The sequence below is a fragment of the Urtica dioica genome, chromosome 5 (assembly GCF_054948205.1).
Source record: "Urtica dioica subsp. dioica isolate 48M chromosome 5, U.dioica_male_clone48M_v1_H2, whole genome shotgun sequence".
In the NCBI taxonomy this organism is placed as follows: Eukaryota; Viridiplantae; Streptophyta; class Magnoliopsida; order Rosales; family Urticaceae; genus Urtica; species Urtica dioica.
In genome coordinates, this window is record NC_142760.1 from 33,577,614 (window position 1) to 33,649,702 (window position 72,089).

At 38.7% G+C, this 72,089-nt stretch overlaps 4 protein-coding genes and 1 long non-coding RNA gene across 6 annotated transcripts; 2 read left to right on the forward strand and 3 right to left on the reverse strand.

Annotated features, from left to right (window-relative positions):
- Positions 1-18,026: 18,026 nt before the first annotated feature.
- Positions 18,027-21,445, reverse strand: LOC149397995 (disease resistance protein RPM1-like). The gene is made up of 2 exons (XM_089615137.1): positions 18,518-21,445; positions 18,027-18,427 (listed from the first exon to the last, which is right to left on the reverse strand). Exon 1 carries the CDS (start codon positions 20,796-20,798, stop codon positions 18,519-18,521), a length of 2,280 nt encoding a protein of 759 aa, XP_089471263.1. The 5' UTR covers positions 20,799-21,445; the 3' UTR covers positions 18,027-18,427; position 18,518.
- On the forward strand, positions 18,625-29,370 carry LOC149397996 (uncharacterized). Its single transcript, XR_016297067.1, has 3 exons — positions 18,625-18,787; positions 28,880-28,987; positions 29,075-29,370. It is a non-coding gene; the product is annotated as an uncharacterized LOC149397996 (long non-coding RNA).
- Positions 29,306-32,456, reverse strand: LOC149397997 (disease resistance protein RPM1-like). 2 transcript variants are annotated; one of them, XM_089615136.1, is made up of 3 exons: positions 31,516-32,456; positions 29,534-31,002; positions 29,306-29,437 (listed from the first exon to the last, which is right to left on the reverse strand). In XM_089615136.1, exons 1-2 carry the CDS (start codon positions 32,328-32,330, stop codon positions 29,535-29,537), a joined length of 2,283 nt encoding a protein of 760 aa, XP_089471262.1. In that variant the 5' UTR covers positions 32,331-32,456; the 3' UTR covers positions 29,306-29,437; position 29,534. The 2 variants fall into 2 exon arrangements, with proteins under 2 accessions (XP_089471262.1, XP_089471261.1); XM_089615135.1 differs by having other exon boundaries at positions 29,534-32,456.
- A 23,596-nt stretch (positions 32,457-56,052) lies between these two features.
- On the reverse strand, positions 56,053-59,437 carry LOC149397998 (disease resistance protein RPM1-like). Its single transcript, XM_089615451.1, has 2 exons — positions 56,564-59,437; positions 56,053-56,304 (listed from the first exon to the last, which is right to left on the reverse strand). Exon 1 carries the CDS (start codon positions 59,361-59,363, stop codon positions 56,565-56,567), a length of 2,799 nt encoding a protein of 932 aa, XP_089471577.1. The 5' UTR covers positions 59,364-59,437; the 3' UTR covers positions 56,053-56,304; position 56,564.
- An 8,772-nt stretch (positions 59,438-68,209) lies between these two features.
- LOC149397999 (uncharacterized) lies at positions 68,210-69,199 on the forward strand. Its single transcript, XM_089614420.1, has one exon. The coding sequence runs from the start codon at positions 68,210-68,212 to the stop codon at positions 69,197-69,199; it is 990 nt and encodes a 329-aa protein (XP_089470546.1).
- Positions 69,200-72,089: the final 2,890 nt, after the last annotated feature.

The window sequence follows — 72,089 nt, forward strand, 5'->3', positions numbered from 1 at the left end:
CGCTGAGAACATGATCAAGATGGTGAGAATGATCCCAGGAACTCTGCAGCATAACAGTGTTGCGTAGAGGATGAACCGGACTCTGAATGAGCGAGCTCAAAGTATGCGGATTCACTCCGGGTTGCCCAAGACGTTTTGGGCAAATCCGATCAACACGACAACCTTCTTGATAAACCGATGACCGTTTGTCCCCTTGGATTTCTTGGGTTTTAGAATTCCAGAAGAGGCTTGGAGTGACAAGAAGATAAACTTTTCCTATCTAAAAGTGTTTGATTGTTTATCGTACGTTTATATTGATGACTCTGTTCGAAGTAAGATTGATCCGAAATCTAAATAGTGTTATTTCATTGGTTATGGTGACACTGAGCTCGGCTATCGTTTTTGGGATGCCGATGCGGGGAAATTTTTTTTGGAGCAGGAATGTTGTCTTCAACGAGTAGACGATTTACAAAGACAGGCTGAATGGGAGCTTGACGAGCAAAGCTCATGAAGGCAAGAAGTCAACGATCGACCTAAGAGACTTCTCGATGACTAAGTTGAATGAAGACACTTTGACGATCGAAGAGTAATCAGCACGAGCTGAACACGGTCACAATATCGAAGAAGTAAAAGCTGATTAGGACACCAAGCTTGAGGTGAATCAGCGGACTATGGTCACCGAGCTGCAGAGATCGACCAGAATCAGTAAAGCGGTGCACAAGTTCTCTTTGTCTCTCAATTACATCTTCCTGACTGACATATAAGGCTGGAATTCTACGAAGAAGCTGTGCAGGTCGATGCCTCAACCAAGCTCGCCGTGAGGGACGAGATAGATTCGTTGATGATGAACCACACTTGGGAGTTAGCCGAGCTACCCGGTGGGATGAAAGCTCTGCACAACAAGTAGGTGTACCAGATTAAGAAGGAAAGCGACGGACGCCAACGGTCCAAGGCAATGAGGGAATCGAATTCACAAAAATCTTCTCTCCCATAGTCAAACTCGTGACTATCAAAACTGTACTCGGCCTGGTTACAAGGAGAATCTGCATCTCCACCAGATGGATGTGAATACGGAATTTCTTCACGGTGATCTCGACGAAGAGATCTATATGAGGCAGCCCGAAAATCTTTGAGGTGAAAGGAAAATAGGAGCTCGTGTGCAAGCTCCAGAAAAGTCTTTACGGGCTGAAGCAGACCCTATGACAGTGGTATAAAACGTTTGACAACTTCATGAAGCTGGTTGAGTTCGGCAGATGTGAGGCCGACCACTGCTGCTACTTCAAGAGACTTAAAGACTCCTACTGATTCTTCTTCTCTACGTCAACGACATGCTGATCGTAGGTGCCAAACTATACGAGATCGACGAGCTAAAGAAGTGACTGTTCGAAGAGTTTGCGATGAAGGACTTAGGAGCCGTAAAGCAGATCCTCGGGATGAGGATCCAGAGGACTAGATAGAGCATCGAGCTCTTGCATGAGGAGTAAATGAAGAAAGTACTCAAGCACTTCAACATGAAGGAGGCGAGGTCGATAAGCATGTCACTGGAAAGCCACTTCAAATTGTACAAGGAGACTTCGCCAGTGATGGAGGACGAGCTGGCGTACATGGACAAGATCCCATATGTTTTGCTCATCGGAAGCTTGATGTACGCAATGGTGTGTACAAGGCCGGACATTGCTCATGCAGTGAGAGTTGTGAGCTGGTTTATGAGTAACCCGGGGAGATTGCACTAGGAGGATGTGAAGTGGATCCTCCGATACCTGAAAGTCAGCTCGAGAGTGGCATTGGTATTCAAGGATCCGAGCTGGGACTTCAAGAGTACGTCGAGGCAGACAATGAGGGCGACGTCGACACCAGGAAGAGCACGTCCAGATACGTCTACATATTCAGAGGGACGGCTATCTGCTGGGTGTCGACGTTGCAGAAGATTGTCACCTTGTTGAGCTGCGAGGCAGAGTACGTGGCCATCATCGAGGCTACAAAGGAGATGATATGGCTGCATACATTTTTGCGCGAGCTGGATGAAGACCACGATGAGAGTGCGATGTACAACGACAGCCAGAGTGCCATTCAGATGGCAAAGAATCCGGTGTACCATGCTCGGACAAAGCATATACAACTGAGATACCACTTTATTAGATCGGCATTGGAAGATGGAGTGTTGGTGCTTGAGAAGATCACATGAAGTCAAAATCCAATTGACATGTTGATGAAGTCTGTGCTGTATGACAAACTGAGGCTGTGCTCGACCTCAGGACTCCTCGCATAATGATTGGAGCCGATGCAAATTGGAGACAAGTGGTGTGATTAGTCTCCAAGTATGAGATTTTTGATGTGTGTGGAGCCTAATTGGTCGCCGAGCTGACGCGCTGAAGATCGGGTGCCAAGCTGATGAGTTCGAATACTGAAGACCGAGGTTGATCATGAGCTGGAGATCATCGCTGAGCACACCACGTTGAGCTGAGACCATACGACAATGTGTATGTCATTTTGGTCATGAATTAGGTCAAGGGTATTTAGGGTATTTCATGCTTATCTGTTGCCTCAATTGTTTCTCTATAAATATATTGTAGCCGTCATTTTTGTTGTGTGTGGAAAAATAAAAAAGAAAAGTCGGTACAAAGAGAGAAAATAGAGAACGACTGTAAACACATTTCCCGATTGGTTTATAGTGAATTTGCAGCAGCAAGTGAACGTAGATCTCACAGATTGAACAACTATAAATCTTGTGTCTATTCTTTGCTATTGTTTTATTTCATCTTCAGATTGTGAGATAGATTTTAGCGGTCAAATCCTAACAGTGAGAACTATCCTATTTCCATTGCTACCACCAGGAAAATCATGCTTTATGACACTCCAGAGATCAGTTTGTCAAACGTCGTAAAAAACGACCACGTACCTCTTTCATGCAGCGAGCTTCTCAAGAGAGAGAAGGCTTCTTCAACGTCTGCGATTTCTAATCGGGATTTGTGGATCCGGATCACTAGCATCTTGAGAGTCTTGAGGATATCGTATGATTGGGACACAGTGGCCCAAACGATGTGGTCGAAGCTTTCTTTCTCCACGACAATGTTGTACACTTTCCTCGCAAGTGTAGGTTTACCGATCCCACCTTCACCCACAAGGGAAACCAATGTAAGATCATGCAGACCGTTCATCAAACTCATCGCCAGCTCGTTCGACACCAACTCAATGCCCACGAGATCACCATCATCAATAAAGAGTGAGCCGATACGAGGGTCAACACACATATTTCCTTCCTCGTCACCACTTGAAGTGCCTTGCCCGAAGGGCCTAAGCCCATAACTGATACCTCTCCCCTTGATCTCGCGTAATGACTACTTAACATGTTTGATCTTAGATGCCAAGTTACGCCGCATTTTCAAGGTCTTCAAACAATAACCCGCCTAGTGCAGAGACCCAAAGAAATGAGTTGATCTTGATGGCGTTGCTTGATAGGTGCGTTTATTACGCGTAAAACTCATATTTCCCGACTTAAATCTAGCGAATCCTCAACTATTTTTGATATTTTGTGTGTGTTTATAATAGATATTCAGGTTTGAGAGGCCAATTGGGTGCTAAGGAGATTAGTAGCGCATCACGTGAAGTAATGGAGCAATTTTGGGGTGATTTGAAGACTTTTCAGACGAGTTAAAAGCGAAACAAGAAACACAACGCGGTATTTTGCAGCATTCTGAGATTTTAAATTGATGAATTCAGATTTTTCAGTTTCAGAATTGAATAGATCTTCCTCTTAGCTTTCCAACGCATGTTTATTTGCAAAAATCTGACATTGGAGCAAGAAGTTACGGCCCATTCAAAATCACTGCGCAGCTGCCCAATTTCTCCGCTGCCCAGAAACGCTATTTTCGTTAATTACCCGATTTGAAGCGTTTTTTGAGCATTTGGACTCCAAAACAAGCACCTCTAAGCCTATTTAAAGGTTCCTTGTAACCTCAAAACATTCATTCATTCATCTTTCCCTTTCCCTTAGTTCCCATATAGTTTTTGGTTGTTTTTTAGAGCTTTTGGAAGGAAAAAGTGTTCTTCGCTGCAATTGACAACCCGACGAGTCTCCGAACCTCAACTTCAATCGTTCTTCTTTCTTCATGTCTTTTATTTATTTTGTTGCTTTGAATTATCGTTGAACATCGTTATTTAATTAATATGAATTCCCTTTTGCTTTCATTATTTATTTTAAAGCTTTTGATTTTGAGTTTTCTTCTTCTTTTTCTTTTTCTATTTTCCTCGACGCCATGAACTAATCCCCTTAAGGGCTATAGTGTAGCGAGTCTTAGATACGGTTATGGATTCCTATTAATATATTGAAGTATTTATTTTCATTCTCTATTGCTTTGCTTAATTCAATTCTATGCTTAATGCTTGTATGAGATTCGCGACCTTATGCATGACTTTTAATTTCGACTTGATGCTTGAGAAAGATTAGGTTGAATGTGTTTTTGGATTGAATTACTGTAATACATTCCTAGGCTAGACATAGCTAGGCTTTTATAGAATCGTGTGTACGCTCTTGAATTTAATGCTTACCGTGTTTTTAGGAGTTGAGATCGAGAGATGATATTTCAACATAGGTATAGGTTGCTAGATGCTCGAGAGAGATTTAGTGATATTAGTATTGTGAACGTGATTAGCAAAGTATGATAAAATAAATCGTGCGTGAATTCCGTGAATCCAAACCGTTAGATAGACTCGTGAAACCATAGTCCTTACCTTCGCACAACTGTAAACCATTTCTTTTAGATTTTCTTATTTAATTTACTTGTCATTGTGAAAGCGTTGGTAAATACCACCACTGCGACACTGATGGCCATTGAAAGAAGCATAGTCCTTTGTACTTGGTTGAGCTTGAGAAAAACAAGAAGAATATTCGTATGATACCTTAAAATTCATGATTAAAGATATCCTAAAAATGTTTTGAGGATAATTATTCATGAGCATACTTCTTTTCTTGTTGCAGAGCAGGTCTGATGGAGCACGCAAGTGTTGACGAGCTTGCTGAACAATGTCGGATTCAAGCCCGAATTCTAGACAAGCTCATGCTCGATTTGAAGATCTAATTTCCCGCTAGTTTTATTACTTTCATTTGTTGGATTTATTTTTGAACATGAGATGTGTCATTTATGATCCGAGGTTTTCTGGATTGTAGTCTTTCATGACTGATAGGATGAATATTTTCTTTCTTTATGGTTTGATACATTATTTATGAAGACATGGTTGTGTCATTAAATATTTCCCTCTCAATTGAATGCCTTGATTGCCTTTATGATATTTGATTATGCATGAATGCTTAAGCCCTTGAGATAGAAGATATATAATATGAAGGACACGTTTTTCTGTTCATATACTATATAGATGCACAATTATATATTTTCTATGTTATTATCTCTATTAGAATTTTAATTAGCTTTTATTGCTTTATTAAATTCTTATATTGAATATGTTTAAGAACTATTAAGAGCTTTGATATCATCTAAATAATTGTTAACTTATTTCGACAATGAATTGTGCGAATAAGAGGTGATAATGAGACACAACGAAATAGTTAGTGTTGATGAATTGAATTAGTGGGAGTATCCTTAATTGAAACCTAGACACTAAGATTCACATTGATTGAGTGAGAGCATCCTTAATTGGAACCTAACTACTCTAGTTCATTGATTGAGTGGGAGCATCCTTAAATGGAGCCTAGCCACTAAATAATCAAAATTATTGAGTGGGAGCATCCTTGATATCCTAGTCACTATTGTTCAATAATTTAGTGGGAGCATCCTTTAATGGAATCTAGCCACTTGTTGTTCAATAAATAGCATCATCCTTCATAGGATTGAATCCATAAGCGAGTGGAACATATCTGCTATTATTTGAGTGAAAGGATAATTAATGATTACCTTGCCACATAAATCAATGAATTGAAAGGAATGATAATTAAGAATTACCTTACCATTAAAGTCGATAAGCGAGTGGGAGCATCCTTACAAGGATCCTTGTCACTATCATCAACTATATCTTTCTTTAGATGAAAATACATGATCTTGAAGTATCGCTCAAGATCAAACTAACTTACCTAAAGTCATAAACCCATGATTGGTAGACATACCTGTTAAGCCATTAGCTTAAAGGAATAGAGAGATCTATAAGTAGATTAATGAATGAGTTTGAGCTTTAATGAGCTATTTGGTATCTAAGGGATTGAGCCCTAGAGAAGAGACATTGGCAACAATGGTGATCCTCTTTCTGATACCATGAACCAGTTCATTCGGATCTTCTAAATAAAAGATGAACTGTCCTTTATGGATGAAGTTCTGAAAAACTTATGATATGGATCATAGTAGCTGAACTACTAAAACATTTTGAAATATGAAAGGATGATCCAAGTAATGAAACAAGCAAACTATGATTGTTCATGAATGTTTGTTACTGAATCGATATTTTGAGAATGATCGATAAGTGTAGCTCCTAAACACGTGTCAATAATAAAGTCATTACCATTGGAGTATTGGACCTAAAAAATGACACAAGTAAATTGACTGGGCTAACAGTTTCTAAAATTTGAAGTTTAGAAACAACAAACTCGTTCCATGTTGTCTCAAACATACTTATTGTTATAAGGTATGAGCTCAATGTTGGGGCTACAGACTTTTTCATTAAAAGGACTAATAATTAGACCTTAGACAATGTCAAATTTCCGAGAAAACTGACAAAGTGTTGAAAACACTAAAATTCTGGAAATAGTGAGATACATAGTTATTTAAATATAGTAGATCCTCAAAGTCCTGTGTATATTGAATATGAACACGATGGACAAGGACAAACTATAAATAACCAAGTAATGGAAATAGGTCAATAGAGTTCTTATTGAAACACGTTCAATAAATCACACTATGGTTAGTGGTGATGAGATCGATACATGCAAATGTGCAACTTGTTTTGGGGCCGAATGGATGTACACCAAGAATATGGAGACTTATCAACTTAAAGATATAAAGTCTGGTGTATAATCTAAAATATGTGCGAAGTGTTAATATGTTCTAAAGTAAATTAATTTACTACGAACAATTTGACTTGACCTTAAATGGTTAGTCAAAGATCACTTGCAAAGAAGCACAGACTGGAAGAATGTTAAATGAGAAATACGTCGATCGACATAATTGATAGAATAACGATAAAAGTGGGAATCCATATGATGGGAATCTCAATCCTGGGTCAAACGTCTAATCCGTCTTCTAAGGATGGCTAAGAATTAAATGGCTCAAGGAAACTTATCATCCCTGGTTAAAGTGGGAGATTGTTAGGAATATTGCCCGCTTGAAGATAAATAAACATGAATGATTACTGAATTGGATAAAAAGTTTACTTTATTAGCATCATATGATTAGTGGGTTGAGTTCTGAAACCAGAATCAATAACAACTATTTTCCATAGCCTCCGTATTGAACTGAATCATATGCTGGGCACCTGAGTTCGAGCGGTGAGCTAAAACATGGTCGATGATTGATACACGCCTGAAAAACTATATCTAAAATCATATATGTGAAACACGAGTGAAGGATGATCACTTCGTGTGAGCATTATGCACTTTTGGTAAGTGTATAACCCGGACAGACTTTGGTTGTAGATGTGTCGTTTAAGTAAAGTTACGACGCACTAGCCGGGGTCGCTTATGCTGATCACAGTGAGACTTGATCTAAATCCTTGTGATCATGGACTTCTAGTTCATATCGTCGGATTCTTTGACTCATTTGTTAAAGGCTACTGAGACGCTGATTAAACTTATGTCTTATAAATTCAGAATATGATCTGAGAAGAAAGTGGTTGACAGATATGGAATCCAGCTTTCCTGAAAGAAGGTTAATGTTCACTCACCTAAGGGTTGATTCCATAACCGATATATTGCCAGCACTTTCGAAATAGGTAACATTCGGAAGAGTTTTTCGTTGGGGAAGCAACAGTGCTTAGGGTATATATGTATCAAGAAAGGTATAACAGAATAATTGACCTTTCTCGATACGGGTTTGAGCCTGGAGGATCTTGATCTCGAACTGATTAGATTAGTGACACTCGTCACGATGAGTAAATATAATTCTATTATAAACGAGGGTTTAGTCTTGGCTTACATGGTGGAGTATTTGAACAAGACTAGACGAATCGATGGAAAAAGAGAAAATGAATTTTTTCGTCTTTTTCATCGGATTTGTTAAGCTTCTATTACTAGGTCCATAGTCCCCGATTCGGCTTCAATAAATACGAATAAGAACTCTCTAGTAATAACGAATTTCATTATTACAATCTCACAAGCTGTAATGAGTATTGACAACATTAAATTCAGAAAACAGGTATTTGCTGAATTAATAAGTTATTTATAGTAGAATTGTTTATTTATTGTTAGATAAAGTAAATAATCAATTAATTTAATTGGGGTTTAAGCAATCGGGCCTTGCACTATGATAAAATCGAATTTGCCATAGTGTGAACATGGTGTTTGCGTTTTTTTTCCTGTTGTCGTGTGTGCTATGGTCGAATTTTGCTTACTGGTATTTACCAATATTTTCTCTTTAGTTGTTTAAATAAAGGAGAGAAAATAATATTTAAGGAAATAAGATATTGTTATTTATTCTCTCTCATGAATATTTAGAGAGAATATATTTAAAATGAAATAAGATATTCTCCTTTATTCTCTCGTGAATAAATATTCTCTATTTAAACAGAAAATAAAATATCCTAGATATTGATCTGATGGATGAGAGAAAAAGTAGGATTCATAAGATGAGATCCAAGGACTGAGATTAATCCATTAATGTGAACGCAATAAAGGAGAATAATATATTCTGGAAGGTTCCATGAATATCTTCTTCTACTACTATAAATATGGGTTCATGAGAAGGCAAAACATGACTTCAACAGAAGCAAAACTTCGCCCACTTCCTCTTTGTGGTCAACGAATTTTTGCTCTCCTCTCTCCCTCAGAATTTTGTTATTCCATTCTTAGAAAATAAGAGTGAGATCTGAAACTTCATAGTCAGATCTAGTGCGATTAAATAGAGTGTGGCCTACACCTTATTCAGAGACATCCCAATGGTCTGATTGAAGAAGACGACGCTAGGAGGTTGAGACGAGACGAGAAGAAGACGAGGAGCTCGAGGAGATCTCGATTCAGAAAGTTTAGGAGAAACACGTAAGTTTTCTAATAACTCGTCTCTTTATATTGGTTGCTTGACTTATATGCTCTCATCGTTAAATTAATTAAATAAAACTAGATCTTGTTAAATAACTATTATATTGATTAGCTTAAAATAACGTAATTAATTATCTTTTCCACATGGTTAATAATTTTGGGTGCATAATCATCAACAGTTGATAATATATGTCTTCAACTTTTGAATCTTCATCACTCCAAGTACGGGTGTTATAACTTTTGTTACGCTTCTTGAGGGTGTTGGCACATTCTTCTTGGATGTGACCGAATCCATGACATTCTCGATATTGAATCCCCTTTGCTTTGACCTTAAGATCTGTGAAAATTTCGCTGGCATTGGATTTGTTGTGGGAACTGTCTGAGACAGTTTCTGAAACACTTCCGTAATTGTTGTTGTTTATCCTCTTCATGTATTACTACTACAAATTTTGGATACCACAACGGGGCTTCCACAATGAAAAGCTCTCCCGTTGTGGAAGCTATATGATTCCACAATGGTAGAGTTTTTCCGTTGTGAAGTCATATAGCTTCCACAATGGGAACACTCTTCCGTTGTGAAATCAAATTTTTTTTTTTTGAAATTTTGACATATTAGTGTTGAAGTTGAGTTTGATTTTGTGTTTGTGATGTTTAAATGGAGTTTAGATTGATATTAATATAAGTTCTTTTTTTATATAAGTTATTTGGGTATAATGTGTTTGAATATGTATATGGTTGAAGTTGAGTTTAATTTTGTGTTTGTGATGGTTAAATGGAGTTGAGATTGATATGAATATATAAGTATTTTTTATATAAGTTATTTGGGTATAATGTGTTTGAATATGTATATGGTTGAATTGAGATTGATTTTGGGTTTGTAATGTTTAAATTGAGTTGAAATTAGTGGTTTCTTAAATATATGTATTCGTGTAGAAATGAAGTTGAAGTTGAAAATGATGTGTGATTGTTTGATATTATGGTTGAATTGAGTAAGTATATGTGTTTGAAAATTATTTGTTCAATTAGGTGAAAAATGGGCAAAAAGAAAAAAAGGCGCCGCTAGCTCTTCTAGGCCACCGGCCCAAAAAAGGAAAAATGGGTTCGTGATCCGTCACCCGAACCCCAACAAGTGAACTATAATGCACAGTTATTCACTAGCAAGGCCGTCGAAGACCATTATGACATCATCATTAGCCGTAGTCCGATCCTCGAGCGAGGGTTAAAATTGAGTGTAATCTCCGACATAGGAGCACAAATGCACAACACCATTGATGGAGGAAATTCTGTTCCACACCCGAGCACAAAGCAAACGTCACTCTTATGTACGAATTCTATGCGAACTTACCGAACAGCGGGGAAGATGTGGTGACGGTACGGGGTATCGAGGTTGACTGTAGTGTCGGAGCCATCAACGCCTTGATTGGAACACCGAACATGGAATACGACAACGAGGGTTATCGACAATGGTAGAGAAATCCTAATTACAAGGAAATGGTGAAGTTGTTGATGATCCCAGGAGAGAACTGGGTCGTGGACAGGGGGATCTAGACATCTTCTCTGTGAGTCATTGAACTGGTTCGATTCCTCTGTTATTTTTTTTGGGTTATTTCGGTTTAAACCTTGCATGTGTTTTAAAAATGGTATTTATTTAATAGGATCGTAAAAACTTGGTGCTATTTTATTTGCGCTTGTCTATTTCCGATCAAACACTTCACCCGTCTCGACGAGGATCATGGCCATGTCTTGTACTGTGTCTTGCATGGTGAATCTATCAACGTCGGTCGATTCATCTATAATTGGATGATGAGGATTGACTACAATAATAAAAAAAATTGGTTTGCCGTATCCGTCAATCATCTACGGCCTATGTCATAAAGCTGGTGTGGCAGGCAAAAAACAAGACGTAATCAGAAAGCCCATGGACCCAATTACTTATAAGACGATCGAGCGGTACAAAATTAAAGTGTCGGAAGAGGAGGAAGAGGAAACAGAGAAAGAACCAGCACTCAACAATAGGGCGGCGCAGAAAAACCGGTGAAACCGTAAACCGGACCGGACCAGTGGTTTTTAGACCAACGGTCCGGTTTTAAACGGTCTAAAAGTTCACCGGTCCGGTCCGGTGCGGTCCGGTTTATGTGTTTCACCGGTCCGGTCCGGTGCGGTCCGGTTTATGTGTTTCACCGGTCCGGTCCGGTTTAAAAATTGAAATCCCGGTCCAAACCGAACCGGACCGGTTAAATAAAAAAATAATTAATAAAACTTTAATGACCCACCTTAGAACTGTACCGTACAATAATAGGAGCAAATTAAAAAAAATACCATTGACCAGTTCCCATTTTTCTTTTCTTCTTCTTCTCTGTTAATCCTAAAAACATATCTCCCTTCTTCTTCTTTCCTTCTTCTCATCTCCGGTGGATATCGCCGGCAAGTTCTTGTACGCCCAATCTACTGCATCGTCACTGTCCGTACTGCGTCCCTTCATGTTCAGTTTCGATCTACTTTGTTGCTGCCCGTTCTTCTCGATCATTGTCGCCTATTGTCGCATCTGGTATGTTTTTTTAATCTTTTCTTTTACTATTTGATATTCGTCTTTTTGTGGCTATGTCATGATTTTTTTAAAGAACTGTCATGAGTTTGAATATTCCATTCTGTTTGTGTGTTATTCAATTTGGTATTATGTTTGGTACTGCTATAACGATTGTAATACCATATCTGTATCAATGATTTGATGTGTTGTATATTTGGAATTCATACTAATTTTGGTGCTTATTAAGTTTCTTATGACTATGAGTAAGAGTGACAGTATGGGTGTGCTTGACACATAATATCTGTTAGGCTATTTTTATATTTGTATATTACGTTAGGCTATACGAAAATGATATTAGTTAAGCTATTTATTTGTATATTTGACATAATAACTGGTATGGATTTGGATACAATTTTGTCTTATTTGGTAATAACGACAATAAACTTAATTGATGTTTTGTTTTTTTGTTTTCCAATCTTCAAGACTGTAATGGCAGAACAAAATCAAGCAGCATCTAAAACTACAATTGAGACAGTATCATCGAGTGTTGTTTCGGGAAAGAGAAAGTCTTTTGTGCGGTTTAAGGTTTGGGATGAGTTCAAAGAAAAAGATGGTACCGATCGGGTTGAATGTAAGCATTGTGGGCGGGACTACAAATGTCATAAGGCAAAAAATGGCAGAAGCACTTTGCGAGCGCATCTCCTAAAGTGTAAGAAGAACCCGAATAATGACATTACAATGCAAAAAACTCTTGCCTTTGAGAAGGCCGATGGCACCGAAGATCGTAAGTTGGTAAGTGTGAGCTTTGATCCTATTGCGTGCAGACGAGCTTGTGCCGAGGACATAATTCGTGGGGAGTTATCGTTTAGGCATGTTGAAAGCATAGCATTCAAGAGGTTTTGTTTCACGCTACAACCAAAGTTTGACCCTCCATCTCGGACTACGGTGGGTCAAGATTGCTACCAACTATACTTAGAGATGAAGAAAACGCTTGGTCGGAGTATAAAGAAGCATTCGATTTCCTTGACCACTAACACTTGGAGGTCCATTCAAAACATCAATTATATGTGTGTCACGGCACATTTTATTGACAAGAGTTGGGTTTTGCATAAAAGAATCATCACCTTTTTTTAGGTATATTTTATTTGTTTATTATGATTTCAATGCTTGTTTGTTATTTCTTATAAATTTTGTAAATTAATCTATTTTAAATAATCAATTTAGGTTCCGAATCATAAAGGGGAAACAATTTGTAGAGAGCTTGAGACTTCCATACGTGAGTGGAACATAAAAAAAGATATGTGCGATCACAGTCGACAATGCGTCATCCAATGATGCGGCCTTGAATAGGTTGAAGAGGAAGTTGGGTGCCGGTCCTAGTTCTACACCTTGTTGCCGATGATGTAGGGTCTGAACTTGTCGAATGCGAACACCACTGCCAGAAGCTCCTTCTCCGTCGTCGTGTAGTTCACTTGGGCTTCGTTAAGAGTCCGGATCGCATAGTAAATCGCGTGGAAAGCCTTGTCTTTACGCTTCCCAAGGACTGCACCCACCGCATGGTCGCTAGCGTCGCTCATGATCTCGAATGTGAGACTCCAGTCTGGGGCGGTGATGATCGGGGCGGTGCTGAGTCTCTGCTTGAGGGCGTTGAAGGCCTCTAAGCACTCGGTGGAGAAGGAGAACTTGGTGTCTTTCTCGAGTAGTCCGCATAATGGCTTCGTTATTTTGGAGAAGTCTTTGATGAAGCGCCTATAGAAGCCGGCATGCCCCAGGAAACTTCTCACTCCCTTGACCGAAGTTGGCGGTGGTAGCTTCTCAATTGTGGAAATTTTTGCCCGGTCCACCTCTAACCCGTCCTTCGAGACTCTGTGGCCTAGCACGATGCCTTCCTGTACCATGAAATGGCACTTCTCCCAGTTAAGCACGAGGTTAGTTTCTTCACACCTGTTAAGCACCTGAGACAAATTCTCCAAACATTGATCAAATGTAGAGCCAAATACAGAAAAATCGTCCATATTGCCGGTTACCCGCAATATACACCTGTCTTGATCTCGAAATTCTGGTTACCCGCAAGAGCCGGGAGAGCGATTGCCGATTGCACAACGTCGGCTGGTGGTAACCCATATTGGAATAGGGTCTTTGGCTCTTCGTTCGCTGCGTTGTTCGCTCTATCTCCCATTGCTCGTTCCTTTTACTGCTTTCTGTTTGTCTTGCAGAATTTTTCGATCTCAAGATTTAGTGGAACGAGGTTTGATGTTCCCTCACTCCGCATGCACCTTCAAAACAGAGAAAATGACACGCCAAGTTAGGAAACGTGTAACGAAATCAAATGGCAAAGCAAGTTGTTTTTCAACGCTATTGTAAAAAGTCCCCGGCAACGGCGCCAAAAACTTGTTGCGATATTTTTATAATTAGCACGCAAGTGGACGTATCGAACAAGTAATAGTGTTACGTAAGTAACGGATATCGATCCCACAGAGACTAGTTACTCTAGCGACGTTAAACAACCTAAAGCAAATTGATTTCACTATATTAAGGTGGGAGGTGCAAGAATTAACTACAATAAAAATAACAAAACAGCAACGGAAATTTAACACGAAACTTCAAATAAGAGAAAATGGGGGTCACGACTTCACCGGAAAATTAAGACTCGGGGGTTTCGGGTTCCTACAACTTGACCTACTCTACTCATGCTAATCTCATTCTCCCTACGATATTACTAGCCTCTCTTGAGTGATCTAGCAACCTACGCAATTGACGGATTATATATCCTCTCGGCCTCTATTCCTATTAAAACAATCACGAGCAATAAACACGAGAATTCAAACGATTACATTAAGCTTAAGCCGTCTAGCAACCTAAGAACAAAACGAAGCATGGATTATGAGCATGAGTTTTCGCCCTCTCTCGAGTGACAGAAAACTCCTAAAAACAATCCTAAAGATGGCCAATCTAAAGAACGCATTAAGAACACATCCACACAAGCATGAATAATTAAGTAAATCAAAGCATAATTTCACCCTAACGAAACCCCCTAACCCAATTTAATCCGGCTACATCGCAACCCCGCTAAAAATCTAGCCTCTAACAGAATCCATAGTTAACAACATAATGCTCAAAACAATAATCAACATAATCATAAATAAGAAAAACACTATGAGATTCATGACGGGAAGAATGAAACTATCAATTAATTGAGAAATAAAAGTAACGGAGAGTAAGGGAAAGAAAGAAAAACTATTAAAAACGGGAGTTCACGGTTGCTTGTTCGTCGGATCGTCGACTCAACTTCGCTCCCAAAAACTAAAGCTCTCCAAAGAAAAGTGCAGCCCAAAAGTAGAAAACACTAAAAACAAACTAGAATGAGTTAATTAGGTTACAAGAGGTGTTTTTAGCCCTGATTGTGTGTTTTTCGGAGTGATCTGAGCCTTCCAATTCGATCCAAGGGTCAAAAATCTTCAGAAATCGCTAATTTCCTATTCCAGTAATCCGAAGGCGCGCGGCGCGCGGTAGTCACTGCGCGGCGCGCGGACTCAGCTCCAGGATATGCGCGCTCCGCGCATAAGACTCTGTGCGATTTCATGGTTTGAGTCCCCGTATGCGCGGCGCGCGACTAGAGGCACGCGGTGCGCGGTCTCATATGCTCTCTTTCCGCGGTGCGCGGTGGAAGGCGCGCGGCGCGCGTAGTCGCCACGTTTCTTGCCCATCTCATTTTTTACTCTATTTTGACCATTTTGACTCCGAATCCCGTCATCTTTCCACGAAATTGATTGTAGACGCTCTAATGCTCCTCTGAACCTGAAATTACTCAAAAAATTACCAAAAACCATTAAAACACTTGAGGACTCGTCGGTTTTTGGTTCGGGAAATAGGAGTTTTACGCGTGATAAACGCACCTATCATTAGGATTTCATGATATGATTGTTCCAACTCTTTTGGACATTTTGAGCTCCCACGGCTGTTCTTCGGGCCATGTTTTAAGCTTCTTGACAATCATTCCATCTGATGTTGATTGAAAGGACTCTACAACCGTTTACTTACGAGTCATGAGAACTATTTACCACCAAGAAAAGAAAGCTTTATGACACTCCAGAAATCAGTTTGTCAAACGTCGTAAAAAACGACTATGTACCTCTTTGCCTGCAGCGAGCTTCTCAAGAGAGTGAAGACTTCTTCAACAACTGCGATTTCTAATAGGGATTTGCACATCCAGATAAATCAATAACATGAAGGGATTTAAGATTTGTTAAAGTGTCGAAGACCGCAAGGGATTTCCTTCATGAGCGGGGAGGGTCCAATTCTTAAGATTTCGAGAATCGGTAATGCTCCAATTTCAATCTTCATCATTTTCATTCTGTTCAAACACCTCAATCGAGACATTTGAGTTTTGGAATATAGCCTTCCTCAAACTGTGATTCATCTCCTTCATATGACTGATACATGTCAAAGTATGCCAAATTGACTTTATAAATGTTATTGATTCAGAAAGTGATATTGAGTTTATAATGAGCAAGGACCGAGGTCTTATTGATTGAATAAGTGTCTATTGATTGAGAATTGTTAATCAGTGTATATGTTGTATTTTAGTTTGACCGTAAGTTAAATTGTATTTTATCTAAGAATACAATGAATGGGTTATGGAAGCCATGACTATGATGTAAGAGTAACATAACGTATGTGAGACCTTTTGAAATAATTTTGGCACCAAAAGTATGTAGAAATATATAATTAACTAGTATGAAATAAAACGAGACGCCTCTCACGTATTTTTATACAAAAATAATTTATTTATATATGATTACATAAATAAAATGCGGGATGTTAGTAAACGTCACGACTCATACTGTAACATGCTGTGACAAAATTAGACCCTTTAGAAAATGTTTCTCAATGAAAATTATTGTGATTTAATGAATTAATCGTACTACTAGCAATAAAATTTAAAGTTTATATATGTTTTTTCAATATGAATTTAACTTTTTATTAGTGTAATATTTTTCAATGAGGAAAAATTACAAAAATAGTGTTTTTAGGGTCAACTTTTTTAAAATAATGAGTATTTTAAATTCATTAAAAAATAGTATTTTTTTAAAAGGTGAATAATTTTTATTTTTATAGATAAAATTATAAATAATAAATAAAATTAAATAGAGCACAAAACCTAATAAAATAAAACTATAAACATAAAGAAAAATATAAATTTACAACTTAAAAAAAGTTATTTTCACAAGTAAAACTTTAGAGTACAAAAAAATAGAGGTTTGGACATCAGTAGAAGTAAATAAGTGGCTTATTCTATATTCCTAATTTCTTTTTAAAAAGAGACATTTTTTAGTGGTTAGCGACAAACATGTAACTAATTGACAATTCTAAAAAAAATACTACCGATTACCACTTTATAAAATGATGGAAAAATTTCATAAATAATCTAAAACATGCGTCGTTTTTTATATTTTGCTCATATTTTCAAAACATTTCACTAGTAACCGTTTTTTTCTGGACAAAAATGCCCTTATGTTTCAAGAATTTAATCAACAATTATTGAAATATGATCACCAATTATTGAAATCTGGTCAATAATTATTGAAATCTGGTTAACTATTATTGAAATCTAGTTAACTGTTAACTAAATCTTGTTAACTGTTATTGAAATATGATCAAGAACTATTGAAATATTATGAGTTGTTATTGAAATCTTATCAACAACTATTGATATCTGGTTAACTGTTATTGAAAATGACTATTTATGACATTTAAAAAGATTCGGTGGCTAATATTGACTAAAAACAGTTACTTTCGACTATTTCCAGGGATTGTGCAGAGAAGCCCTGTGCCCCTAAGACTAACTCGGGTCCATTAGCAGGTCCGCCTGAACTTCCCTGAATTTCCTTCCTCGGACTTCCTAAATCCTCTTTTCTTTTCTATTTTCTCTATCTCCTCTTCCTCAAATGTATCCCAAAGGATATGGACACATAGCTGTTGAATCTCAAGCTATTAGGGTCTCATCTTTTTGACATTATCCTATGTAAGAAAATTCTATGACTTAGGAAACTAATAGTATCTACATTTGAATGACTAACTAAAGTAGAGTCTGTTTCCGACGTTGCTACAATTATTAAATGTTTATTTCAACCTTGTTCTCTCTCATTTCAGGTAGCTTATACAATAGTAAAAGGAGAAGAATTGGAATTGCAGAACTTGAGGAATTACAGTCTCCGAGGTTTGTGGTCATCTCTTATCGCTCTTTAATATACTTAGGAACCACTTTATTACTGTTCAGAGTTGGACTAGAGAAGAAAAGAATCATTCTCTTGAAGACACCTAATAAAATTTTCAAGTCTTAACATTTATATAAAAAAAAAAGGGCAAAACAAAATATTTGCAACCACAGTCTTATGTCTGAGAAAATTTATGATCCCATTATTGCACAATACATGAATATGAGGGCTAGCCTTTAGAGACCAGACCATACGCAAACAAATACGCCAGCCCGGAAACTAAGGAAAACGCAGCCACATCAGATATCGGCTCCGAAAATAGAAATAAAATAACATTTGTGCCGACAATTGTAAATGCCGAATAAGAAGCCGAAAGACTAAGAGCCAACAATAACGAAACACTGGCTACAGATTCGTAAAAACTGGATTACCACGTTTCGCCACTTTGTGGTATTATACGCCGTATTTCGGGGATCAAGGTGTCTGTGGTGCTTTTCTTTGTCATTTTCCCTGCCAAAAAAAAAAAAAAAAAAAAATCAAGTTTAAAGTTATAATATTCTAGCATTGAAAAGGAGAATAAATGGTTTAACCATTACTTACATTACTGTTCTTTGAGAAGTTGCATCAACATTGCAGAACCAAGCTTGTACTCTGTATATGAGATCCCTCTTCCGCTGTGGTACCAAAAGCTGACAGAATAAATGTGCTGAATTTTGAAAAATTCAGGGCCTCCGTTGGGTTGTAGAGCATTCACAAATTCCTTAGGCATATCGTAAACTTTGAGGGCTTTAAGATTTTTCAAGTGTCGAAGATCGCAAGGCATTTCCTTCATCAACGGAGAAGGTCCAATTCCCAACACCTCGAGAAGAGGTAACGATCCGCTTTCAATCCTCATCGCTTTCAATCTTTCCAAACACCTTAAATGAAGTTGCTTGAGTTTTGGGAAATCGCCTTTCTCGAACTGCAATTCCACTCCCTCGTACGCTTGATACAAGCCAAGGTACGACAAATTCGGCAAAGCTTTAAGGCATTTCAGCGGCTCGTCAACCAACCTCGAGAAATTCAAATCCAGACCCTTCAAATTATGAAGCCCAGAAATCCAATTCGGAAATTGTTGTAGTTGACAAGTCAGCTGTAAGTGGCACAAAAGCGGAGGAGGAGACAAAATGAAATTCAAATCTAAAGCTTCTTCTTGGCTTACTGAGGATATATACAACTGTTCGAGGTCGTTCATTTCCTGGATAGACTCTCCGAGGGCTTCGACCATCTCTTTACTCACTTTCGAAATTCCAAGATTTTTCAATTTACTTAGCCGTTGTAGCTCCTTGATGAAGTTACATGAATGTGCTTCGGCTGTGACGAGCGTTTGTAGATCCTCCAACCCTTTGATCCCTTCGTGCATCCTCATTCCGACAAATGATTCGACACTATACGAGCTTATCTTATCATTACAACTACACAAAAGGTGTCGCAATTTACGTAGTTTGTTGATCTCGACAGGAAGATCTCGCATAGAAGTATCGTTAACATTCAACGTCTCTAGATTACGCAGCTTCCCGATGGACTTTGGGAGAGTCTTCACTTTCGAGCCTCTCAAGTTTAAGTACTTCAGGTTTAACAAATTCCCTGTTTCCTTTGGGAGATTAGAGAGGGGAGCGTTACCGAAATCAACCACTTTCAAGAGTTTACAAGTTTTGAATAGACCAACTACAAAAGAGCTTGACACCTGACTTGTGTTGACGAGAATAATTGAGCGAACCTTCGAGTCACAAACACTTTCCAAAACATTATCAGTAGTATTGTGAATTATCAAGCGCCGACACTTCTCTTTATATATCGGCTTGTTTTTGTCGAAGATTTGATAAAAACACGAATCCCTAGCTCTTTTTTGGATCAACTCCCGTACCAAATCATGCACTTTGCACACTCTATGGGATCCATAATGTAACACAAATGAAATCAAGTTTCTACTGATAAGCTCAGTCAAGTACTCGTTGGCAACTTGTTCGAACGTTTTATCTTTTCTCAACTCAATGAAGCCTTCAGCAATCCATAATTTGTATAATCTACTTTCATACACTTCAAAATCTTCAGGAAAAACACCGAAATACAAGAAGCACAATTTCAGATTGTAAGACAAGTCATTAAAACTGAGCAGCAGAACTTTCGAAACGTTTGAGAGCTCACGATTTTCTTCAAATTCGTAATTGAGATTTTTAAGCACTATTTGCCATCCGGCTTTAGACACATTCTTTTTTGACAATAAACTGGCCACAGCAACAATGGCGAGTGGCAAACCTTGGCATTTACTTAGGATTTCACGAGATACTTGCTCCAACTCTTTTGGACAATTTGAGCTCAAAAATGCATTTTTGCAAAACAACTCCCACGCTTGCTCTTTAGACCAAGTCTTGAGCACTTCCACAACCATTTCGACAGTTGGTGAATTAAAAGATTCCACAACCGTAGATTTACGAGTAGTGAGAACAATCCTACAACCCTCTCTACCAGTAGGAAAAGCATACTTCAAGACACTCCAGAAATCCGTTTGCCAAACATCGTCAAAAATGATCACGTACCTCTTTGCCTGCAGAGAGTTTCTCAAGACGGTGATGGCTTCTTCAACAGACGCGATTTCTACTCCGGTTGGGCAGATCTGAGTCTGTATCGTCTTGAGAATCTTGAGGATGTCGTACGATTGGGACACAGTGACCCAAACGCTGTGGTCGAAGCTTCCGTTCTCAACGACAACGTTGTACACTTTCCTCGCGAGAGTAGTTTTACCGATCCCACCTTCGCCCACAAGAGAAACCACTGTAAGCTCGCTCGGGCCTTTCTCCAAACTCCTCACGAGCTTCTTCGACAGAGACTCAACGCCCATGAGATCGTCGTCTTCAACGAACAGCGATTTGATACGAGAGTCGACCCTCGAATTCCCTTCCCCGCCGTTGCTCGAGCTTCCTTGCTCGAAAGGTCTCAACCCGTAACTCACACCTATCTCCTTGATCTTGGTTAAAGACGCGTTGACGGCTCGGATCTCAGAGGCCAAGTCTCGCCTCGTTTTCAAGGTCTCGACGCAACGACCAGCCTTGCGCAGAGACCCGATGAATAATCCGAGCTGATCTTCTTGACGGCGCTGCTCGGCGAAGTAAGTGTATTCGTCGACGACGTCTTCGATTTGTTCGGCCACTTTTCTGAGCTCTCGCGGACTTGGCTTCGGCGTCACGGAGAAGAGGCTCGATGATCTCCAATTCCTCTTGCAGACCCTTCACTTGCTTCTCAACTCCTTTCAAAGACTTGCCTTCTTCGATCAGAAGATCAACCAGTTTCTCAATCACAGGGCTCAGGAACGTCTCTGCCATTTGTTCGATCTCTCTGAATCTTTCAACTGTAGTTTTATTTTATTTTTTTATCTGTCAAACGAGTTTTACGTAAGAAATCCTGTTATGATTGACCATCCCTTGTTTTTTTATTTTATTTTCTTCGTTCCTTTCTTTATTCTTTATTTGGAGTATGGCTAGCACATGGGCGGTGATATAATTAATTCAGTTGGTTGATATTATGTTTATTTTCGCGTTTACATGGTCTTTGTTCAACATTTCTTTTTCTTGACATCAAAAATAAGATTTCACCACAAAAAGAATTTGTTCCGTAAACTAAACACCATCGTTTCTTCGTAAAATGAATTTGCTACGATGTACAGGATTTAAATACAGGAAATCTGTTATTTCCAACATTGATATACAGTCAAAAAAGAAAAGAAAAAGAGAGCACTGATAAATAAATAAAAAAACCATGAAAACGACGAAAGAGATGTTTTTTGAGTTATTTTTTCCTGACAAAACTTTGCTAATTTATTGACACACAACTCTCGAGAATTTTATCTGCACTTTTTAATTACTGGTGTCGGTTCTTATTATTCCTCACTGCATTTTTCCAAAACAAAATTTCGAAGTATCTGTAATTTAATATTTAATTGGTGCACTGTGCCATTACAAGTTATTTATATAATTTGCTAAAATTTGGAAGCATATGAATGATGTGAATGCTACGTGGTAATCTGTAGAGTAGAGATGCCAGCATTAGTCTCTTTAAAAACATAATACTTTGACGTCAAACTAATCAATGCACACAGCTTGAATTTTATTTATCTATTTAATAAATAGAAAAAACAAATAAGAAATAATGCAGTAATTAGCATCAATTGATGCACATTGCATTACGATTTATAAGATTAAAATTTCAGGAAATACTGTTATTTGCATCATTATTGATGTACATTAAAATGAAGAAGAGAACACTTACAAAAACTAATTAATTTGTAGTTATTTTTTCCCTGAAACATTATCTAAATCTGCATTTTTCTAATTTTTTTAAGCATCTTTAAAAAAGAAAAAAAAAATTAACTGGGACATTGTGCCGTTATTAGTTATTTAATTGGCTACGTATATTATTAATTATTTGAATGCAAGTAGTGGTGATCTCTCGAGTAGAGATGCCAGCATTAGACGCTTAATACAATACTTTGACAATGTTTGTAGTCTTGACTGTGGAATAGTCTGATTCGGCGATTAGATTCGAAATCTTTTGCTGACAAATATCTTTTGTTGACAATCTTTTGTCGGCAATGTTTGTAAATCAAGTAGATACGAGGGCCGCGCGCGAATTCCCTTCCCCGCAACTCGAACTGCCTTGCTCGAAGGGTCTCAGCCCATAACCCATTCCTCTATTCTTGATCTCGCATAATGACGAGTTATTGTTAGATTACGTGTAAATATATGTAAATTAGAGTAGATTAATCGGTTGTTATTAAGTTAGTTCAGATTAAGTAGGAATAATTATTTGGTTATTTATTTATTTCAGTTTTAGATATTTATTCTGTTGTTAGGAGGTTGTTAGGAGGTTAGACGTACAGTGTTATTACTTAGGCAATCAGTTCAGTTGTATTCCTATATATACCATATTCATCAATAAAGGAAAACACACGTTCAATTATTTTTGCTCTCATGGTATCAGAGCAGTAAAACACCTATAGGTTCCTGCCAATTCTAAATGGCCGAACCAAGTATAAACAGCACCGGTTCTACCGGAAACACCTATTTATCTGGAGGATCGAGCTCTAACTCGACCACAGACTTTCTCCAACATCATTCCATCACCTCAGATAAACTAAATGGAGGAAACTACATGGAGTGGTCCCAGTCGGTTAAACTCTTTGTGCAGGGAAGAGGAAAATTCGGCTACCTATCAGGAATGACGACGAAGCCAGATGCTGCTGCAAACCAAGCCGGTTATGAGAAGTGGGAGGCTGAAAACTCCATGGTCATGTCATGGCTGGTAAGTTCTATGGAAGCTAACCTAGGAAGGACTTATCTGTTTCTTCCAACAGCAAACGCGATCTGGACAGCGGTGAAGGAGACGTATTCAGATCTCGGAAATGCTGGACTACTCTTCGAGATCAAGACTCGGCTGAGAAAGGCGAAGCAGGTTGACAAGACGGTCACTCAATACTACACTGACCTAAAGATGTTGTGGCAAGAGCTAGACCTCTACTGTAACTATGAGTGGAGCTGCCCTGCCAATAGTATTTTTTTATCAGAAAACCATCGAGAAGGAGCGAGTCTTCGAGTTTTTAGTTGGGCTGAACCAAGAGCTCGATGAAGTGAGATGAAGAGTACTCGGCAGAGAGCCATTCCCGAGTACCCGAGAGGTCTTCGCAGAAGTTCGCCGAGAAGAGAGTCGTCGTCAAGTCATGCTCGGATCAAGCATACCCGACGCTACAACCAATCAGGGAGACACCACCACCGCCATGATGTCATCGAGGTCCGACTCAAACCAACGCTTCTCCAAGAACAAATCCGACCGGCCCACCTGCGACCACTGCAACAAACTTGGCCATGTCAAGGCCAAGTGTTGGAAGCTTCATGGCAAGCCAGCCGACTCTCAGTCATCTCAGCGGCCCTCCCGGGATAATAGAGGTGCGTACCAAGCATCTCATATCGTCTCCAACGAGCAAGGGACCGAATCTTCACCGGGGCAGAATTTCTTCAACAAAGAAGACTTAGAGCAACTGTACCAGCTGTGGACCTCACATAAGTTATCATCACCTTCCTCATCCTCTCTTGCCCGTAAAGGTAGTTTCAAAACAGCCCTAAATATTTCCACAAATAATCCTACCTCATGGATCATAGACTCAGGTGCTAGTGACCATATGACCGGATCTTCTTACCTTTTTACCTCATATTTCCCATGTTCTGGCTATGATAAAGTTAAAATTGCCGATGGGTCTCTCTCAGCTATTGCCGGGAAAGGTTCTATCATTCTCAATTCATCCCTCACACTAAACAATGTTTTACATGTCCCTAATCTAACATGTAATCTCTTATCTGTGGACAAACTAGTCACTGAAAGCCAATGCAAACTCACCTTTTTACCTACTGGTTGTACTCTTCAGGACCTGCACTCGGGGAGGATGATTGGCAATGTTGAAACGCACGGGGGACTCTATCACATCGGCTCGGAAGCTAACTCGAGTAAACAAATTCAGAAAACTACATGTTCTAGTTTCTTTTCCTTAAATGATGAAATAATGTTATGACATTTTCGTTTAGGTCACCCTAGTTTTGGGTATTTAAAACATTTATTTCCAAATTTGTTTCGTAATAAAAATCTCGAGTCTTTGCAGTGTGAAATTTGTGAGTTAGCCAAACATAAAAGAACATATTTTCCATTTGTTAAATACACTCCTTCAAAACCATTCTCACTAATACATAGTGATATGTGGGGACCTTCCCGTATTAAAAATATTTCAGGAACCCGATGGTTTATTACGTTCATTGATGATCACACACGAAACACTTGGATTTATTTGTTGAAAGAAAAATCAGAGGCAGCCGAGACTTTCAAAAAATTTTACACTATGATTGAAACACAATTTCAAACTCGGATTAAAATCCTAAGGACCGATAATGGCAGGGAATATTTCAATAAAATCCTAGGACCATTTTTAATCGAAAAAGGCATTATTCATCATAGTTCTTGTGTTGATACACCTCAACAAAATGGTATTGCCGAAAGAAAAAATAGACATCTACTTGAGGTTACCCGAGCTTTAATGTTTTCTATGAACGTTCCTAAACGTTTTTGGGGAGATGTTATACTTATGGCTACATATCTAATTAATAGAATGCCTAGCAAAGTATTAAGCTACAATTTCCCCATAAAAGCACTTCAAAATTATTTTCCAGAAAATAAATGCTTTAGTAATTTATCTCCGAAATTTTTTGGATGCACGGCATTTGTACATATTCATGATCATAAAAGAGGTAAATTAGATCCTAGGGCGATTAAATGTATGTTTCTAGGTTTTTCTCCAACTCAAAAAGGTTTTAAATGTTTTGATCCTAGCTCGGGTAAACTTTTTATAAGTATGGATGTCACATTTTTTGAAACAAAACCTTTTTTTGATAAAACTTATCTTCAGGGGGAGAATAACAATAATGAAGATCAGTTTTGGAAAACACAAGTGTTACCTGTTTCGGAAAATGCTATTGAATCTGGAAATAAAGAATCTGTTACTGTAGGTTTGGAAAATAACGGCACTGTTTCTGAAAACAAAAATAGTACTACTTCAGAAAATACTCCATCTAAAGGTGTCCCTAAATTAAATGAAAATAATGATATTTCCTCATTTAATGAATCTGAAACTAGTCCTATGGAGGACCAATCTCCTGAATTCAGTGTTCACTCGAGGGAGCTTACGAGGACAAGTGATTCCCCCACATTGCCAACATCCGAACCTAGTCAAGGTAACAGTCCTTTATCTCATGACTCATCACAAACCCAAGAAACAACCCTTAGCGATCTAGATGAGCCCATTGCCACCCGAAAAGGTACTAGAACATGCACCAATTTCCCACTATATCCTCTATCAAACTATGTGTCCTATCAAAATCTATCACCTAGTTTTAGAGCCTTCACCACCATGATAACTAATGATGAGGTTCCGAGCTCGATACACGAAGCTCTAAGTGTTCCGAAGTGGAAGGAGGCTGTCTTGGAGGAGATGATGGCCCTAAAGAAAAACGACACGTGGGAAATGACCGAGCTGCCTAAGGGGAAACGAACAGTGGATTGCAAGTGGATCTTTACTGTCAAATACAATGCCGAAGGAAAAGTGGAAAGATACAAAGCAAGGCTTGTCGCTCGAGGGTTCACCCAAACCTATGGCCTCGACTACGAGGAAACCTTTGCCCCGGTTGCGAAGCTCAATACTGTTCGGGTTTTGATCTCTTTGGCTGTGAATCTAGATTGGCCCTTGCTGCAATTTGACGTCAAGAATGCTTTCTTGAACGGAGAGCTAGCAGAAGAAGTATTCATGCAAGCACCACCCGGCTTCGACAACAACTCACGAGGAAAGGTTTGTAGACTAAAGAAGGCTTTGTACGGCCTTAAACAATCCCCGAGGGCTTGGTTTGGTCGATTCTCAAAAGCCATGATAGATCAAAAATACAAGCAAGCACACTCGGATCACACCATGTTCTACAAGCACACGAAGGGAGGTAAAATGGCCATATTAATCGTTTACGTTGATGATATGGTCATGACAGGAGACGACGAAGAAGAGCTTGCAAGATTGAAGCACTTCTTGGCGCAACAGGTTGAGATAAAGGACTTGGGAAGCCTCAAATATTTCTTGGGGATGGAAGTAGCAAGATCACCGAGGGGCATCGCTATTTCGCAACGGAAATATGTACTCGATCTCTTGAACGAGACTGGTCTTCTCGGCTGCAAACCCGCGTCAACTCCAATCGACCCTAATCACCGGCTGAGTAAGAAGGAAGGAGAAGCCCCGGCCAACAAAGCGAGGTACCAAAAGCTTGTCGGAAAATTGATTTACTTGGTGCACACACGCCCCGACATCGCGTTCGCAGTGAGTCTTGTAAGTCAATATATGCACTGCCCTTCTGAAAGTCATCTTGAGGTTGTGTATAGAATATTACACTACCTCAAGGGAAGTCCAGGTAAAGGCATTTTCTTCAAAAAGACCGAAAGCAAGCAGATTGAAGTCTTCACGGATGCGGACTATGGAGGAAATCTAGATGACCGGAGATCCACGTCAGCCTACTGTACGTTTGTTTGGGGAAACTTGGTCACTTGGAGAAGCAAAAAGCAACCGGTGGTGGCTCGTAGTAGCGCTGAAGCGGAGTTTCGAGCGATGGCACATGGGATATGCGAAGTGATATGGATCAAACGCATCTTAGAGGAGTTGCAGATTGAGTCTAGCTTGCCGATGAAGCTGTTCTGCGACAACAAGTCTGCGATCAGCATAGCTCACAATCCTGTTCAGCACGACCGAACAAAGCACGTGGAGATCGATCGACATTTCATAAAGGAAAAGCTCGACAGAGGAGAAATTTGCATGCCATTCGTTCCAACCACCGAACAACTAGCAGATGTGTTCACGAAAGGCTTATACAGGCAGAAGTTTGAAGATTTTCTAAGCAAGTTGGGCATGAAAGATATCTTCGCACCAACTTGAGGGGGAGTGTTAGATTACGTGTAAATATATGTAAATTAGAGTAGATTAATCGGTTGTTATTAAGTTAGTTCAGATTAAGTAGGAATAATTATCTGGTTATTTATTTATTTCAGTTTTAGATATTTATTCTGCTGTTAGGAGGTTGTTAGGAGGTTAGACGTACAGTGCTATTACTTAGGCAATCAGTTCAGTTGTATTCCTATATATACCATATTCATCAATAAAGGAAAACACACGTTCAATTATTTTTGCTCTCAGTTATTAACATCTCTGATCTCAGAAGCTAAGTCACGACGCGTTTTGATGGTCTTCACCCAATGACCAGTCTTGCGTAGAGACCCAAAGAAACCGAGTTGATATGACGGCACTGCTCACGTTTTGAATCAGAGGCCTCGCAATTAGTTCTCCAAGATCTCCAACTCCATTTGCAAACTCTTCGCTTGCTTCTCAACTCCTTTCAACGACTTGGCTAATTCAAATACACTCTTCACTTCACTCCTTTATACAAGTAGTGCTGATCTATAGAATTGAGAACCATCAATAGTTGCTTAAATAAATAATACTTGGTCCTAAACGAAATTGTGAAGATTTCTAGTCGGCTGTGATTTAGATGAAAATTGTGAAGATCCGACTCAGAAACATCTTTGGAATCTTGAGGATGTTGATGATTGGGACACAGTGACCCAAACGCTTACGAGCTCATTTTTGCACAATACACAAATATGAGGGTTGTTATAGCTGAGCCAAGATTTGAATCGAGAACTGGTTTCTTCTGCCTTAAGCTACACAGATCGAATAAGCAATTAATTGAGAGGAAAAACAAGACAAACACAACACACATACGTTCATCCTGGTTCGAATTTATTTTTTCTACGTACAGTCTCTGGGGTTTTCACTATATTTGAATGTCAAGTACGAGGTCAAGTTTGTCTCAGACAATGACTCTCAAACACTCAAAATGTTTCCCATGTTGACAACGACGAAATGTTTACCGTTTGTGCTCCAAAACTCTCTCTTTTGTTCCTCCCTTATTTCTAAATCTAAATGCCTTTAATAAAGGCCCTTTATGAATAGGCTTGCAAATTAATCCCAACCCACTAATGTATCCCTCAAGTAATCAAAGTTATAATCCAACGGTCAAAACAGTTCTCTGCTGCATAATCTGTTTTTTTTCTTTTTTAACCGTGAATATAAGCCGTTGGATATGAGATTTACATAAAAAAAATCTCCCATGTGAAACCCCTTTGCTAAGTTCCCAAGACTTTAGTTTTCTTTTCCAATTTGCACTGGCTTACTCTGACGACGGTCAAATGATCAGAAGAAAGGAATTTTAAGTTCCAAATTACGTTTGATGTTACATGGTTGAACTTTTTTCTAACGATATCGAGTTCAAGAGATTTTCTTTTGACTTGTTTTTTCAGGTGACAGATAAAATATTAAATGGGAAAGAGTTGGAATTCTACAAATGGGACGGAGAGCTTCCTGAGCTGTTGCAGAATGTGAGGGATGAGCTCGACAAAGTCTCTGAGGTATTTCGTATTCACTATTTATTATATATTATGTTTGTTAATGCTCATGTATTTACATATAAATAAAAAAATCTTAATCCATGGCAGAGCTAGACTTAGAGAAGAGAAGAATCGTGTCTAGAAGAGATGGAAAGATCTTTCAAGTGTTCTGAAAAAATCCTAACCTTATACTATATCGACGCCTCTCAAATTTTCTCAATTGCCACGAATATTTGATCTGTTTGCAAGTTATTGTTTCTGTGGAAAATAGTGTTTGGTTCTTTAACAAACTACCACTGTGTAAAAGATTGCAAATACGAATCAGAAGTTACTTACAACAGAAGAAGATTGTACAAACAAAATATTGTGAACTACACGAATTTGAAGGTAAATAATTTGCATACAACGGTATACTTTAGCTCTTCAAATCTAAGCTCCGAAGCATCACACACCTAAGTTTGCGGTCGTTTTCTGTCATGCAAAAAAAAAAAATTGATTTGAGTCGATATCAAGTTTGAAAATACACTGCCATTGCAAATGATAACAAATGGTTACAATATTACTTACATTAATGCTGTTCTTCTAGATAGTTAATTAACTCTGAGCTACCAAGCTTAAACCGGGTAAAGAACCACCCTTCTCCTTGGTAGTACCAAAAACTGACCGAAGATATGTGCCGAATTTGGTAGTGCTCAGAGCCTCCGTCGGGTTGTAGAGCACTCACAAATTCCTTAGGCATGTCATACACTCCAAGGGTTTTAAGATTCGTTAGGTGTCGAAGACCGCAAGGAATTTCCTTCATCAGTGGGAAAGGTCCAATTTTTAAAACCTCGAGAAGAGGTAACGCTCCGCTTTCAATCTTCACCACTTTCAATCCTTCCAAACACCTTAATTGAAGTTGCTTGAGCTTTGGAAAACTTCCTTCCTCGAGCTCCAATTCCTCTCCCTCATACGCCTGATACAAGCCAAGGTATGCCAAATTTGGCAAACCATTAAGGCGTTTCAGCGGCTCCTCGACTAACCTCGAGAAATGTAAATCTAGCAACTTCAAATTATGAAGCTCAAAAATCCAAGTCGGCAATTGTTGCAGTCGACAAACCAGTTTTAAGTTGCACAAAAGACGAGGAGGAGATGAAATGCGCTTCAAATCTAGAACTTCTTCCCGTCTGATTGAGGATATAAATAATTTTTCAAGTTTGTTCATTTTCTCAATAGACTCTACAAGGGCTTCAACCACCTCTGCACTCGCTTTTGTAATCCCAAGATTTTTCAATTTACTTAGCTTCGGTAGCTCCTTGATGAAGTTACATGAATGTGCTTCCGTTCTAACGAGTGTTTGTAACTCCACCAACCCTTTGATTCCTTCATGCATCCTCATTCCGACAAATGATTCTACACTATATTCGCTCTTCGTATCATTATAGCAACACGAAAGATGTCGCAATTTCCGTAGTTTGTTTATCTCAACAGGTAGCTCCCGAACATAAGTATCATTGACATCCAATGTCTCGAGATTACGCAGCTTCCCAATGGACTTTGGGAGAGTCTTCACTCCTGAGCCTCTCAAATTTAAGAGCTTCAAGTGAAGCAAATTTCCTACTTGCTTTGGAAGATTAGATAGAGGAGCCTTTTCAAAATCAACCACTTTCAACAGCTTGCAAGTTTTGAATAGACCAACTACAAAAGAGTTTGACACATAGCCGGTGTTGACAAGAACAACTGAGCGGATCTTCAAATCGCGAACACGTTCCAAATCGTTGTACTCTGTCTGGTGAATTATCAAGCGCCGACACTTCTCTTTAGATCTCAGCATACTTCGGTCAAATAATTGATAAAAACACGAATCACTAGCTCTTTTTGGGATCAACTCTCGTATTAAATCATGAACTTTGCAGACTCTATAGGACCCATAATCTAGCTCAAACGAAACCAAGTTTCTACTGATAAGCTCAGTCAAGTACTCGTGAGCAATTTGATCCAACGTCTTGTCTTTTCTCATTTCAATGAAGCCTTCAGCAATCCACAGTCTATATAATCTACTTTCACGTATTTCAAAATCTTTAGGAAAAACACCAAAATACAAGAAACATGATTTCAGATGGTAAGACAAATCATGATAACTGAGCAATAGAATTCTTGAAACTCTTGAGAGCTCATGATTTTCTTCAAATTCGTAATTGAGGTTGTCAAGAACTTTTTTCCATTCGAATGTAGACATATTCTTTTTTGACAATAAACCAGCTATAGCTACAATGGCTAGGGGCAAGCCCTGGCATTTACTTAGGATTTCATGAGATAATATCTCCAACTCCGGCGGACAACCTGAGATTGGAAATGCATTTTTGCAAAACAACTCCCAGGCTTGTTCTTTAGGCCAAGTCTTAAGCTCTTTTACAATCATTTCACCAGATATTGATGTAAAAGACTCCACAACCATATATTTACGAGTTGTGAGAATTATCCTACTTCCATTGCTACTACTAGGAAAAGCATGCTTTATCAAACTCCAGAAATCAATTTGCCATACATCGTCGAAAACGATCACGTACCTCTTTACGTTCAGAGAGCTTCTCAAGAGAGTGAAAGCTTCTTCGATGGAGATGTTCTCTCCTCCCAATGGGCAGATACGAGTCATTAGAATCTTCACAATCTTGTGGATGTCGTACGATTGGGTCACCGTGATCCAAACATGATGGTCGAAGCTACCTTTTTCCACAACATCGTTGTACACTTTTCTGGCGAGAGTAGTTTTTCCGATCCCACCTTCTCCCACAAATGAAACCACCATACGCTCAGACGAACCTTCCACCAAAGTAGTGACCAGCTCGCTCGACACCGATTCAATGCCAACAAGCTCATTCTCGTCAACGAAGAGCGAACCGATACGAGGGTCGATGCGTGAATTCTCTTCCCCGCCACTTGAACCGCCTTGCTCGAAGGGTCTCAGCCCATAACTTAAACCCCTCTCCTTGATCTCACGTAACGACTCTTTAGCATCTCGGATCTCAGAGGCCAAGCCGCGTCGCATTTTGAAGGTCTTTACGCAACGACCTGCCTTGCGTAGAGATCCAACGAAACCGGCTTGATCATCTTGACGGCATTGCTCGGCATAGTAAGTGTATTCGTCGATGAGGTCTTCGATGTTTTCGGCTTCTTCTCTGAGCTGTCTCATCCACACTTTGGAGGCGTCGCTGAGCTTGCCTTTGGCTGACTTGGCTTCGGCGTCACGGAGAAGAGGCTCCAAGATCTCCAACTCTTTTTGCAGACTCTTCACTTGCTTCTTAACTCCTCTCAACGACTTGGACTCTTCGATCAGAAGATCAATCAGTTTCTCAATCACGGGTCGCAGGAACATATCTGCCATTGTTTCAAATTGGCTTGATCTGGTCTGGATAAACTGAATTATTATTATTTTTAATTGATTAGAGAGAAGGTTGCTAATATGATCCACACTGATATTTTCTGTAGATATGAAATTCAACGAGTGATGTGTAAGAAACCGTGTGTGTATATATATATACTAGTCTGAAACACGTGCTTCGCACGTGGTGTTTGTAGTTGTAATCAGTAAATAATTAAAATATGTATGATTTAATTTACCAAGTTTTTTTTCTTCAAAGCATGAAGTTATAAATGAATATTAAGATATCAAATATTTCAACCATACATAATACTTGAGCAGTTTAATTTTTGAGACTCTCATAATAATTGCAAACATTTTAAGGAAATATATAATCAATGACATACTTAAAAAAAATTGACATAATTAAATAAAAAGCCAGAAGTTCCATATTTTTATGCCAGCATTCTCTGACCTTTGCCACATCCAAATCGAAGGGATGTGGATCACATTACGATAAAACTGTTATCTCTTTATTTTTTTTAGAAAATTTAAACGGCAGAAATGGGAAGGTTACAAGCAAGAGAAGAGTTGGGAGAAGAGTTGCTCTTTATTATAGTACATGAATGCTATCAAATAACAGGTTCATTTTCATCAAATAATACGTTCTAAGATAAGATAATGACGTGTCACACTACGATAAATCCTAAGAATCCAAGGATGTATTATATGGAGAAAAATAACAAGCATTAGATTTGGATGTGGTTAATAAAGCTTATTAGAATGTACAATTTAAATTAATAGAGAATATTTGGCTAATATAAGTTACAGTGTTGTGGAACAAAAAATTCAAATCAAACAGAAAAATAATTGTGGAGACTTTGTAAATTAGATTATTTCAACAAAAAATAGAAGACATACATTCATTTTATTGTTCTTGAGAAATATTATTTAAATATATGCGCATTGGCAAACAAAGAAGAAAAAAAAATTATTTAGAGCTAATTATACTGAATAATACAGATAGATTAAAAAAGCCAAAAGTTAGACTTCACAGTAGATATTATTTTTCTCTTGATTTTTATCTTCGGAGACCATATTTGTGGGAATTTTGAATCAATATTGTTGAAAATATTGTTGAGCGCAAGTTAGAAAAGTTGAATATGCAAAATTATATATAAAATTATAAATTACAGGTGTTGTCTCATTCATTATTAGCTCGTCAATTGAATCCATTCATTCACACGAGTGAGAGGTGAATGAGCGTGGTTCAGTTCCTCCTTTGAGCTTTACTCAAGCCTCGGTTATACACTAAAGTATATTGAAGAGTATCATACCATCTAAAAAATAATGTATTTTATGATTTTTCCTAGTACGAGTCGAAACAAGAACATAATGAACATTGTTTCCATTAGGTGAATCTTCATGAACCCATAAGCGACAACTCTGCAATTGGTATCATCATTGATTGTATCTACAACATAAGATGAAGAAATATAGCAAGAAAAAGAAGGGAACTCAAGGGTAAGCTAAATAGTTTGTTAAGGGCACTCTAGCAGCAATATGGCAAGCCAAGTTTTAATAATAAAATACATATATAAAAGAATTTGTAATATTATATACTCTGAAAAAATATAAGTAAACGATTAGTACCATTCTGAGAATTTGTAGAAAGACTCGAGGGGAAATCTCTTAAGTTGCCAATGAGGGCTGCAGAAGTTAAACATAAGCAAGAACAAAAAAACGAATTAAAAAACCGTACGGAAAATACGTTTGGTCTGTTTTTTCATTCAACAGCCAATGCTATTTTTTTCCGCAGCTTCTTTCTAAATCTAATGCACACCCTATGGTAAACGAAGTCAAGGAACGAAAATCAATTATTTCAAGGAGAGCACATGTATTAGCAATTGCAGTACGACATTCACAAGATCCAAAAGAGACGGAACGGTAATCATGTCAAGTCTGAGCCTGCGACAAAATCGCTATCAAATATAAAATATGAAGGATATTTGATCAGAAAAGAGCTTACCATAGAATTGTAGCGACATGTCGATCGCATAAGTGGGAAGGAGAGTACAATTTTTGTGTGTTTGAGCAAGCCCCAAATTTTTTGCCTCAATGCCACTGCCACGTTGGACGAATTGAGAGCCGAGGTTTCCATGAAGAACAAACCATGTGTCGTCAACGCTTTGCCTTTGCCGCTGAAACCAACAAATGTAATCGACGAACCACTTCTTAAGGTTATAAATTTGAGAATAAACTTAATCTAGATCACAAGCTAATATAAAAAAAAATATAAAAACCTGCCCTATTTCATCGAACACATGGTGGGCGAAATATACCTTTGAAAGAAAGATTCACAATCTTGTATTTTGCGGGAAGTAACGCAGTCGTTCCGTTCATAATCGTCTTTTTCTTTTCCTTGATTTGGGATCAAAACCTGCCCACTAAATCAAATCTATATACCGATCAAAAAAACAAAATATCAATTAACATAGATCACATGGACACGAAAATAATGATGATATTTTAAGCACTTTCTATATATTCTCGTGTTTTTAAAATATTACAAGATTCATTAGATATGACTCGGTATCAGCAACAAATATTCACAATAATCACAAAAACATTCAGCTTCACAATTAATAGAATGAACTGAAAATATAGATAAATTGAACTAATGAAGATAATTGTGATATTGAACAAGTACTCCTCTTGCTCTGACTCGTCTTCTCCTCCTCCTCGCCCCATCTGCGTTTCAATACGTAACGTTCAAAGTTGAAACAAATTATTCAAATTCAGAGTCAGAACTCCCAAATAAAAAGGCTAAAATTCAAAAAATAATAATTAGATTATATACTATATACAAAACGTTGGGATTATCCGACACATGCCGAGGCAAAAACGTGATTGAAGAAGATGAGAGTTCAATTTATTGAGCACAACAAAAAATGAAAAGAGAAAAAAACCAAATATGAATTTGCAGTATCTCGCCGTCGGAGAGGGAGGCCGGAGGTGGAACCAGGAATAATTTCCGAGTAGAAAAGAAACGAACTTGAATTCTACAAAAGCAAAAATTTTAAAAATACCCAAAAACCTTGATTAGGTGAGAGAGACTGAGAGACAGGGGATATAGAAAAATAAACGAATTCGAAGGAGATGATGTGGAGGGACCTGAGCTGGAGATCGGGAGTGGCATGGTAAAAACTTAGGGCTTCAACATGGTGTAGGGTCTGAGTTCACCATCGCAGAATAAAGAAATAAAGAAACCACTTCGACGAGAGGGATAAAATTTCAATCTTAACGACCCCTTCCAACGAAATCTATACTTTGCATTCAAAACTAATAGAATAAAGTTCAGTTCATATTTCTACTAAACATGAAATAAATTGATACTGTACAAAGTACAAAGGTGTCTTCTGATGTCCTTGAAACATAACAAGTGGAACAGAGTAAAAAATTAAAAATGTCATGACATTCAAGATGCAAGTTCCAATCAAAGACATTCTATTGAATTGAAACATAATAGCATGAAAATATTTATTTGATTAAAAAAAAGACCAATCAGTCCTATGGAGTAAAATGGAATATAACCCATTTTACTCGTCTTATATTCATTCCTACAATCACGCAAACACAAAAAGCTAAGAAAAATAACTCATACTTTTACTCATTCGAGGCTCCAAGTGGAGGCCAGTGTCATCGCTGCGCTGCTCAGCCCCGTCGTTGTCGTCGCGCTGCTCATCATTGTCACCAGACAGCCAACATTGAATTCGAACCAAATCTCGGACACACGAGATCGACAAAGACTTTAACTTCGATAAACAAACACACAGGTGCATACCTCAGAATCAACACCCACACAAAGGACCCAATCTCAGATTTAGCAAAATACACACCAACAAACACAATCATGGGGTATCTCATAAAAACCAAGCCCCAGACATAAAACCCCCAAATATCAGACTCCTAATCCAAAAATCGGCAACAACAATACCATCAATACACACACACACAACAATACAAGAATCAACAACAAATCGCGGTTTCAATTTCAGAAACAACACTCAGCTCAATCTCAGATTCAATACACACGAACAACATCACGCATTAAAAGGGTTTAAAAATCAAGACTTATCAGATTCGAGACCCTAAGCACATCACAATCATCGACTAACGAAAAGAACCCCACTCAGTTTCATCAATCCAGATATAAAAATAAAAAGTGTCAAAACCCCTTAAATATGTTGGCAAGAAATAGAAGAAAAATCGAGGTTTCCAATACCTCAACACGAATACATTGACGAGCCTTCCTCTCCACTTCTTCTTCTCGGATTCACACTGAAATCCTCAAGAATCAACAAACCCAAGCAATAAACTCAAACCCTAGAATTTCATCTTTGAAATCCGAGCGAGGAAGGAGGAAAAAAAAGCATGAGTCCTTACTTTCGAGTAGACAGAGTAATTCCGATCATCTTCCTCTCTTTTCAATCGAGACTCACCTCTCACTTATCGCTTCTTTCTCTCTGTTTCTTCTCTCTGTGTTTATGGGCCTGGGTATCGAATGAAGATGAAGAAGGAAGAGGAAAAGAAAAGAAGACTTGAATAAAAGAGGAAAGATAAATTAGTTTGATTTCTTTTCTTTTTTAGAAGAAGATGAATCGATAGAAGATGAATCGATTTGGAAATGAAGCAGTCACGCAGCGTAGATCGGCAAGGAGAGGATTATTTTTTTAGCTAGCTTCCACGTGGCGACCAATGGTACAGCCACTTGTCGAGCACAGGAGCAAAGTTGGAATAACTGGGTTATAGATAATGATGTGTCAACATTATGATTGGCTAAAAACGATTATGAATAGTCTATGAATAGTAACTACTCATTCTGACTTATTATATTATATAGATATATGTATGTATTTCTTTTTTTATTATTTGTACTTCCCTCTTTATTTATTAAACCGTGTAGTATGTGGGACATACTTTATTTATTTTTGAAAGGTCATACTTTATTTATTAAACCGTGTAGTATGTGGGACATACTTTATTTATTAAACCGTGTAGTATGTGGGACATACTTCCCTCTTTATTTGTACTTCCCTTCACTTATGTCCCACATACTACACGGTTTAATAAATAAAGAGGGAAGTACAAATAATAAAAAAAAAGAAATACATATATATATATATATATATATGTGTGTGTGTGAGACTGACTGATTAAATATATATGTACTGTTATAACTCTCAGGGAAAATTGTACAAAATAGTAATTTGAAACTTAATGATTAGCAAAATAGTCAAAGTTTCAATTTTTCAACAAAATAGTCAAATTTACGTTTTCAAAATTTTTTGACAGCCATGATTAAATTTTTTGATGATTATTATAAGTAATTTATCACTTTTAGAAAAATTAATCTTGGATTCAATTTTTTTTTTAAAACCAACTTGCTGCACATTTTAGCTATTTCATTCAATTAAGACAAACTTTGATTATTTTGCAAATTCATAACTATAAATTGGCTATTTAACTACAATTACCATTAAATTAATTGGGAAAACCGATTTCCCTATCGGACCGGTTACCCAGTTCACTAGATTTTGAAAGAAAAAGAAAAAAATTCATTCAAGGCTGTTTATTTTATTTTATTTTATTTATATATATTTATGTATATATAATTAGATTAAAAAAAAAGTTTACTTAAGAAGCCGATGAAACCGACTTGATATTGACAGCGGCCTTCGATGTATTCTGCTTCCTCTCTCAGCTGTCTCATTTTAGCTTTTATCATATTTTATAGTTAATCTAATAGAGAATTGATCGGAGATGCGGGCTAGGGTTTCGATTATGGTGTTCTATGAGTTAATCAAATTGGAAATAATATTTACTTACAATTTTTTCAAAGTATGAGAACGGAGACGTCTTCGTCGGCTTCGGAAGTGGCGAAATCAGAAAATTGGTGGCGGAAAAGGAGGTCGGACGCAATATCGGAGGATTGAAGGATTCGAGATCGACGGAGAGTTCAGAGGCAATATCGGAGGATTGAAGGATTCGAAATCGACGGAGAGTTCGGAGGCAATATCGGATGATTGAAGGATTCGGAATCGGATAGGAAAATTTTGGTGTGTATTTGACGAGGGGTAAGATAGGAATATAATATTGTTTGGTAGTGGATTAGGCTAATTACCTAATTTAAGTAATAGTTGGGCTAGAATTTTAAAGGAGGTGGCCAATTTGGGCTAGATACCTAACCGGCCCTTTATTTATTTAATATGTATGATCGGTTTGGGGCCGGATACATGCGGAATACGGAATATACTAGCACAACACAATATATATATATATATATATATATATATATATATATATATATATATATATATGCCTCCGTGACTCCAATCCAAACAATATAATCGACGGAAAAATAAAAGAACGAGACAACGAGATTTACCCAGGTTCGGACCAAAGTGTCCTACTTCCTGCTTGGAGAGTGGTTCCACTAACAAATAATAATCCGATATTACAAAGATTACAAACCCCCACAACTTTCTCTTTTCTCTCAAAGATTTTTCTCTCTTGGTTGTTCTAGGTTATTTTCCCTATTTCTTTCTTTCACCCACTCACTTCTTCCTTTTCTCTCTGTTTGTTTTTCTCTTGGCATACAAAACAACAACAACACTTTTGCTTTATATACACAATACAAAGGAAATAAAACAATAAAGAAGTGGGACCCACAAACTTAAAGCCACGTTCACAAATCTCCACCTTGGCTTTAAGGAGAACTAGGAACGAACAATAACCCATACCACCGTAGAACCACTCTCAACGTCCTCCTCTAGTTGATCAACTTTGCAACGTTGATCAAGTCGCAACAATGCCGAAACTTGATCCCCGTCACCGCCTTCGCAGCCATATCCGCCGGATTCTCGTCCGTGTGCACTTTCTCAACAACCACGGACCCCTCGGCAACCACATCCCGAATGAAGTGTAGCTTTACATCGATGTGCTTCGTCCTCTCATGGAACATTTGGTTCTTGGTCAAGTGTATCGCGCTTTGATTAACACAAAACGACTCCACCTCATTTTGCACGATCCCGAGCTCACCGATCAACCCCTTCAACCAAAGAGATTCCTTCACGCCTTCCGTGGTGGCAATGTACTCGGCCTCCATCGTAGAAAGTGCAACTACCGGTTGTAATTGCGCCTTCCAACTCACTGCACAACCAAACAAGGTGAACACTTATCCGGTCAAAGACCGCCTCTTGTCCAAGTCACCCGCAAAGTCCGAATCAACATACCCTCTCAACTTCGCCGCACCTTCATTTGCCCATCGATAGAGTAAACCAACATCCGAAGTTCCTTTAACGAACCGAAGGATCGGACCCACTTCGTTGCCTCCCAATATTCTCTACCTGGGTTGGCCATAAACCGGCTCACAAGGCTAGCCGCGTACACTAAATCCGGTCGTGTGCACACCATGGCATACATGAGACTCCCAACGGAACTCGCATAAGGAATCCGCTCCATGCTCGCTCGACCCTCCTCGGTCTCCGGCGACATACCCGCGGAAAATTTGAAATGAGCCGCCAAAGGTGTTTGAACCGCCTTTGCCTCCGACATCCCGAACTTGGCCACCACCTTCCGAAGATAACCACCTTGAGACACGAATAGTTCACCGCGTCTCCTATCTTGTGTGATTTCCATCCTCAAAATTTTATTGGCCGGTCCCATGTCTTTCATCTCAAACTCGCTTCCCAAAAGTCGTTTCACGTTGTGGATTTCGTTCTTGTTCTTTGACGCTATCAACATGTCATCAACATATAGCAACAAGAATATTCCACTACCATCAACCCACTTGACATACACGCAACTATCAAAATTGCTCTGCGAGAACCCATTTCGTACCATGAACTCGTCAAACCTCAAGTACCATTGTCTCGGAGATTGCTTCAAGCCGTAGAGAGATTTCCTAAGAAGACACACCTTATCTTTATTGGTGAATCGAGCGCGTATCAGACACGAACAATCGCTCTGATGCGACTCGTTTGAGATGATTCCACCATATAACCATATTAATGCGGAAAAAATAATCAATTACACAGATCATAAGCTAATTAAATTATGGTTATAATTAACAAGATCTAGTTATGTTTAATTAATTTAATTCACGAGAGCATATTTATCAAGCAACCGATTTGAACGAAAAACGAATACTTACATTGATTTTCGGTTCAGCTACAGAACGCTCCTAAACTAATCGCGTACTTCTTGCTTCGTCTTGATGCAGGACTCGAGGATGACACCTTAGTCTTCCGAAACGTAGTCTCCGAGACGAATAAGAAAGATGAGTGGACACAGTCTTTATCTCACTAGATCACGAAACTAGGTGTTTCGAGATCTCTCTCTTATTTTACTAAGAATGGAAACGAATTTCCGAGGGGAGGAGAAGCAGAAGTGCACGGCCAAGGGAGGCTAAGATGCACGAATTTTTCACAAAAATTGCTTGTTTTTGCCTTCTCATGAACCCCTAGTTATAGTAGTAAAAAGGAGATATTCATGGAATCTTCCAGAATATTTTATTTCCTTTTATTGTGTTCACACTAGTGGATTAAATCTAGGCCATTGGATCTCAACAAGTGAATCATACTTTTTCTCTTATCCATCAGATCAATATCTATGGGATAATATTATCTATTTAAATAGAGAATATTTTATTTAGTGAGAGAATAAAGGAGAATATATTATTTCCCTTTAAATATATTCTCATATATTCTCCTAAATACTTTCCTTTAAATAAGGAGAAAATATATGACAATATCTTATATTATTCTCTCTCCTTTATTTAAACAACTAAAGAGAAAAAAATTGGTAAATACCAATTATGTATTTTCGAACTTGATGGTACACGGCCAAGGAGATTTGCGCAAACCCTAGTGCCAAATAACCAAATTTGAATTTTCCATGTGTGCAAGGCTCAATTGCTTAAAACCCAATTAATCATTTATTTACTTGGTCCAACAATTAACAAATAATTAATAATTGTTTATTTACTTGATCAAACAATAAATAAACAATTCTACCATAAATATTTATTTAATTCTGCGAATACCCGTTTTCCAGAATTAATGCTGTCAATCACAATTACAGCAAGTGAGATTAATAATGATAAACATTATTATACGAAAGTTCTTATCTGCCTTTATCAGAGCCGAATCGGGGACTATGGACCTAGTAATAGAAGCTTAACAAATCCGATGAAAAAGACGAAATAGTCCTTTATCTTTTTCCATCGATTCGTCTAATCTTGGTCAAATACTCCACATTGTAAGCCAAGACTGAACTCTCCTTTATACTAGAATTATATTTACTCATCGTGACGAGTGTCCACTGATATAGTCAGTTCATGATCAAGATCCTCCAGGTTCAACCCATGTCAAGAGAAGTCAATTTTTCCGTTATACTTCTCTTGATACATATCAGCCCTAAGCATTGTTGCTTCCCCAGCGAAAGATTCTTTCGAACGTTACTTACTTCGAAAGTGCTAGCAATCTATCGGTTCTGGAATCAACCCTTAGGTGAGAGAACATTAACCTTCTTTCAGGAAGGCTGGATTCCGTATCTGTAAATCATTTCCCACTCGAATTATGCTCCGAGAAAACTCCCAAGACATAAGCTATGATTAGCATGAATAGCCTTTTAGCGAATGAGTCAAAGAGCTCAGTAACATAACTCAGTATCCATGATCACTTCAGGATTTAGATCAAGTCTCACTGTGACCATCATAGTGGCCTCGGTTAGTGTGTCGTAACGGTCCTTAAACGACACATCTACAACCAAGACCTGTCCAAGTCGTACACTTACCACAAGTGTAGAATGCTCCCACATAGTGATCAACCTTCACCTATGTGTTCTACATATATGACTTTAGATATAGCTTTCCAGGCGTATATCAGTCATCGACCTCGTTTTAGCTCACCGTCCGAACTCAGGTGCCCAGCACGTGACTCAGTTTAATACGGAGGTTATGGAAGATAGTTGTTATCGATTCTAATTGTGTAGAACTCAACCCACTAATCATATAATGCTAATAAAGTAATCTTATTATCAAATTTAGTAATCATTTATTCATTATCTTGAAGTGTGCAATATTATTCCTAACAATCTCCCACTTTGACCAGAGAAGATAAGTTTCCTTCAGCCAATTTAATTCTTTACCATCATTATAGACGGTTTAGACCTTGACCCAAGATTGAGATTCCCATCATATGGATTCCCACTTTTATCTATACTCTATCATTTATGTCGATCTGACATATGTCCCATTTTCATATTATTCTAGTTCATGCATTTTTGCAAGTGATCTTTGACTTACCATTTAAGGTCAAGTCAAATTGTTCATAGTAAATAAATTTACTTTAGAACAAATTAACACTTCGCATACCTTTAGATTATACACCAGACTTTATATCTAAAGATAACAAGTCTCCCTATCAAGGTGTACATCCCTTTGGTGCCAAATCAGGTTGAACCATTGCATGGTTTGATCTCATCACCACTTACTATAGTGTGATTTATTGAACGTGTTTAAATAAGAATTTATTGACCTATTTCCATTACTTGGTTATTTATAGTTCATCCTTATTTGTCGTGTTCATATTCAATATATACACAGGACTTTAAGGATCTACTATATTTAAATAACTAAGTATCTCACTATTTCCAAAAATTACATTGTTTACAACACATGTAGTTATTCTCGGAAATACGACATTGTCTAAGGTCTAATTATTAGTCCTTTTAAAGACAATGTCAATAGCCTCAACTTTGAGCTCATACCTTATATCAATAAGTATGTTTGAGACATAATGGAACGAGCATGTCGTTTCTGAATTTAATTTTAGAAACAGTTAGCTCAGTCAATTTACTTGTGTCATAATGAGGTCTAGAACTATAATAGTACACTAGGACAAAAATCGTCATCGGGTGCGACGGATGTCGCACCTAATAGTTTATTAGGTGCGACAAAGTCGCACCTAATCTCCCGTCGCTAAAGGCATTAGGTGCGACATGCCGCACCTAATAGTCACACCTTTAGGTGCGACATTTTCGGGTGCGACAATGTCGCACCTAATACGTTTTTTTAATTAAAAAAAATTACAAAACTGGACGGCGGGGCAGCGGCTGGACGACGACGTGCAGCGGGGCAGCGGCTGGACGGGGGCTGGCGGGGCTGGACGCGGGACGTGCAGCGGGGCGGGACGGGGCAGCGGGGCTAGACGGCGATGTGCAGCGGGGCGGGATAGGGCAGCGGGGCGAGGCCGCGGTGCGCGGGACGGGGCAGCGGGGCGGAGCAGTGGGGCGCGGGAGGAGGCAGCGGGGCGGAGCAGTGGTGCGCGGGAGGGGGCAGTGGGGCGGAGCAGCGGAGGGGGCAGCGGGATGGACGGCGGCGGCTGACTGGCAGAGAAAGGGTGAGACGGTGAGAGAGAGAGAGAGTGTGTGTGTGAGAGAGAGACGGTGACAGAGAGAGACGTACCGGGGAGGGACGGCGGCGGGAGGGACGGCGGCGAGGAGCAGAGAGAGAGACAGATCGAGTGAGAGAGAAAGTGAGCGAGAATGAGTGAAAAAGAAGGAAGTTTGGGTTTAAAAACCCTAATTCATATTGGGTGCGACAGTAGTTTGGGTTTAAAAACCCTAATTCATATTGGGTGCGACACTGTCGCACCTAATAATCATATTAGGTGCGACAATGTCGCACCCAATATGATAAAAAAAAATCGGCGAGATTCGGCTGAAAAGTTTAAATTTGAAACCCATTGGGTGCGACATTTGTCGCACCTAAAGGTATTAGGTGCGACACATGTCGCACCTGAAGGTATTAGGTGCGACAAATTCATATTAGGTGCAACAATGTCGCACCGAATAGCACTAAACATTAGCGAAATTTTTAGTCATCCGGATGAGTATCCGGTGCGACATGTCGCACCTAATATGGGCTTAGGTGCGACTTTTAGGTGCGACATGTCGCACCTAATACCCTTCCGCACCCAATATGCTAATTTGTAGTAGTGGTAATAACTTTATTCATGACACTTGTTTAGGAGCTACACTTATCGATCATTCTCAAAATATCGATTATAACAAACATCCATGTACAATCATGATTAGTTTGTTAAGTACTTAGGATCTACCTTTCATATTTCAAAAGGTTTAGTAGTATAACTACTTTGATCCATGTCTTTATGTTATTGGAATTTCATCCTCAAAGGACAGTTCATCTTCAATTTTGAAGATCCCAAATGAAGTGGTTCGTGGTATCAGAAAGAAGAGTATCATTGATGATAATGTCTCTCCTTAAAGGCTCAATCCCTTACCTTATAGCTTATTAAAGCTTAAACCATTTCATTAATCCTTTTATAGATCTCTCTATTCCTTTAAGCTAATAGCTTAACAGGTAGATCTATTAAATATGGGCTAGTATATTGTTGATGAGAGTGACAAGGATCCATTCTAGGATGCTCCCACTAGGTTATTGATTTTAACGTCAAGATAATATAAAATTATCCTTCCTTACAATTCATTGATTTATGTGGTAAGGCAATCATTGATTACTCTTCCACTTTAATTATTGAATAATAGCATATACATTCCGGCTAAGGATGCCATCTTCAATGATGGATTTAATCATATGAAGGATGTTGCTATTTATTGAACAAGTGGCTAGATTTCATTAAAGAAAGCTCCCACTCTTTTATTGAACAATAGTGACTAGAATCCAATTAAGGATACTCCCACTCAATAATATTGGTTATTTAGTGGCTAGGTTCCATTTATGGATGCTCCCACTAAGTCAATGAATAAGAGTAGCTAGGTTCCAGCTAAGGATGCTCCTACTCGATTATTGAATTTTAGACTGGCTAGGTTCCAATTAAGGATGTTCCCACTCAATCAATAAATCTAGAGTGGCTAGGTTCCATTCAAGGATGCTCCCACTCAATCAATACGAATATTAGTGACTAGGTTCCAATTAAGGAAGCTCCCACTAATTTAATTCATCATCAATACTAACTCTTAGTTGTGTCTCCTTTATTACTTATTATTCGCACAAGTCATTATCAAATAATAGTAATAATTATTTAGACGCTTTCAAAGCTCTAAATAGTTCTTAAACAATAAAACATATTCAACATAAGAATTTAATGAAGCAATAAAAGCTAATTAAATTCTAACAGAGATAATAACTTAGAAAATATTTATATTTATTTATTGTGCTTCTATATAGCATACGAACGGAAAAACGTGACCTTCATATTCTATATCTTTTTCATAAGGACATAAGCATTCATGCATATTCAAATATCATAAAAGAAATCAAGGCATTCAATTATAGAAGGAAATATTTAAAGGCACAACCATGTGTTCATAAATAATGTAATAAAACATAAAGAAAGAAAGATTCATCCTTTCTGGAATAACCATAAAGGCTACAGTCCAGAAAACCCCGGATTATTAAATGACACATCCCATGTTCAAAAATAAATCCAAAAATGAAAGTAGTAAAACTAGCGGGAAATTAGATCTTCAAACGGATCATGAGCTTTTCTACAATTCGGGCTTGAATCCGACATTCTTCAGCAAGCTCGTCTACACACGTGTGCTCCATCAGATCTGCTCTGCAACAAGAAAAGAAGTATGCTCATGAATAATTATCCTCAAAACATTTTTATGATATCTTTAATCATGAATTTTAAGGTACAATACCAGCATTCTTCTTATTTTTCTCAAGCTCAGCCAAGTACAAAGGACAATGCCTCTTCCAATGGCCTTCAGTGTTGCAGTGGTTGCATTTACCAATGCTTTCTCGCTTCTTTTCTTTTCCTTTTCCACTTCTCTTGAAGTTCTTCCTTTCCTTCTTAGCGGGACCTTTCCCCTTTGAAGTATTCGGGCGTGCCTTAGATGACTCAGCACCAGAAGTCAACTTCTTCTTAGTTTTAGGCGAAGAACTCTTGTCAGCATAGAGAGCCGACCCTTTGTTCTTCCCATGTCGAGTGATAGACTCAAAAGTCTGTAGTTCATTCAACAGCTGAGACAGTCCATACGTCAACTTGTTCATGATGTAGTTGGACGTAAACTATATGAAGTCACTCGAAAGGGAATTCAGGATTATTCCCACATGAGTAACCTCATCCATCTGTGCCCCATGGAGTTCAGCTTCAGTGAAGTAGTTAGTCATCTTCATGACATGATCCCTCACCGGAGTTCCCGCAATCATCCTAGTGCTAGTGCACTTACGGGTGAGCTCAATGCGGGCTTGCTCGCTTTGCATCCCAAACATTTGTTGCAACGAGTCAAGGATCTCCACAGCGGTCTCCTTCCCTTCCATCTTAGTTCGCAACGCATCAAATATACTTGCGAGCATGTAGGCCACCGCCTTGTTATTGGCAGTAGTCCACTTGTCATAGTCCTCCCTCAAGTTCTTGGAGGCACCATGAGCAGGAAGAGGAGGTCTGTCTTCAGTGAGGATAAAGCGAATGTTTTCACTCACAAGCACAATGTTGAGATTCGACTTCCACTTAGGGAAGTTATCTCCAGTCAGGACGTCTTTCGACAACAGGGCCATAATAGGGTTCGACATGATTACTAAAAACATAAAAGTACATTTATTAACAATATGAAAAGAAACAACCATCAATATAATTTAGGAAATAAAAACTATAATGCAAACATGCACGGGATAAAATACTAATCAAAAGAACCCAGTTTTTATATTCCAAGGTAATTCGACTAATAGCCACAGTCCGTTTCACTCTGGTGACGTAACGGAGTGCACCTAGTGAAAATGAGAACCATCTCAGATTAGTGAGCAATCATAGTACATGCACCTTCATAACTATGCTCACTAACTACCAATTTTATAGGAATCTTTGGCCACATGAGCAACCACCGGTTGGTTCATGCATGAGTCAACCCAACATTTCAGTGAAAGAAATCTAGCTCATACGCACTAGCGTAACTAGTACACGCAGAGATCAACCCTCCCACCTATCGTCAGAGACACAACCTTGGTATTGGAATCAGAAAATTCCTTCCGAATGGAACTGACCACCATGTTTAGAAAACCGCCGGTCACGAGGGGATCTTTCATCCTCACGGTGTTGTGTCAATGTTGGAGACCTACGACTCGATATACTTTCAGTATTTTAATTTTCCTAGCATTAACTTTAATCTAGGTGATCCACTCGAGTTAACTAAGTCATATTAAAAACTCGAGTGTTTCTAAGCTACCCTTAAAAACAGATGTTTCGATATAGCTTAGTGATTAGGAATTCGTGACATCTAGTCTTGATTATCCTAAAAGTATTCCATCACGGAAAAGCTCCCAATAGAGAAGGTGAGACACTAGGTCTTCTTAACCTTCAGGATGTCTCTGAAACTCTCGGGATCTCCTTCTTTTCACCTCGATGACACCTTAGTCTTCAGAAACGTAATCTCCGGACGAACAAGAATAAGGTGTGGACCACACTCTGAATCTCACTACGACTCTGATTTATAATTTCAGATCGTACCGTATTATGGGAATGGAATCACAAAATTCCGAGGGAAAAGGAGAGAGAAAAAGCACACAGCCAATTTAGAGAGAGTTGGTCGAAATTTTAGCTATTAGCTTGAGTTATGGAAGCTATGGAAGATACTTGTTATTGATTCTGATTTCAGAACTCAACCCATTAATCATATGATGCTAATAAAATAAACCTCTTATCTCTTTCAGTAATAATTCATGTTTATTATCTTCAAGTGCGCAATATTCCTAATACGAGTCTGGCCAACAGCTGTCCGAACAGTTTCAGATCGCCCACTTACTCAACTCATCAGCTAAGGAATTACAAACTCTTGGAATGCAATAAAAAATAACAAAAAAAAAGCTTATAGTTCTTTGGCAATGCAAAAGAAAAGAGAAGAACGATTCCAAGAAAGGAAAACTCTTCCTGAGAAGAAAAGCATTAACAAGTATCTCTCAGTTTAGCCTCTTATCGGCTTGGTGACAAAGCTCTCCGATCCGTTCAACTCATTCATTAATTAACTATCCTAATCCAATTAGACAATTTTAATTAATGAAAGCCCATGACAACCATAAACATACGATACATGATCTAAGTTATAGTATACAAGCATGGCATAGAAATTAAATAAACAAGCAAGAGCATGCAAGAATGGTTTGATTCGGATTGATCGTTTCCTATTTGATTCTATAAAGTAAATCAAGATGAGCCCAATCATATTGGCCCATGGATTCAATTGGGCCCATTCTTATGAACCTTAGAAAAAATAAATCAATATCAAATTATTTAATTTTTCTAATTTTTTATCGAAAAAATTAATTAAATAAGGGCCCATTCTAATGTCCCATTTAAAATAAATCGATATCATAATCATTTATTTTGTAATGTTTTAAATAAAAATCATTAGGGCTCAGCCCATACAATTAATTAAATAAAACATTTAAAAACTTAATTTTTTTTTCGGTAAATTTTTTTTTTAATGAGTGGGCCCGTGGGCCCACTAGGGTTTCCGGGCTGCGGCCCGGACGAATCCTCTAATCTTGACCTAGGTCAAGATTAGACTTGAGGCTGCACCGGACCGCCGCCGCCACGAGGGCGCGGCCCGGCACGAAGAGGACGACCGAGACTTGTCACAAAATTTTGTGACAAGTTTTCTTGTGGCGTAGTCGTGGAGGCTTTTCTTCGTCCGTCATGCTTCTTCGTTTTGTGTCCGTCTCTCGCCGATCGTCGCGATCAAGAACGTCGCACCATCGGATTACAATAATAATAATAATAATTACATAAAACCTATACCCTTTGAATTTCGGGTTTACAAAAAATCTAGAAAAACGAGAATCAAATATTTTACGATCAAACCACGAATCACAATCCACATATCATATATTGAATTGCATGAAATTCACATCCACATATAATTTCATTCAAACCATATTTAAATTAATTACAAGAACAAATCGATTAATTAATCATAACATCTAGCTCTGATACCACTTGTTGGTGAATCGAGCGCGTATCAGACACGAACAATCGCTCCGATGCGACTCGTTTGAGATGATTCCACCATATAACCATATTAATGCGGAAAAAATAATTAATTACGCTGATCATAAGCTAATTAAATTATGGTTATAATTAACAAGATCTAGTTATGTTTAATTAATTTAATTCACGAGAGCATATTTATCAAGCAACCGATTTGAACGAAAAACGAATACTTACATTGATTTTCGGTTCAGCTACAGAACGCTCCTAAAGTAATCGCGTACTCCTTGCTTCGTCTTGATGAAGGACTCGAGGATGACACCTTAGTCTTTCGAAACGTAGTCTCCGAGACGAATAAGAAAGATGAGTGGGCACAGTCTTTATCTCACTAGATCACGAAACTAGGTGTTTCGAGATCTCTCTCTTATTTTACTAAGAATGGAAACGAATTTCCGAGGGGAGGAGAAGCAGAAGTGCACGGCCAAGGGAGGCTAAGATGCACGATTTTATTGTGTTCACACTAGTGGATTAAATCTAGGCCATTGGATCTCAACAAGTGAATCCTACTTTTTCTCTCATCCATCAGATCAATATCTATGGGATAATATTCTCTATTTAAATAGAGAATATTTTATTTAGTGAGAGAATAAAGGAGAATATATTATTTCCCTTTAAATATATTCTCATATATTCTCCTAAATACTTTCCTTTAAATAAGGAGAAAATATATGACAATATCTTTATATTATTCTCTCTCCTTTATTTAAACAACTAAAGAGAAAAAAATTGGTAAATACCAATTATGTATTTTCGAACTTGATGGCACACGGCCAAGGAGATTTGCGCAAACCCTAGTGCCAAATAACCAAATTCGAATTTTCCATGTGTGCAAGGCCCAATTGCTTAAAACCCAATTAATCATTTATTTACTTGGTCCAACAATTAACAAATAATTAATAATTGTTTTTTTTACTTGATCAAACAATAAATAAACAATTCTACCATAAATATTTATTTAATTCTGCGAATACCCGTTTTCCAGAATTAATGCTGTCAATCACAATTACAGCAAGTGAGATTAATAATGATAAACATTATTATACGAAAGTTCTTATCCGCCTTTATCAGAGCCGAATCGGGGACTATGGACCTAGTAATAGAAGCTTAACAAATCCGATGAAAAAGACGAAATAGTCCTTTATCTTTTTCCATCGATTCGTCTAATCTTGGTCAAATATTCACCTTGTAAGCCAAGACTGAACTCTCATTTATACTAGAATTATATTTACTCATCGTGACGAGTGTCCACTGATATAGTCAGTTCATGATCAAGATCCTCCAGGTTCAACCCGTGTCAAGAGAAGTCAATTTTTCCGTTATACTTCTCTTGATACATATCAGCCCTAAGCATTGTTGCTTCCCCAGCGAAAGATTCTTTCGAACGTTACTTACTTCGAAAGTGCTAGCAATCTATCGGTTCTGGAATCAACCCTTAGGTGAGAGAACATTAACCTTCTTTCAGGAAGGCTGGATTCCGTATCTGTAAATCATTTCCCACTCGAATTATGCTCCGAGAAAACTCCCAAGACATAAGCTATGATTAGCATGAATAGCCTTTTAGCGAATGAGTCAAAGAGCTCAGTAACATAACCCAGTGTCCATGATCACTTCAGGATTTAGATCAAGTCTCACTGTGACCATCATAGTGGCCTCGGTTAGTGTGTCGTAACGGTCCTTAAACGACACATCTACAACCAAGACCTGTTCAAGTCGTACACTTACCACAAGTGTAGAATGCTCCCACATAGTGATCAACCTTCACCTATGTGTTCCACATATATGACTTTAGATATAGCTTTCCAAGCGTATATCAGTCATCGACCTCATTTTAGCTCACCGCCCGAACTCAGGTGCCCAACACGTGACTCAGTTTAATACGGAGGCTATGGAAGATAGTTGTTATCGATTCTAATTGTGTAGAACTCAACCCACTAATCATATAATGCTAATAAAGTAATATTATTATCGAATTTAGTAATCATTTATTCATTATCTTCAAGTGGGCACTATTATTCCTAACAGTCTTCATCTCCAACCTTGACAAAACCTTCCTGTTGAGCCATTAGAATTCTCTCCTCGAGATTCCCATGAAGAAACGCGGTCTTTACATCCATTTTCTCAAGCTCTAAATCATGTTTATTTACCAAAGCGAGCAAAACCCGAATGGATTTGAACTTCACCACGGGGGAGTAGATCTCGTTGAAGTCGACCCCTTCTCTTTGTGTGAAGCCCTTAGCCACCAATCTCGCCTTGCACTGCGGCGTTTCAAACCCGACAATGCCTTCCTTTCGTTTGAACACCCACTTGCAAGCAACTACACGTTGATCTTCAGGCTTGTCCACAAGTACCCATGTCTCGTTCTTGTCAAGTGATGTCATTTCCTCTTCCATCGCACACTTCCATAGCTCTTTGTCTTTGCTCATCACCGCTTCCCGATATGACCTTGGTTCCAAGTCTTCTAACTTCTCCACGGCAACCAACGTAAATGCAACTAAATCGAAGTAAAATACCTCTTCGGAGCTCGGGTTTCTCTTCTATGTCGGTCTCTTGCCAATTGGTACGAGTCTAGGCCCTCGTCATGACTTTCACCGCTTAACTCCTCCATTTCTTCCAAGTGACCCTCATCACTAGCCTCGTCTTTATCTTCCCGCTCATCACTACATCTCCCCAATAGCTCCACCTCAATTTCGGCTCTTTCCTTAGCGAGCTCCGCGCTATCCTTCGCTTCTTGAGTAGCCACGGCCATGTAGTACTCGGATTCTCTAAAGACAACATCTCGGCTAATGACACATTTCGAAGCTTCACCTTCTTTGTACCAAAGCTTCCAACCCTTCACGCCCTCGGGATAACCAACAAACATGCACTTCTTTGCTCTCAGATCTAGCTTCTCCTCTCTTTGGTGCATGTACGTCACACAACCAAATACCTTCAAGTTGTCGAGCTTCGGTGGAGAACCATTCCACACTTCTTTCGGTGTCTTGCAATTCAACGCCACCGATGGACATCGGTTTATCAAGTAAGCCGCCGTGTTAACGGCTTCTCCCCAAAACCGCTTCGGCAAACCGGCCTCGAATAACATGCATCTCACCCTCTCAAGTAGTTTTCGATTCATCCGCTCCGCAAGTCCGTTTTGTTGCGGGGTTCCCTAGACGGTCTTGTGCCTAACCATCCATTCTTCCTTGATGAACCGGTTAAACTCATCACCCAAATACTCCAAACCATTGTCCGTTCGAAGCTTCTTGATGTTTCTCCCGGTTTGTACCTCTACCATCTTCTTCCATTCTTTGAACTTTCCAAAAGCTTCATCTTTATGCTTCAAGATGTAGACCCAAACCTTTCAAGAACAATCATCGATGAACGTGATGAAATACCGGCCTCCACCTAGAGTCGGCGTCCTCGACGACCCCTCCAAATCCGAGTGCACATAGCTCAACGTGTCCCGCGTCACATCCGTGGACCGTGTAAACTTCACTCTCGTGACCTTGCCTTAGATGCAATTCTCGCAAAACTCCAAGTCACCAAGCTTGTCACCCCCAAACAAACCTTGCTTACTCAACTCCTTCAAACCTCTATCACTCACATGACCCTACCTTTTGTGCCAAAGGCTCACCAACGATGTCTCTTGCGGTTCCGTAACCGCCGCCACATCACCGACCAAGGTGCTACCTTGTAGGACGTAGAGATCACGCTCTCTAATACCTCTCAAGTAAAGTAGCGACCCCTTCGTGACCTTCAAGACATTATTTTCACCTTTCCAAGAAAAGCCTTGTTGGTCCAAGATTCCAAGTGAAATGAGATTCCTTCGTAATTCCGAGACATGCCGCACCTCCGTCAAAATCCGCTCGATCCCATCGTGCGACTTAATCTGCACCGTACCGGTTCCGGTCACCTTACATGACTTGTTGTTCCCGAGCAACACCTTGCCCGTCGCGACTTTCTCGTAGCTCTCGAACCAACTTTCATTCGGTGTCATATGGAATGAGCATCCGGAGTTCATGATCCAACATTTGTCGGAATGAGTTGTGGAGACAGCGAGAACATCGAAGCTCTCGTAACCGTCAACAACTTCTTGAACAACCGCCGCCTCTCCGTCTCGTCTCTCGGCCGCTCCGTCTCCCCGATTTGGACAATTCTTCACCACGTGCCCTTCTTCATGGCATTTATAACACTTGATGACGAATTTCTTCGAGTTCCGAGACTTCGACCATGACTTTTTCTTTCCCTTGTCTCTCTTGTCGGATCTACCTCGAGCCGTGAACAAGCTATCTCCGCTAGTACTTTCCATCTCTATCCGTCGTTTGTGTTCCTTTGACTTTAAAGCTCCAACAACCTCGTCGAGAGTAATCTCCTCTCTACCAAGAATGTCAACCATGTGCTCGTACGACCTCGGCAAAGAATAAAGCAAAACCAACGCTTGATCCTCATCGTCATACTTCACGTTAATGTTCTCCAAATCGACAATCAACTTGTTGAACTCGTCGAGATGCTCCATCAAATCCTTTCCTTCCGCCATCTTGAATGTGAAAAACCGCGCCTAGAGAAACAACCGACTCGACAACGTTTTCGTCATATAAAGTGACTCTAGCTTCAACCACATCTCGGCCGCCGACGTGCACCGAATCACCTCCCGCAAGACCTTATCACCGAGACTAAGAATCAAGGTATTGAAAGCCCTCTCCAACACCTCCTCCTTCTTTGTCGCGTCCCACGTCGACGGAAGCTTATCGGACCTGTCAAGAGCCTTCCCGAGACCCATGTTCCCAAGGTGAGCCAACATCTTCACTTTCCATAACCCGAAGTCATTTGAGCCATCAAACTTCTCAATATCCACTTTCGAGGTCGACGCCATCACAAATCAACCCAAAGCCTCAAGGAAACAATTAATCGAACACTTGGTGTGCACACGAAACCACAACACAAAACAAACCAACCCAACCTTGCTCTGATACCAATTTGTAGGATCGGTTCGGGGCCGGATACCTGCGGAATACGGAATATACTAGCACAACACAATATATATATGCCTCCGTTGCTCCAATCCAAACAATATAATCGACGGAAAAATAAAAGAACGAGACAACGAGATTTTCCCAGGTTCGGACCAAAATGTCCTACTGCCTGCTTGGAGAGTGATTCCACTAACAAATAATAATTCGAGATTACAAAGATTACAAACCCCCACAACTTTCTCTTTTCTCTCAAGGATTTTTCTCTCTTGGTTGTTCTAGGTTATTTTCCCTCTTTCTTTCTCTCACGCACTCACTTCTTCCTTTTCTCTCTGTTTGTTTTTCTCTCGGCATACAAAACAACAACATTTTTGCTTTATATACACAATACAAAGGAAATAAAACAAAAAGAAATGGGACCCACAAACTTAAAGCCACGTTCACATAATAAATAGAAAAAAAAACAAACAAGAAATAATGCAGGAAGATAGCATCAATTGAAAATTTCAATAAATGAGATAAAATTTCAGGAAATACAGTTATTTGCATCACTATTGATATACAGCAAAATGAAAAAGAGAACACTGGTAAAAATAATTTAATGAAATAGATAAAAAAAAAAAAAAAAATTAATTTTAGTTGTTTTTCCTGATAAGCATTATCAATCTCTGTATTTTTCTTTGAAAGAAAATATAAAAAAATAGAAGCATCTTTAATTGTGGCATTGTGCCGTTGTTAGTCGACTATTTTGTATAAATTATTTGAATGCAAGTAGTGCTGATTTGTCGAGTAGAGATGGAAACGTTAGTCGGTTAAAAAATATAATACTTTGACAATTCTGGTTCTGCTTTTTAGATTCGAAATCTTTTTGTTGACAATTGCTTCTACAAGGCTTACAGATCATTTTTTTTTGGGCTGTGGGACATGGCTGTGAGTCTGTTTGAGATGGCCACTTAGCTTAGTAACCAGTCCTCTTTTAATGACTAACAAACAAGTACATATTTAGGTGTATGGTAATCTAATAAAAAGTTAAGAAGATGTCTTGTTGGCTAAGATCTATATATTTTCAGGTTATTTGTTTTTGTGTGTGTGTGTGTGTGTGTGTTTTGTCGCTGTCCGATTGAAGTTGTCCTCGAACGAAGGTCTTGCAAAAGCCTTAGACAGGTTTATGATAATGCGTTATAACACAAAGTATTGTGAGTGAACAGCTAGGTTGAATATTTTTGATCAATAAGGTTTGATACTCTTAGAAACACATGCAAGGAATACGTAGTAAATAAGCATAAATAATAAAAGGTAAACTACCAGATTAGAACTGAGGTTTTCGTTATTCGTTTATTCATGACCTCTAGGAAAGTATGAATTTATTTTTTGACCGACAATGGCTTGCAGTTCTGTAACAAATTGACATTGATGATTTTCAGTTAAGACGGAATATGGCTAAGCAAGATGTGTGAGTTTATACGTATGATCCAATAGTACCATTAGATCTAGACAGAAAAAACTGTTCTGTAATACAACAAAATTGGTTTATAAATTTAATGGCTAAGCAAGATGAGTGAGTTTGCTGATTCTAGTCATGCACAGCTCCAGATTCCACAAAAAAAAAAAAACCCAAAACAAAACAAAACAAAACTAAAAACTAAAAACTAAAACAAAAACAAAACAAAAAACAAAAAACAAAAACAAAAACAAAAAACCCGGCCCCAAATCCAATAGCAATGCTTGATGAATCTAAGCTTGATGACTAACTTCCTCAATGATTCAACCTGAAAAGTCAAGCCATAAGTTTGCTAATAGACCTATGAATCTCAAAGATATGGCAGAATGAAGAATGAGCAAAACCAACAAACCACATCATCAGAGTGAATACCTTTGATCGCAAAAACTGGAAATATTTATCTTCGTTCTTTCCCACAAGCGAAGTGAACCGGCAGAGAATCCTCTCTGCTCTTCCTGCCATTTTTGTAAAGTAACACCCAAAAGTTAACAAAAATGTCAACAAAGCATACTTCTTTAACAATTCATGATGAATCATCTTAATTCAACAACAACAAAAAAAGAGCAGATCGATAAATGTGATCGACTTGAAATGCAAGTATGAATGGACTATGTCAATAAAACAGAGGGATTGAGATTAATTTTCAAATCAAGGATGTTGAAAATTGGCAAGCATAATAAATAGGAATAAAAAAATAGTTGAAACAATACTTACATTAGTCTTGTCCTTCAAGATGTTGCAACAACTCTGAGCTGCCAAGCATGTAGGAATTATAAAACAACCATTTTCCTGATGAGTACCCAAAGGTAACAGAAGGTATGTGCTCAATTTTGCAGAATTCTGAACCTCCATTTGGTTGTAGAGCCATCACGAATTCCTTCGGCATATCATTAACTCTGAGTGATTTAAGGTTTGTCAGGTGTTGAAGATTGCAAGGCATTTCCTTCATCAACGGAGAAGCTCCAAACTCGAACTTCTCGAGAAGAGGCAACGCTCCTCTTTCAACCTTAATCACCTTTAATCCTTCCAAATTGCATAATTCAAGATGCTTGAGTTTCGGAAAACTTCCTTCCTCGAACTGCAATTCCTCTCCATCGTATGCCTGATTCATTCGAAGGAATGACAAATTGGGCAAACCTTTGAGCAATTTCAGCGGCTCGTCGACTAGCCTCGAAAAATTCAACATCAGTCCTTGCAAATTGCGAAGCTCGGAAACCCAAATCGGCAATCGTTGTAGTCGACAACTGAGTTTGAAATAGGTCAAGAGAAGAGGAGGAGACGAAATGCAGTTCAAATCTAAAACTTCGTCCATGTTGGCTGCGACGAGAAATAACTCTTCAAGGTCGTTCATTTTCTCAATAGACACTCCAAGGGCTTCACATATCTTTTTCGTTACCTTCAAAACGGCAAGGCATCTTAGTTTACTAAGTTTTCCTAGCTCTTTGATGATATCAACTCTACCAGAATGAGCTTCCACAAAACCGAGCGTCTGCAACTCTTCCAACATTTTTATTCCTTCATGAATTATCACCCCTTCGAATGAGTTTACACTAAATCTTCTCTCTTCATTAATTTTGTGGACGGAAATGTGTCTCAATTTCTGTAGTTTATTGATCTCAAGTGGAAGCTCTCGCACTAAGGTATTACCGAGCTCCAATGTCTGGAGATTAAGCAGCTTCCCAATAGACTTAGGGAGAGTCTTCACTTTTGAGCCGCTGAGGTTTAAGTATTTCAATTGCAACAAATTTCCCACTTCCTTCGGCAGATTATCAAGAGGACAGGCCTCAAAGTCAACCACCTTTAAGAGTTTACAACTTTCAAATACACCAACTACAAAAGAGTTTGAAACTTTGGAAGTATCAAAGAGAACAACAGAGCGAATCTTACAATCACACACATCTTTCCAAACGTTCCTTGTAGTATCATGAATTACTAAGCGGCGACTCTTCTCTTTGTCTCTTGACTGATTTTGGTTAAATACTTTACAGAAGCCCAACTCTTTTGTTTTTGTTAAAATCAACTCCCGTATTAAATCATGCACCTTGCATTGTCTGTTGCATCCATACTCTAACTCAAACACAACCAAATTTCTATCGATAAGCTCGATTAAGTATTCTTCGGCGATTTTTTCGAAGGTTTTATTTTCTCGAAATCTAATGAACCCTTCAGCAATCCAAATTCTGCATAATCTTCTTTGATCGACTGAAAAATCTTCTGGAAAAACACCGAAGTACAAGAAGCATAATTTTAGATGGTGAGGCAAATCATGATAACTGAGTAATAGAACTTTGGAAACACTAGATAGCTCATTGTTTTCCTGAAACTCATAGAGGAGATCGTCAAGCGTTTTTTTCCATTCTGTTTCGCACTTCTCTTTTTTTGACAATAAACCAGCTACGGCAACAATAGCAAGTGGCAAGCCTTGACATTTACTTAGAATTTCACGAGACAACGGTTCCAACTCTGGTGGACAATATGAATTCAAAAACGCCTTTTTACAGAACAATTCCCATGCTTGTTCTGTCGACCAAGTCTTTAGCTCTTTGACAATAACTTCAGATGACGGTGAATTAAAAGACTCTTTGACCTTAGATTTACGAGTTGTGAGAAGTATTCTACTACCATTGCTATTATCAGGCAAAGCATGCTTTATGACACTCCAAAAATCCATTTCCCACACATCGTCAAAAACAATCACATACCTTTTTGCCTGGAGAGAGCTTCTCAAGAGAGTGAAAGCTTCTTCAACCGAAATAATTTCTTGGTTAGGCGGGCAGATCCGAGTCATCAACATCTGGAGAATTCTGTCGATGTCGTACGATTGCGAAACAGTGACCCAAGCGTGATGGTCGAAGCTTCCTTTTTCAACAACATCTTGGTAAACTTTTCTGGCAAGAGTAGTTTTACCGATCCCGCCTTCACCCACAAGTGAAATCACGGTGCGTTCTCGTCGGCCTTCCACCAAACTTCTCAGAAGCTCATTAGACAAGATGTCAATGCCTACAAGCTCTTTCTCGTCAATGAAAAGAGAACCGATGCGCGGGTCGACTCGTGAAATTCCTTTCCCGCCACTCGAACTGCCTTGCTCGAAGGGTCTCAGCCCATAACTCAGACCTCTCTCCCTGATCTCGCGCAATGACTCTTTAACATCTCGGATCTCGGAAGCTAAGTCGCGCTGAGTTTTGAAGGTCTTGACACAATGACTTGCCTTGCGCACAGACCCGAAAAAACCGACTTCACTTTGTCGGTGCTGCTCGGCGTAATAAGTGTATTCGTCGACGACGTCTTCGATGCGTTCCGCTTCTTCTCTGAGCTGTCTCATCCACACCTTCGTGGCGCCGCTGAGCTCTCCTCTGCCAGACTTGGCTTCGGCGTCGTGAAGAAGAGGCTCGATGATCTCCAACTCCTTTTGAAGACTCTTGACTTGCTTGTCAACTCCTTTCAAAGACTTGGCTTCATGGATCAGAAGATCAATCAATTTCTCAATGACAGAACTCAGCAAAGTCTCTACCATTGTGTGCTCTGATCAAAATCGCTCAACTTTCAGTGAAAAATTGAGATGTAGTGATGAAAAAAATTAAGGCACTGGCATTGATATTTTGTATCATGAAATGAGTGGAACAAAATAAACCTTGTTTTCTTCACTAAAAGAAAACAAAATAAAAAAAAAAAACCAACGATATTGATTTTTTTTGTTTTAATTAATTGCATTAGGGGTTAGAATATGTACAAGGTGGGGACAAAGATAATTCAACTTTTTTGGTATTATGTTAGGTATTCCATAATATTGACCGACTGTGTTTATTCTTTATATGGCTGCTCTCTTGCGTTCAATGTGCTCGTCAACACTTCTACTCTTCTTCGTCTGAGCTAGCCGTAACCTTTATTTTTCAGCTTGCGTACTCATTACTTTTTGAGCCAAAGATTTTAACCTTTAGTTTAATTTTAATTATTTGGGGGTCCTTTGCTACTACAGATATTTCTTGTGCATCTTGCATTACAATACCAAATCATGAACGATGCTCTTTGTTTTTTTTTTTTTTTTTAAATTGTATGAAGTAGGCAACTTGAAGCGTTGGAATTGCAAAATAGCCAACGTTTTAAAATTTTAAGTAAAATAGTCAATTTTAATGATGTAGCAATTAAATCAACAAAAAAATAGCAAAATAGTCAACTCAAACGTTGTGATTTGCTATATAGCCAAGGTTTTGTAAATATTAAGTAAATAGCCACACAAATGACGTGGCCCAATTACAATTTTTTGTCTTTCCGAAAATTGCCCTTATTTGAATTTTGAATTTCGAATTTTTTGAAATTCGAATTATATAACCATCCCGAATTTTTGGAACTTAAATTTCCTTATTTCAAGTGTGAACATGATAACATGTAGTTAATGACTCCATATATGTAGTAACTACTTGTACGTGGCATTGGAAAATTATATGTTTCCTTATATATATTATTATGTATTTACTGATTGATTTTTCTTGATTCATTTATCATATTTAAATTTTTCTATTTTCCACCGCTCATGTAATTTCAAAAGCTGAAATATCAACCATCCACACCATTCTGGATTTTCTCTTATCGAATCAGGTGGTGTAATTTTTAAGTTTTGAAATTAATGTATTCTTCTCATTTTTTTTAATTTTAGTCTATTCTCGCACCGATTTACATAAAATTACTTTTGTATTTACGTATATTTATCGTCACTGTTATGTTGCAGTTAAGCTTTTTGAACGTCAATGGCTGGAAAACCATAATCCATTGTCAGGTGGTGTAAATACAGAATGTAATCAACATGATTTACAAACTGTTTTTGGTAGACGGCGTTATTGTGAGCGTCTTATTTCTTACGGCAGTTATTTTTCTTCTCGCCGTCGTGGTTGAGTCATATTAACCCTGTTTGCAGTAAATAAGCGTTAATATTCCAATTTCATTAGATATAACAAATTCATAACTTGACAAATTCAGCCGTAAATACATGGAAATATCTTCGTCACAACTTTATAATTGACATTTTTGACAGTAAATACACGTTTTAACAAAGAAACAATAACATCTAAAATACCTAGACATCATATTCCTTTTCAACAACATCACACCTAAGTCATTGACCTCTACATGCACACATTTTTCCTTTTAATTAGACCACAAGCCATGTATAACTCGTCCACTAGTAAATACACACAAGTCATTGACATATTATGCAGTAAATATATGAATCTTTATCCTAAAGGAAGATGACTAACACAAAATCCATGTTTTTCAAAAATCGAACAAAAAAACCCAAATTTATCTTTCCATCAGGTGTAAATCTTTGTCGGAAATTAGTAAAACCCCTTTATTCCATAACCGCTACAAAAAAATCATGTTTTCTTTGTTTTATTGTGTAAATCGATGAAGAAAATTGTAAATACGAGTTATAATAGGAAGAAATCTATACATGCATACCAGATTGAGATTTAATGGCCGAAATTGCTCGTCGGGGAAGATGAATAGAGTTCGTCGGGGAAGAGTGAAGCGTTTTTGGAAAACTTTTGGGAGAATTTTTATTTTATTTTTTTATTTTTTTATGACCGAGAGATATGCGGTTATGAAGGTGCACGGTTTCAAATAAATGTGATTAATGTCCTCAAGTCTCGGAAATCTCGATATCAATTTAATTTTTTTATTTTTTAGTAAGCAGGTTTGACGATTGGGCGGAAAAATATTTGGGTATTTCTGTAAATTTGGACGTGTATTAAATGACAACTGACTATTTACTTAGTATTTACAAAACCTTGGCTATTTAGCAATTTTAAAGGTTTGAGTTGGCTATTTTGCTAAATTACCCTTAAATCAAATATTTGCTTCCGATTTTGCCCTTTTTTGAATTATTTTCGAAATAAAAAAGTAGTAATGAAAAATCAAATTACTAGTTTTAAAGATTTGATTACCCATTAAAATCAATTATTTATTTTAATTTTATTCTTTTTTTTTCTAAGTGTGCTCTCTCTCCCTACGCGGTTCTTCAAATGGGTATAGACGAAGCGATCTCTAGAACCACGACCGATTTCCCGTCGTTGGACAACCTCCTCCGCCAGAAGTGGAGCTCAGCCACAGAGAGTCGCCGAAGACGCGCTACGAGGTTCTGGTTCTCCGCTATAGAGAGTCGCCTGGCCGCCATGGATCCCGATGGACGAGCTCCGACCCACGAAGACGACGCGCCTAGACTAGGATCTAGGCAACATGCACAAAGGAGGCGACCGGTCTGATTCCGGGCCGATGGTGTGCAGAAGCTCGCCGGATCTTGACGTCCTCGCGTGGGGAAGACGATGGACGACTCATCGGCGTGGATTTGATTCAAGCGACGAAGGCGCACAGAGAGGATAGTCTGCCACCGGATCTGAAGGAAGCGTCGTCGGAGACGTGTCGTGAGGAAGAATGGCGTCGGCGCCAGCGATCCCATTAGACGAGTGTCGACCCATGGAGATGTTAGGCCCAGATCTGCACGACGACGCGACCATCCCTCCACCTTGATCTAGAATTCGTGAGGTTGGTTCGGCTCTCACCAGTGTTAATCCGTGTTAATGCATATTAATTTTGTTCTTTTTTTGTTTATTTCGTAATTAATTCATGTTAATTCGATTTATTTATGTTTATTCGTATTAATTTTGATTTATTTGTAGGAGAATTGGTGACTTTGTGTCTCCAGTCCGAGAATTGGCGGCTCGAGATGGATCGACGGTGAAGATCGGCGGAAAATTGCGCAAATTGACTTGGCGTTGAAGATCGACGGTGAATATCTCGTGATATCTTTAGAGAATTTTTTAATCTATTTCAATAGTTATTTATTGTAATATTTTCTATTTATTTATTTGTTTTTATTAACTCATTTATATTTGGTAACTTTTTATTTTAAATGAATGGTATTATTGTCTCTTCAAGTGAGTTTATATGGTTTATTGGCTATTGTACAAAAAGAAACTAGCTTTGGTAATTTTGAAAATTTTATGTTTCAAATTGGCTAATATTATACTCTAGCTTCTTCTTCTTCTTCTTCTTCTTTTTTATTTTTTATTTTTATTTTTATTTTTTATGAATGCTCTTTGGTTTTAAGTTCTAAGTTTTTGTGTATGATCAGAATCAGACTTACGCTTCGTATTTCGTATACATTAATCGAGTAGTGGTTCGTAAGAAACTTTGTAAATAGTAACTGATTCTATTGACATTTGTTTCTTACCCATAAGGCTAATTAGGTTTTTTTTCTTCATATTTTCTACGGTCCAAATTCATTCGTTATTTACACTATTATTTTCAAAGCTACTTTTCACAACAGGAGTCTATGCTATTTAATTTCTTTGTGCTTCTGGAGTCCTTTCAAAAGACTTTGGATTCTCCATCTAGAGGCTCTATTCACTACAACATTAACATGCACTTTTAGACAAAAACTTGGAATAAGACGCTAGAAGTCGTGTTTATTTTTAAGGTGTACGTTAGACTAATAAGATGTCAAGAGGCTCGGACCCGATCAGGGCTAAGCTTAAAGAATAGGACCTTAGACTCAATCCAGAACCAAGCCCTCGACCTTCGGGATCAAGGATCGAGCTCAAGCGTGAGCTTGAAAAATGCTTAAACCAAACCTCAAAATCTCAAACTATAATCATAAAAATAATATAAAAAATATTTTTACAATTAAAAAAATACACTTTTACTCGAAATAACAAAAACAATTAGTAAAAAATATTTCTATCATTAATAATAAAATTGAATTTGTGTGTCAAAAGTAATTTTTAATACATAAAAACATAAATTTTTAACAAAAATAAAATATTTATTTTATTTAAAAAAGTGTTGAGCGTGTACCGTGCCTAATTAGGGTCTGGCCGGGCACGAGTTGGGATAATTTGAAGGCTCGGGCCGAGCTTGAGGGTCAATACCTTAGGCCCAGCCTAGACCCTTTAACAAGCCGCTTCGACCCGACCATTTTCCGAAAAGGGTTGGGCCGGCCCAAAACCTAAAAAAAAAAGGGTCGGACGGGCGGCCCGGACAACATTATGTTTGACGCGACAATAATGATTTTAGACGCAAAACTTAAGTCTAAATCTAAATTTTCGTAAAATTTTGATTGCAACGCTCTTTTATGATTGGAACCTTGTTGTTCTGTGCGAATTTCCATGCCATAGTTTTCATGATTTAGAGCTTCATATGTTTTTGTGTTTGATACTTGAAAAATCCATTCACTTTGTTTTATTTTTCATGTCTTATGTTAGGTTCGAAATTCCACTTCAGAATTGGGGACTAATGGATGTTTGTGTAATTTTTTTATTTAAAAAATAAATAAAAAATAGAGAAACAACGAATCCAACAAGTCGCTGATCTTAAAGTATTAATATTTTTCCGACACGACTTCTCGCATCTGTTTCTTCTCTAGCTTTTTGGCAGGATCATTTTTGTGTCTTCATTCCACGTATACAAATGCGACTTGTTTGTCGCGTCTGTTTATTTTAGACACAGGCCAACAAACAGGATTAAAATCGCGTCTGTTTCTTTTAGACACGCACCAACAAATCTGAAGTCGCTTCCAAATTCGCATTGGCGTCTAAAGGCTTATTTTATCTCCGCAATGGCAAAAACACTTGTTTGTTTCTCTATACATTTTAAGAGAAAACAAGAGGAAGTAACAAATGAAAGTAAATGTATTGCAAAATTGAGCTTATATTTTTAGTTTTTTTTTAATAAAACGGTAATAAAACAAATTGAATTCATTTTTAACCATCAATCTAAACCCATATTACCCATCATGTTGTTACGTGCGTTGTTGGTTTTTTAGTGCAAGTATATTTGGCAAGATGTCTTGAAACATGTTCCAGGATATGTTGAGACATTTTGGCCACTGTGTGCAGAATTGTATTTATGGCAAGTTTCCTATTTTGCTAGAATGATTCGCGGAAGACCTTCTACAATTATCTTCTCCGCGTGAATGGGTTAGGAAATCCTAATTCGACTTCAAAGGTGTTGACTACTATAAAAGTCAAGGTTCTGCCCTTAGTAGTCTTTATGCATTCATTATTACGTACTTTTAGGGTTCTTAGACGTGCACGATATCGGCGGACTGAAAAACTAATTATATAATGTATGTGGTGAAATTCTCTATATATAATGTATGTGGTGAAATTCTCTATACACTATTTCAGATCTATTGAGTGTTAGAGGATTGTGTGGGTTCTGTGATTTCATGATTCAAGAGTTCATGAGCGTTGAGACTGAAGAACACCAAACACTTGTGAGAGTGTTTGAGAGTGTAAGTGAGGGAATCTCAGATTCAGGGGAGCCTAAGTTGGAATTCAAGAGTAGTAATAGCAAAAAGGCCTTGAAGCGGGGATCGTTCATATAAGTCTATTGTTGTACTATTGACTACTTTTCATATAGTAAATCTCCTTTCCACTGGGCACACTACCCTTCAGAGTATGTGACATTGCACCAAACTAGGTTATCATTCTTTGTGTTTTTAAATTTTATGCATTGTCTTTTATTTGTCTGTCTATTGCATTAGAACAGATTATCGCATACATTAACCTTACATTATGTGCGACATCTTGTCTCTCACTAAACAGAATTTTATATTTTTTTTTTAGTTTTTTTCACAACAGTTCTTATATTTTTCATATATATGTTTAAGTAGCTCTTCTTCTCAACTCTTTTTTTTTTAATAGAGATGCACAAAGAAATGATCCATTTGTAAATAATATTTTTGAATTTTCATATATCATCAGTAGAAAATGTACATAAAAATATCAAATAAATTTATTTTCTCTTCCTCTCTCTTTCTCTTCATTAGCAGCCAATACCAGGCCACAAAATCATAGCAATGAAAATGTTTTGGAGCTATTTAAGAGATTAGAAAGACCGTGTGGGAAATGTTAGATGTAACTTTAGATACAAGGTAATCATAGAGATTATGACGGCACAACTTGGAATGTACCTTGAGAAGATTATCCCACCCTCCCAATCGAATACAAGCCCGGAAAGTGTTGCGATTTTTAAGCACGCAAATGCACGTGTCGCTCAAGTAATATAGTGAATTAAGTACGAGTGTCGATCCCACGAGGAACAAGCTTAATTAACAAACAAATCAACTAGCACGAATTGAACTAAAGATGAGATGAGAAGATGTCACAAATTATTGACAAGTTCTAACGCAAATAAATAACAAAATACTCAAATAAAATTTGTAAGCAGAAAGAGAGGCTAAGGACCAAAGCTTCACGGGTTTATTCAACGGTTTGGATACACGAATTTCATGCACAATCAATAAACAACTCACTACTCTTTGCTAACCATACTCACAAAATAATATTGCTAAATCTCTCTCGAGCATCTAACAACCTATGTCAAAATGAGAAAAATCTTCTCTCGATCTCAATCCCTAACAAAAACATGCATTCATATCAAGAGTATTCACGCGATTCTATGGCAACCTAATTATCTCTAGCCTAGGCATGCATCATAGTAATTCAAACCAAAACACTAACAACCGCTAATCTTTCTCAAGCATCAAGTTGAAGTATAAAATCATGAACAAGGTAGCTAATCTCGATCAAGCATTAAAACAGATTTGAATTAAGCAAAGTAGTAGAGAATGGAAATTGAACTTCAATATATTAAATCATATCCATAACCGAATCCTAAACCCGCTATGCCATAGTCCTTAATGGAATTAGTTCATAGCGTAGCGAGAAAACAAAAAGAGAATGAGAAAATAAAAATAAGAAACCATAATTAAAAACTAAATTGTGAATTAAAATACGGGAGTTCAAGGGTAAAAGAGAAGAATAAAACTGTAATTGGCGCGAATTGATGAAGAACGGCTCTCCTCTTTTTCTCTATTTCTCCCAAACACTAAGTGAAAACAATAAAAAAGAACTAAGATCCCTAAACAAGAGGTTGAGAAGTGTATTTATAGGCTTAGGTCGAAATTAGGGTGTTTCCTCTAATTTTCAGAGTAGACTGGGTAACAAAACTTGATCCGACGGCTCAGATTGCTCCAGAAAACGCGTTTCCTTCTTCTGGTTTCGTGCACCTCGCGGCGCGCGGTAGATGGGTCGCGGCGCGAGGTAGATCTTCTCGGGAGGTCGCGTTCCGCGCTTGACGCTCGGGGATTTTCGATGCTAAAGCTCTTCAACCTCGCGGCGCGCGGTATGGGGGTTGCGGCGCGAGGTCAACACTGCCATACCCTCGCGGAACGCGCAAACTGCTCTGAGATGGCTCGGGATGATTTCAAGACCTCGCGGCGCGAGCTGTGAGGGTCGCGGCGCGAGGTTTTGATGTCTTCTTGCCACATTCTTCATTTTTGACTCGTTTTTTTATCCCGAATGCCTCGATTTATACATATTTGCCCAGAGTATCATAGAAATCCCACTTTTGACCTGAAAACCTTCAAAACACACGAAAAACCTCTAAACTACTCAAGAACAAGCTCGGATTTAGTTGGGATGATAGGAGTTTTCTACGTACGACACGCACCTATCAAATACCCCCAAACTTAAACCGTTGCTTGTCCTCAAGCGACAAAACAATATGTTGTTACAAGAAGTTGGCCCTTTGATTCAAGCTTGCTTATTGTCTCTCGTGGTGGTTCTAACATCTCAAAGAACATCTGTTGGTTAAAGTTGTCAACTCGCGGTGAGGTCTTGCTGACAGCTTTATTTCTGGGCTCGCTGGATGCGTGCCATCTGTCTCTGTCTTGGATCAGAGGACATTCGTTTTGTTTGTCTCGTATATAAGACAATGCGAAACCCTAGGTAGGGTTACACACTTTCACGCCGAAAAACCTGAGTGTGCCAAAAAGGTTTTTGTGTATTCTCCATTGTGTGAGTTTTGTTTTCCTGGGCGAAGAACAACACACTAATACACTGAGTGATTGTAAGAGTGAAAAGCGAGGGGAGCTCAAGTCTAGGGGGAGCCTAGACTAGCATCAACCTACGGTTCACTGGGAGTTAGGAATAGTGAAAGGTTATCATTCATTGTATTCTGATTAAACTCATTTTCCGTTAGTGAAGTTGCTCTTTTCACCGGGATACTCATCCCTCCAGATTAGGCTTTTAAGGCCGAACTGGGTTACCATTCTGTGTGTTCGTTTACTATTATTATGTGGTGTCTTTACTGATGTTACTAATGTCTGATACAACACCGTAGAAATAGTTCATACAGTAGATCTGGACTTTCAAGTGGTATCAGAGCAGGCACCCAAAGTTACTGGGTGAGATTCGTTAGATCTAGCTGTTGTTGACCGAGATGGACACGTTCAGGGAATGAGGTTCTATCTCACGAGCACCACTTCTTGATGGGCAGAATTATGCGTACTGGAAAGCCAAGATGGGTGCGTTCATTAGGTCTATTGATCACAAAACATGGAAGTCTGTTGTCACAGGTTGGGAAGCACCCATAAAGCTGCTGAGTGATGGTATCACCTCTATGAAGAAGCCAGAAGTCGAGTGGAGTCCCACAGAAGATGAAGCAGCCATGTACAACTCAAAAGCTCTCAATGCCATTTACAATGGTGTTGACAGGAATGTCTTCAGACTGATCAATACATGTGAAAGCGCTAAGGAGGCTTGGGACATCCTGGAAACTACTTATGAGGGCACTGACAAGGTCAAGAACTCTCGTCTCCAGCTTGTTACTACCAAGTTTGAGAACATGAAGATGTATGAGGAAGAGACAATCAGTGAGTTCTATGTAAGAATTAGAGACTTGTCCAATGAGTCTCATGCTCTCGGAGAACCCATGTCAGACGCTAAGCTGGTGAAGAAAATCTTGAGGTCTCTTCCAGAGAGATTCAAGATCAAGGTGACTACGATTGATGAAGTCCATTATACATCGGAAATGAAAGTTGATGAACTCATTGGGTCTCTTCTCACTTATGAAATGTCTTTCACTGACTCATCAGAGAAGAAGCACAGGGGTTTAGCTCTCAAGACCACGTCAGCTGAGCCTGAATCTCCGAAAATGGAAGGATCCTCAGAATCCTACGATGAATCCCTTGCCCTGATGGTAAAAAACTATGGGAAGCTGATGAAGAGGTTTGAGAGGAGATCTCCAAACACACCAAGTCAGTCTAATCCCTCTCGCAACCGAGAAAAGACTCCTCGGAACTACAAGCCAGGGAGTTTCAATAAGAAAGGGAGAGAGGATAGAAGCAACCCGTTTGGATCTAAAGCCAAGGGAATTCAGTGCAGAGAGTGTGAGGGTTTTGGTCATATCCAAGCTGAATGCCCAAATTACTTGAGACGCCAACATAAGAACTTCAATACTACTCTCAGTGATGATGAGAGTGTTTCCGGGAGTGATGGTGGAGAAGAATGAGGAAACAATTTCTTGGCATTCATGACGAGGAACACTGAATCTAGTGAGGTCACCTCGGAGGAGAATAAAGGGAATGCACTGGCTCCTTCTGAGGGTTCTAATGAGTTCAAGTCTACTAGCAGTGAAGAACTAAGCGATGAATTTCTACTCCATGCGTACGAAGTTATCATGTCTCAGACTGAGGCATCGAACTGCTCGGGGAGTCTTAGAGAAGAGGCAGAAGAGGAACTCAGTGATGAAGTACTCTTAGAGGCTTACAAGACTCTCTTTGTCAAATGGGCAGATGAGTCTAATGCCTTCCTCAATCAAAAGGCTAAAATAGAAGAACTTGAGTTGATGCAATCTAGTCTCCTGGAAGAAATCGCTGAGATGAAAAAGGACTCTTCTGAGGAGATGAAGATCAGGATTGAATCTCTTCTAGAAGAGAAATCTCATCTGCTTGAGATCATTGGAAGTCTAAAGAAGGAAATCGCAAGACTGAATGTCGAGCTTGCTAGCATGACCAAATCTGTTCAAATGTTGAACTCAGGGACCTCAAGTCTGAATGAGATACTCAAGATTGGTCAATCCTCCTCCAACCACAGAGGACTTGGGTATTGTTCTGGGTCTCTTCCCTCTAAGAAGACTGTGTTTATCCCTGCTTCCCAGCAAAAACCTCGTTCAACAGAAAAGGTGTCACACACACCATCTGCAACATCTGATCAAATTTTTCCAAAGCATCACACAAGACCAGACTGGAAATGTCACTTCTGTGGAAAAATGGGACATATTCGTCCATTCTGCTTCTCTCTGTATGGAAGATTTCTTGAGAAGAAAAATACTGGTCAAAAGGTTCTGGGTGCTCAAAGCAGATTTCCCAAGAAAATGGTTGATCTGGGAGAAAGATCTCATCTTGTGTGGAGAATCAAGCAGGATCTAAGGGCACAGGTCGCCTATACTTCCTTGAAAGCTACATCGAGAGAGGACTGGTATTTCGACAGTGGATGCTCAAGACACATGACTGGAGAAGGCTCTTTCCTCAACAATGTTAAGGGATGTTCCAAGGGACATGTCACGTTTAGAGGAGGATCTACCGGTACTGTTGTAGGGAAAGGGAAGTTGAATGTATCTGGTTTGCCGGTTCTGGATAATATTCTTCTTGTCGATGGGCTCAAAACAAATCTTATAAGCATCAGTCAACTATGTGATCAGGATCTCACTGTCACCTTCACTAAAAATGACTGCAAGGTAACACGAGTAGAAAACTCAGTGTTTATGAAGGGGTTGAGGTCTCCAGACAATTGCTATCTGTGGTCTGGACCATCTATGACTTATGCTTCCTGAGCCAAACAGATGCGACTGATTTATGGCACAAGAGGCTTGGTCACTTGAATCTGAGAAGCCTGGGTAATTTGGTCTCCAAGGAGGCTGTCCGAGGTCTACCTTATCTCAAGATCAAAGAATGCAAGATCTGTGGGCAATGTCAAGTTGGGAAACAAGTCCGTGCCTCTCACAAAAAGGTTGATTATCTCACCACTTCTCGGGTGTTGGAACTCATCCACATGGATCTTACGGGGCCGATGCAAGTAGAAAGTCTTGGTGGTCGACGATATATCCTTGTGGTTGTTGATGACTACTCCAGGTACACCTGGGTTGATTTCCTACGGGAAAAGTCTGATGCTTTTGAAGCTTTTCAATCCTTGAGCTTGAGACTTCAACGTGAGAAAGAAAACTCTACAGGAAAAATAATGAAAATTCGGAGTGATCATGGTAAGGAGTTCGAGAATGGGAAGTTCCTTGATTTTTGCAGCTCCCAAGGGATCAAGCATGAGTTTTCTGCTCCAATCACCCCTCAGCAAAATGGGATTGTAGTACGCAAGAACAGGACTATTCAAGAAATGGCGCGTGTCATGCTCCATGCTAAGTCTCTTCCATATCGCTTTTCGGCAAAAGCAGTTCACACTGCTTGTCACATCCTCAACCGTGTCTCCATTCGCCCCGGTATGTCCTGCACCAGCTATGAAATTTGGAGGGAGAGAAAGCCTAGTGTCAAATATTTCCATATCTTCGGCAGTACATGCTTTGTGCTTGCTGATAGGGAGCCGAGAAAGAAGTTGGATGCCAAGAGTGATGATGCCATTTTCCTAGGGTATTCCTCTAGTGGTGCTGCGTTCAGAGTCTTCAACAAGCAGACAAAATGTGTCATGGAATCGAGGAATTTCATTGTGGATGATGAAGACAAGCCGTCAGAGGAAGATGAGACGGGAGTCTCATATGAAATTCTCTCCAGTGTTCCTGAAGATGTCTCAGACACTGAAGAAGCTTTCGCTGTCAATGAAGAGAATCCTGCACTTGATTCAACGACTATTGTCAAGAAAGTCTCTAGTATGATAAAAAAGAATCATCCCTCCGATGCCATTATTGGAGAACTAAATGAAGGAGTCGTCACCAGGAGGAAAGAGCCAGTGAACTACAGAGAAATGATTAGTAATGTGTGCTTCACTTCCAGGATCGAGCCCAAAAATGTCACAGAAGCTGTCAGTGACGAGTTCTGGATGAATGCTATGCAAGAAGAATTGGTGCAGTTTGAAAGAAATGAAGTCTGGAAACTTGTTCCTCAACCTGAAGATGTCAATGTTATTGGCACCAAGTGGATTTTCAAGAATAAGTCAGATGCCCTTGGAAATGTCACCCGAAACAAAGCTAGACTGGTTGCTCAGGGCTACTCTCAGATTGAAGGTCTGGATTTTGAAGAAACATTTGCCCCTGTTGCTAGGCATGAAGCCATTCGACTACTTCTAGGGATCTCCTGTCTGAAGAAGTTCAAACTCTATCAAATGGATGTCAAAAGTGCCTTCTTGAATGGATTCCTAAACGAGGAAGTCTATGTGGAGCAGCCAAAGGGTTTTGT

Bases quoted from the DNA above. Each gene is read 5' to 3' on its own strand.
- LOC149397995 (XM_089615137.1), bottom strand. From the start codon at position 20,798: ATGGGCGTTGAGTCTCTGTCGAAGAAGCTCGTGAGGAGTTTGGAGAAA.
- LOC149397997 (XM_089615135.1), bottom strand. From the start codon at position 32,330: ATGGCAGATATGTTCCTGCGACCCGTGATTGAGAAACTGATTGATCTT.
- LOC149397998 (XM_089615451.1), bottom strand. From the start codon at position 59,363: ATGGTAGAGACTTTGCTGAGTTCTGTCATTGAGAAATTGATTGATCTT.
- LOC149397999 (XM_089614420.1), top strand. From the start codon at position 68,210: ATGGGTGCGTTCATTAGGTCTATTGATCACAAAACATGGAAGTCTGTT.